Raw genomic sequence first — 72,089 nt, 5'->3', positions numbered from 1 at the left:
TGGTATAATATGCATATCAATGATATGCAAAATCCCTCAACCTATGCTACCACTTGCAAATTGTTAGCTGTATCAGATATTTGTACAAGTGTATTTGACATTTACAGAAATAGTGTATTATTTGCTAAATTTGGGGTAAACAGTTGGCCAGTTAAAAAATTGGGCTACACAGGAGATTTTTGCACAGGTCACTTTGATGTTTACAAACCTATTACTACTAGTGATCTTGTTCAGACTGAAAACTGGCTGCACCAAACATCACAATCAATTACATCCTCTTGCGTATCTAGTGTGACTAAAACTATATTAATAAAACAGGAAAATGCACACACCATACTAGATATATGGACAATATCAATAAAATCAATTAAGAAAGGCTGTGGCTACATATGTACAAAAAATCCAGACCTCAATACAGCTGCAGTTGCTACATATACACTAAAAACATCCCGAAGTGAACAGATTTGCAGTTACTAAATAAGCACAACAAAATAAAGTAAACAGACATGCGGTTGGTACATATACATGGAAAAAATCTCAAAGTTAACCGAATTATGGTTTTTCATACATGCATAAACATCCAGAAAAATCAAAGAGCTTCTGTTATTAAATATTTCTCAAAACATATTGATATGAACAGAGGCACTACTGGTTAGTAGGCAAATCAAAAAAGATATTTGCCTATGCCTTTAATGGGTTTAATTATAATTCACACCTCTAACTCTGAAACCCACTGGAGATGCCCTCCACAGAGGATTCAGTGCCAAAAGGATTAGTTGGGGTTGGGTGCACCTCTGTGGCTGAAGTCACTGAAGTGATCAGAAGTTTCTGTTGTCAAAGTCATGGAGGTGCATAAGATCTACCTAGAAATACCAGTTTTTGAGAAGCAAAAGTTGAACCTAAAAACTAACTAGAGGTTTAGGGTTGCAAGTAGCTTCTCAGCCTAAGAGACCTGTCAATAGAATGAGCACCGTAGTTTCCTAGCAATCATGGGCATAATTTAACCAAGTGTTCCACGCCCCCAATCCCCAAAACAGAAAACTATATAATAGACTACCTACTCTGGCTGCATTTTAGACAATTTTTAGATGAGACATATGTAAATAATACAAGTTTTTTTTGTTGAATTATGGCATGCTTATCACACATTGAATTGGAATGTGTTTTTTGAATGGGTGAATTTAATTTATTTCTAAAAGTTTAATGCAAAGATCCCTTTTTATTCTTTGCTAAGAGTACTATTGTGTATTGCTAAAATGCTGTTTGCATATTCATTCAAACTGTTGCAAACATGGTCTTTTTTGGTTAAGCAGATTCCCACCATTTTTCAGAGGTGGGTAGCTGTGACAACCCCCATGTACTGTAATATTTTCATACAACTTGGAAAACAAGTACACAACCAGCCTCAATTTAATGAGAACTGTTTCCCTCAGTGTTGCACTCTTTTACCTGCAGTGAAAATGGAAGGATAGATGCAACATTGTACTTAACAATTAATGAGCTGCATTCATTCTTGGATTGCTCCATCTACAATGTGCCATCTCGCGTGTTCTCCTTTACCTACATAAAACCAATGCTGGCTGTGCACTAAGTATACTGTCAGCTTTTCTGTTCCCTGACACAGAATAATTTGTTCAGAACTGCAATATGCATCATTAGTAAGTGCAGGCATACCTGTGGATGAGTAGTTGTTAAACTGTTGATGCCCTTTCACAGAGTGAAAATTAAATGAACAAGACAAGCCTAGAATCAAATTTTGGTCACGGGGGTCTGCTGGAGCCAATCCCAGCCAACACAGGGCACAAGGCACGAAACAAACCCCGGGCAGGGCTCCAGCCCACCGCAGAAGCCCATGCTGACACAGAGAGGACATGAAAACTCCACGCAGGGAGAACCCAGGAAGCAAACCCAGGTTTATTGTTTGTTAATTTATTTTTATTTTTAAAGTTGTATTTTTTTATTATGTTTTTCTCAAACAATTAAAAAAAACCTTTATTTTCCTCCCAGGCAATGCTGGGTATTTCAGCTAGTTTTAAATAAAATAAGACTGGAGCTGCCATCCCATTGTGAAAGGACACAAAAGATGCTCAAGGATACACTGATAACGTGCTGAGGCAGCTAAACACAAATGCAGCTAAACAAAAGTGAATAACAGTGAACCCAGAATGCAAAAAAGCGCACTGGTGATGTGGACAATATTATATTTAATCAATCATGCTGCCATTTACTTAAATAATCTGTGAAATATGTAAGTAAAGCTGTAATTTTAAAATGGTTTAAATATAGAAAAAAATTGTTTTGATTTAAGATACTACTTTATGCTTCCAGCTGAATTTTTACTCTTTATTACTAAAGTGGTTTTATGATGAGTTGGAGAGCAACTTTGGAAAGGCACACATGTCATAGCATCCCTGTGGGTTGTTTTTGCTCCCAGTAGAATGAAACAGTTCAAAATCAGAGAAAGCACTTACAATAAAACAAAAAGAAAAGAATGTAAAGTGTCACCACGAAAATTACTTTCCACTTCATGTATTATTTTATGTGCCCTGCTAATTGAAATATGTTGCTTTGGTTTTCACAGTTTTCTACTTCACTGCAACACAACCCTGAAGTTTTTTTTTCTTTTTGATTGAAAACGTATCCTAACATTTTAAAGTGAACAAAATACATATATATATACTGTATATATATAGTTACACACATGGGGGGTACATGGGGGGTGTATGGGGGGCAGTTTACAGGTTCAAATAGTGTTATTTGTCAGGCAGACGCAGGGTTGGTGCTCTTACCTGATCCTCTCTCCTCTTGTTCCTCTGTAGTTCAGCCAACGACCCTGCCTCCCAATGACATCACCACTGGTCCACCCACTGCTGATGTCACTTCCAGCAACTTCCAATGATGCAATTTCCATTACCCAGAATCCATCTTACTGCCACATCAGTTCCTGTTCTGGCCGCTCTGACTCCACCTCTTCCTTTTATCCACTATATTTAAAACCAGTATACAACCCAGACACTACTTGGTGCAGCCCTGGTGGATTTAGTACTCAAGAAATGAATGGCGGTTCAATTCTAGTATTAAAAGTGTTAGGCAGTCCTTTTTGCTCTTTAATTTGACTTCCTGACACACTGTTAAACCTTCTGATTGTTTTCCAGAATTTCTGTTTGTGCATTTATTGTCCTAAAATCTTATTGTTTTTTTCTTCTCTGACTATTTTTGAGCCAGTGAGAGAATCTCAGCAATGAATCAAAAACAGTTTTAAAAGTCTTTTTATGAGTATTGTTATTTATTTGGATTTTCTTTTTTGTGTGTGATCCATTTGCCCTGTTTTCTGGATCTGCATTTGAACTTGCATTTTAGGAAAATTCTGTTTGCTCCTCTGAATATTTTTGTTATAATTTGTTTATTTCAATATCAAATATTTTTACTTATAAAGATTCTTCACTTGGATTGTTTTCACAAGGTAGTGTTTAATAGTTTCTTTTTCCCTTTCTGTAAAGTATGGGTCTTTCTTTATATTTTGAAGTTTAAAAGCTAGCTCCCCATTGTTAGACTTGTGTAAGATGAAAGTTCCTGACTGGGGACCTGCATCTTAAGGTGAGTCTTTTCTGGGCTGACCAGTCAAGGTCCTGGACTACTGTACTTTATGGTCATTTTGGAGGCCTCACACCTCTTTTCACTCTGTTTGAGATTCTACTACATAGCATATATAAGGTCATTTTTGCAATTAAAAATATCCACAGATTCACACAGACATCTCTGGGGATAGTTGATAAACACAGATATGTTAATTTGACTCCAATGTTATGCGGCCCAGGTGTGAGAACGTCAATAAAATTGTCTTGGTCCTCAACTTGATGGCAAAATTGTACAAGTGTGTGTGCTTTTTTACCTCTCAATGGCACACTTATTGTCAAATCAGGATGTTGATGAAACCATTATACTGCTGCTTCATAAGATGTTTGTCCTTTTTTTCTGGTTTTCGGTCCTGGTGCTCAGCCTGCCTGGTTTGCAGGAAGTAGGAAAAAAACGGCTGATTTGGAATGGCAAGGAAGGGCTTTCTGTGTAATGAAGTGTGGGAAATATGCAATATATAATATGTTTTAAAACAAACTACACTCCTTTGCAGTAATGTAAACAAGGGCCATAGAATATTGCTGATTTTAGTGATGTGCTACAAAGTCACACATCATGCAAAGGCATTAAAAATGAAGAGACATGATGACCCACGTCTTCAACCTTGCACAACTCACCTTGGCAATTTTGTAATTGATGGTCAAGAGACCCAGTGAGTGTCAGAGAGACAAAGACACTATAAACAACATTCTTTACACTGCAAAATAAAATGGATCTTTATTACAATAGATGCATTTAGAATGTCTACAAATAAATCAAACTCAGACCCAATCCACAATAGGATTAGTTCACACAAAATTAAATAGAAAAATAATGAATCCAAATATCTTTAAAAGACAAAATGTTAAAACAAGACCATAAAAAACTGCCACTTCAGTTGAACTCCATTTAATGCCATAAGAATCTGGAAGAAAGGATGTGGAAAACAAATAAATTACTCTTGTGTCAGTCATAGCAGCACAGCAGCGCAGTGGGTAGCACTGCTGCCTCGCAGTTAGGAGACCTGGGTTTGCTTCCCGGGTCCTCCCTGCGTGGAGTTTGCTTGTTCTCCCTGTGTCTGCGTGGGTTTCCTCCTGGTGCTCCGGTTTTCTCCCACAGTCCAAAGACGTGCAGGTTAGGTGCATTGGCAATCCTAAATTGTCCCTAGTGTGTGCTTGGGGTGTGTGTGTGTGCCCTGTAGTGGGCTGGCGCCTTGCCTGGGGTTTGTTTCCTGCCATGCACCCTGTGTTGGCTGGGATAGGTTCCCGTGACCCTGTAGTTAGGATATAACAGGTTGGATAATGGATTGATGGATGTGCCAGTCATAATGTGTGGTACAGCCAGTCATGTGTTCTCTTTTTATTTAAACATTTTTTTTTGTTTTCTAAATATTGTTATTTATTATGCCATTTATTGCTTTTTTATTTATTGTGCTATTTAATAACCCAGGAGACCTAAGATGGCTACTGTGGCATTAGCTTAAACCATCTGTATATTGGCCCTCTTTTGATTTCAGATTTTATAACATTTTCCTGTTTTTGGACATTGTGGTATCGGAGTTTGAATTGATTTAGGATTTTTATTTCCCAAGCTGGATTTTAGGCATAGAAAGAAATAGAACATTATTTGTCCCCTGGGAGAAATCTGGCTTTTTACAGCTCAGCAAATAAATAATATTATTATATTATGACTGATGAACAAATCTTTGTGATATGAAATTTTGCATAAAACTTGATAAACATTTTGTCTTTATTTGTAACTTAGGCAAAGCAATGTAATATTAGTGTTGCATTAGTTAGACCCCAAGGACTAAGTTAGGAAAGTGAATTTTATGACAGAGTTGGGGGAAATGCCTCAAACAAGTTTGGCAAATGTTTCTCTGAAGTCTCTCAATTCTCATAGGAACGTCAGGCTGCCCACCTGCAAAGCTTTACCTTACCAAATGGTTTGGAGGGCAGGTGTGAAGGTATTCTATTCCCCCATTGGTCTTAAGTATGGCTGTTTGGAACTGGCTTATATCAAAAGCCTTTAAGTACCATGATCAGTAATGTAGTCTAGGGTATATACAGGTATATGGCGTATACCCACTTCTTATTAGGTCGTCACAGCGTATACCCACTTCTAAATGCCCCTGTTATGGGAATATGCTGCAGTGTAATACAGGGTATACACGGGTATACGGCGTTTTTCAGTCCACACACTGTGACAGTCCACATCCACACTGACATGCTGATATGCATTTATATGCTGCAGGCATGTGAATTTTTTTCTGCCATTGTTGGTTACGTTTTGGGAGAACTAACGATTGGTTAGGGCAAACTGATTATGCCAATTAGAGGCAGAGTAGGGCAGGACATGCCATTCCTTTGCTAAACCGGGAAAAATATCCTTTGCCGCCACCTTCCCGTCGTCCATTATTACACACCAAAATATGTCCTCACGTGAAAAGTTAATATAACCAAGTTAATAGTAAAAATGAAGTGAACCATACAAACAAAAATTAGCTTTCAAAATAAACAACCTCTTGAAGCTACATTATTGCTACTATCCAGCCGGACAGGTAGCCACAGCCCAACGCCCACAGCCTCTTAATCCCCAACCCCAGTTGGAGGGGGTGCTGATGGTGGAGGCGCTAAATCTCCGATCAACGTTGCAAATTCAATGGAAGAACACGTCAACCATGGTGACAACTTTATAATAGCAAGATTTGTAAATTATGTTAATACAGTGTTTCTACAGCATTAACTAGCAGCTTTTTTATTTAGTTTTGTTTATTTTTTGTTCTTACAATTTGCTCATGCTGTGGCTAGTGTTAAGTTAGCTTTCCTGACTTTCATTAGCATCAGAGCTTATAGCTGTCAACAAATTCCGGTTGGTTGCATTTTAAAACACAGATATTTCAACCTGACTTTCACATCAGTGCTTATTTTTGAGTATAGACAGATTAACAGGTGTTGGGGAGAGTTTCTAATGTTATATTTACAATGTTTTCCCTGAGCACTAGCTGGTGTCCAAACAGCCAGGACATTAAAGCATTTCTAGCTAGGAGCGAGCGAAAGCAGAGAGCGGATCAGCGAGCGGAAGCAGAGAGCGGCGGCGTCTCCCACAGGCACGTAGCCCTTCGCAAACACTCGAGCAAGTTCACCTGAGGTAAGCCGGCAGCTGACCAGTAAAAATAACCATCAGTGAGAAATTAAAGTCGATCGCTCAGCGGGTGGTGGAAACTTAAAGCGACGGTGATTCAGCTGAACACGGAAAGCGCCGAAGCACCTATAAAACGGCAAAGATGACTTCAACATTTAATGTAAGTTCTATCTGCTCTCTGCCCATCGAGGGCATGTTTATATGTTGTGTGTCCTGCAGTATGTACAGGTCAGGTTTTCCGGCCGACAGTGCAGATAGCTTCACCTGCCAAAAATGTTTAGTTAATTTAGAGTTGGTTGGGAAAATACGCGAATTGGAGGACCGCGTTAGGAATCTGATAGCGATTAGGCAAACCGAAAATAGGATCGGCTCGGTTTGTTTAGACAATTTGGCTACTTCTGATTTGGCTTCAGTCTCTCCAGGTCCCACTGTAGTCAGTGCGCGGCCGAAATCAGCAGCACCAATTCAGCCACAGGGCGAGTGGGTAACAGTAAGACGGGGTCTAAAAATTTAGTCCCCAGCACCCAGGTCACCAATTCGGACCCAGAACAGATTCTCAGCTCTCCGCAGCGCCTGTGGAAACTGAGAATAATAAAGTGCTCATAATTGGCGATTCCATAGTGCGGAATGTTAGAATTCCAAACTATGTTAAACCAGCAGTTAATGTTAAGTGCCTTGCAGGGGCCAAGATTTCTGGCATAGAGGCGATTGGACCGTGTTGCCGACGATGAAGTATCTACCTTATTGCTGCATGTCGGCACTAATGATATTTATTTACAGCAATCTGAGGTATTAAAGCGAACTTCATCTCTATGCACCAAAGCTAAAACAAAATGTGGAATTTAATTGTATCTGGTCCCTTACCAAGATTATATAGAGGGATGTGATTTATAGCAGATTGCATTCCTTTCACTGCTGGCTAGAAACCTGGTGTGCAAATAAAAGCATAGCATTTGTGAACAATTGGGATGATTTTTGGGAAAGGCCTGGATTTTTCAGAAGAGATGGTCTTCATCCTAACTGGAGGGATCTTATGTATTATCCCAAAATATGGCAGCAAAACTGCCTGGTTGACTGATTAGAGCACCATCCAGGCCGCAGTCATGTGATCTTAAATCACAGGCTGTTCTTTATCCCACCTGTTATTTTCCTGAAGCTGTTACCCATAATCCCTGTTGTGGGGCATCCAGTAAATTTAGTCTTGATACAAACCTTAAATTAATTGATAACCAAAAATAAGGTGTATAATTAGACCAAGGGATAAATCCAGACCTCCACCAGGGCATCTGTAATAGAAATTTACTTCAAATTGAAAAAAAAATATATCAGCAGTTCAGAAAGAACCATGCAGTTTTAAATGCTGTTTATTGAACATTCGCTCTCTTGGCACTAAAGCTGTTTTGGTAAATGATATAATATTAAGTACAAAATCTGATCTGTGTCTTCTTACTGAAACCTGGCTTAGTAAATGTGACACTGTTCCCCTAGCTGAGGATTCACCAGATGGATACTCGTTCCTTCATAAGTCTAGAGATTCTGGTCGAGGAGGAGGCCTTGGAATAATTCAATGTAACAAAATGCAAATCACTTCTAAAAATTTAGGCAACTTTACATCCTTTGAGGCATTCATTTTAAATATTAAAACAGATTCCAACACAATTATAGTGCTAGTCTACAGACCACCAGGGCCATATTCATTGTTCATGACTGAATTTAGCAACCTTCTATCTGATTTGGCTATAAATTATGATCACGTAGTTCTGATGGGGGATTTTAATGTACACATTGATGTGGAAACTGACACTTTTAGCAAATGTTTTACTTATTTGTTAAATTCAGTAGGATTTTGTCAGATTGTCAAAGGTCCAACTCATAATCATAACCACACATTAGACTTAATTATAACTTACAAAGTTGAAATTCAAAATTTAAATATTACTCCATTAAGTGAAGTTATTTCTGATCACTACCTAATTATATTTGATTTAGTCCTGCCCTTGCCAATGCACTCACAGATTAAAACAAAGACAGTGTGACATCTAGATCATTTCTCCTTGCTGCTGATTGGTTGCTTCCCTGTGACACGACTCCAGCTGAGTGTCCTCGTGTTTTCCGTTTTGTTATTGTATTCATTTTGTTATTCTTAAACGCACAAGATGTTGCCGAATCGCCCTGCACCTTCTAAGGCTTCTGGCACTGAGCCTAAGCACCAGAAAAAGTTTAAAACACTCCATGAGAAGGTTGAACTACTGGATTTGCTCTGGGAACTAAAAAGTTATGCTGCAGTAGCGTGCCACTATGGCATTAATGAAAGCACCGCATGCTACATAAAGAAGAACAAAGCAGCGACCTGGAATACCGTATCTGTATGTTTCTGTGATAGTGCCAAAAAGGTAACAATCGTAAGGAATTAAAATATCGTCAGGATGGAATCTGCCTTGTCATTGTGGATCACCGAATGCAGGAAAAAGAACATCCCCTTGGTAACCTCATCCATGAGAATGCATGGAAATTGTACCAGCAGTTCATTACAGGAGACAATGTAGTAACTTCTCATTACAATGTCCCTGAAACCTATAAAGAAAAGCCATTATGAAACCCCACCAGAAGAAGACCCGTCCAAAGATACGACTCCTCCTGAAGAGGAGTTTTACATCCTGTATATTGTACTGCACGGCTACTTCATCATCATCATCAATATCATTCATCATTGGTGAGTACCCATACATTTTACTATATTTTAATTAATTGAAATTATGACGTATTTACTCTACTTATAACAAAGAAAATGACAGTGTATGCCAAATAAAACGCGCTTGCATGAATTACAGTACGCATAGCGGTAACATTTTACATTCTAGCACCGCGGGAGACATAGTAGTACAGTAGTGTGCAGTAGACAGTTTACCTTTACATTCTGTTTTTAGGTAATGTATAAAGGTAATCTTTTAGGTAATGTATTAATGTATTAAGCTGAGTTTGAAACGAAATTAAAGTGCTTTGGGGGCATACTGTATTTAGGGTTTAAACTATAAAAATAGGCATTTAAAAGGCATTTATTAACCACATGCAAAAAATCGTAGCTTTTCCCAATTCACTGGTGCTCTAGGAACGTAACCCCTGTGAATTTTGGGGGTGTATTGTATTATCAATAATACATTGTTTAAATTGTAACTTAACCCCTGATTGTCTTTTACTACACACATTTGCCTGAGGTTATAGATGTAGAAAGGAAGGTGGGAGAAGTTATATACTATAATACCTTATAAAAAGTGGTAAGTCTGTGAGATCTGAGGCATTCTGACAAAGGCTACATATTAATAATACAAAAGTGAAAAGTGAGTAAAATATTACACTACCAAGATAAAACAATCGGTGTAGTCGGCAGGATTTTGGGGGTAACCATATTTTGCACTCTGTTTGCAAATACTGTTGATGTATATGTGTGTGTGTATGTATGTGAATTTTATGGCACCCAGTGTAAAAATGTGGTGGAAGTAAAACATTATTTGGTTGTTGAATGGAATATAACCAACAAAGTGTAGAGACTTCATGTTTGTCACGAGGACACCCGCATGTTTGTTAGTGCTGGTGGTAGTGAGTCCCTAATTAAAGTGCAAAGGAGTGGGGGGGGACATGCATGCATCATTCATACGGCACTTATTCGTTTAGGATCTTTGTGTATGTATGTGTATGTTTGCTTACAGGAGCAAAAACAGGCCAACCCATCACGAATTTGGCAAATTGTATGAGTAGCATTGTGGACTCAGAAATGCCTAAATTTATATTAAAGTCAGTCATCTTCCAGTGGAGTGGCAGAGGCAAGCAGACTAAAGCTAGGAAATGGAAACCTGTAGTTCAGGGAGAGAAAGCTGAAGCTGAGCTGAGTGTGCCACAAAATGGAAGAGGGCAGGAAAACAGAGATCTGGTATAAAGAAGACGGCTGCAGTTATAAGAGGGTTACTATCTTGTATTATTGGCAATAAGGAAGATCAGTATGAGAAAGAAAATAGTAAAGTACATGAAAGTGAAAGTTGTGGAATGTTGTGTGAAAGGTCTGAAAGATGTAATAGTTGGCGTGAAAATTGTAATGTGCTAGCATGTAGAACACCCACTGCTAAAGTAGAAAGCAATGAAAGCTGTGCATGAGCGTGTAAACCAACCATGAAGAAAGTGAGGTTAGTAGTAACAGGATCTGACAGGAACCCTAAATCATGGGTGGTTGACTTACCTGAGACAGATGAGTGCTCAGAAAAAGAGTGGGAATGTGAATGTGAGGAAAAGGAGAGGCATGAAAGGAACACAGAAAGGATATTTCCTTCCATTATTCTCCACTGCACCACAATCTCCAGGTGATTCTGTGGTCTGTCCAGTATTTAAAGAACATGCTTCATCGATAGATATTTCACCACTGTTAGGAAAGGTAACCAGTGCTGCAATGAAATTTGATTTAGAAAAAAGGAATCAGATAGAAGGCAGAGAAGCTGGTGAGTTTGAATGGCAATTGTTGACTGAAGGGCATGAAAGGGACAATGGAAATAAAACAAAAAAGTGTGGAAATAAAAGGAATTCAAGTGCTTGTGTGTGAAAATTCTAAAAATGCTAGTGCAAGAATGACTGAGTGGGAAAGAAAGTGCACCAGTTTAGGAGTTGGTTTGAATGAACCAGGTCAAGCCAAAAAATAAGGGATGGGGGATGGTGCAGCAGGAAGGTTTACAAGCTCAGGTGGCAAGTCAAGAATGCACAGGGGTGTGAGGGTCCTAACAGCTCTGCTAGGCCCAGCAGTAATTAAAAAGCACACACACTTAGGTTCAGCAATTTGAAACCTTACTGGCCATTTGTTTAAAAAGACAGCCTATGAAACTGAGCTGGTCTTGTGTAAAGAACACAGGTCAGTTTTAGGAGAGATGCTGGATTTAGCACTTGGATTTTGGAGAGGTTTTAGCCCACACTATCAGGTAGCAGTTACCATAATATAAAAAAGGACACATAGGCAATGACAAAAAATAGAAGGGTAGTGCAGGAAGACAGGAAAGGGAAAATATTTATTTCTGTTTCAATTTCCTGATCTTTTGCAATAGTGCTGCTTCTGTTGTAAGGTTTTATGGACTTTGGGTTGGTGCAGGTAATAAATAGTGAAGGCAATTAGCAGAGTGAAATCCATGCAGGAGATCAGGTTACAACTAGAGAATTGGAGTGGAGTGGCAATAGTGGCCAAGCAAAGTTTGAGTGTTGGCACCAGGTCGAAAACCAAGAAGATGAGATGGACAGAAACTGCTTCATCACCTTCCATTTTGCCCATTGTGGCACTTCTTGTGTGATTTTGGGCTATACAAAAAATAAATTGTATTGTATTGTATTTTTCAGACCTGCCTACATAGAAGAACGAATAAAGAAGCTAGGAAAAGATGACAAGGAAAGTCTAAAGACAAAAAAATGAAGAAGAGCTGAAGAGACAGCAAGAAAAAGACACTTACTGGGGTTTAAGTGAGTAACAAGTCGACAAGTCATGCAGTAATATGACAATGGCTATAGTTTAAAAGGAATGGTTTGTTCATTACTGCAACAAGTTTGTACTCCAAGGGGTGGAAACTGAACAAACTAGTTAGGAATGCCAAAATAAGAGGATTAATTTTGGGTTTATAAAGTATAGATTCTTGGTATTAATTAATTAAGTCAGTCAGTCATTACCCAGCCTGCTATATCCTAACTACAGGGTCACATGGAGAAGTATTGCTGTTAGTAATAAAGGAGCCCAGGTGCCATTTCTTGACACACTTCTGTTGAACGATTTGTTGGCTGAAAGTCCTCACTGTTCGTATCCCAGAAAAAGGATGTGCAGCATTGTTCATAATATCAGTCAGTTTTGTTTGAATTCCCTTCCTTGCTACGACCTCGAGGGCATTGAGAGATTGTCTCATAACTGAGATTGTTCAATTAATTAGCTAGTTTATTTGGCGGGCCTCAGCTGAAGTGATGTTATATGAAGTGATATACTAGCCAAAGGAGCCATATTACTCTCCCTGTGGATGTGCTGTCAGGCCATAAGCTGTGAGTCAGTTCAAGGGAGCAAACACTCAAATGATTGACAGTGAGACATGATGGGAGTTTTCCAATAACCCTAACTTAATGTATTTGGCAATTTGGAAGTAAAAGACACATTTGAAAGGATGTGGTGGAAAAAAACCTTAAAAAGTAAAAGATATTTCACTCTAATTAGTATAAGAAAATTACACATTTTTTGGACTTCCTCAGAGTGAAGAAGAGTGTGAGAAGTTGTTAGTTCAGCAGCCATTATGGATGATTTAGGTTGAGGATGCCACACAAGCTAAAATCATTAATCAGAGCAGTCAAAAGACATCTGAAATGATTTATTAGGCAGCGACTGCAGTTGTAAAGGGTACATTGTTAGTTAAGGAATGTGGTGTACATGTCCAATGTTTAACAAGATGACATCAGATATAATGGAGTATTTTTGTTTTAAGGGTAATCAGCTGCATGGACCATCACAGAGGTTTTGGGAGACGTTTTGGAATTTGGGTACACTCAGTCATCCGGGAGGGCCTCAGAGTAGAACCGCTGCTTCTCCGCATCGAGAGGAGTCAGATGAGGTGGCTCGAGCATCTGATCAGAATGCCTCCTGGACGCCTCCCTGGTGAGGTGTTCCGGGCACGTCTAACTGGGAGGAGGCCCCGGGGAAGACCCGGGACACGCTGGAGTTATTATGTCTCCTGGCTGGCCTGGGAACGCCTCGGGATTCCCCTGGAAGAGCTAGAAGAAGTAGCTGGGGAGAGGAAAGTCTGGGCATCTCTGCTTAAGATGCTGCCCCCACGATCTGATCTCGGATAAGCGGAAGAGAATGGATGGATGGATGGATGAATGAGATCAGTGCAGGAACTCCCACTGAAGAGAACAGCACTGGAAGCTTGAAACTGTTAACATCATAAAAATAATTAAAAATCATTCAAAGTTGATTCAAAGTTGCTACCAATTATAGCTCTATTAGAACCAAAGCCTGAAGCTGAATTAACTCAATACACTATGGACCTCATTAATGGCTGCTGATGCAAAACACTAAAAGTTACTGACTACAATTCCTCACTTAAACATACCATCCTTAATCATTGTTTCTGAGCGACTCAGCATGGCTATGAAAATAATAGTTAATTTTTTTTTGGTGCTTCATTATGTTACATTACTGCTTATGTATTTCACATAATCTGCTTTTTTTTTACTAAATTTTTTCTTAACATGCATAAAAACCTCATAGCAAAGAAAGCAAATCATGGTGAATACTGATTAGTATTGCATACTTGGTGATCACATGCTGGTGGCCAATAGTGTTGCCTCTCTCAAAAATGTAAGATTATTTATCTCCCAAAAAATATAAAGCAGGGTAATCAGTACAGTTCAGATTTATCATCACATGAGTTTAATGGAATTTTAGTTTGCATACTTGACCAAAATGAAACATGTTCACTTTCTGGTGTAATGAAACTCACTCCATAGTTTATGTAAAATATAGCAGCAAAGAATACAACAGCCTGTGGTCCGTGACCAGCAATTGAAACTTTTTCACGTGTGATTTACAAAGATTTCAGCTTTCAGATACTCGTGGGGTGAAATTAACAATAGCTAGCAGGCAGTGAATAGAATTTTAGTTAGAACTAAGACCTAACTTTGTCCTTGTGTTAGACCCTTTTACTTTTTTTTAGGTTTTTATAAAGTTTCAGGCACATGTATCAGCTGCAGAACAGCAGAGCCTCCTTGGTGAATGGCGGGTGAAAAAAATCTTTGGCTGCATTATCAGAAAATCAAAGGGACGGAGCAGCATGTGTTCAGTGGGTGCTTTTCTGTTAGTTGGTCTACTCTACTAGTGGGTCTCAATTCTTTGGGCCCTCCTGTGGCTGCAGATTTTTGTTTCAGTAAGTGTTAGATTCAGTGTGTCATTTTTTACCTTGAATTCATCTCATAGTTTAATTAGCTGACGTTTTTGCGTTGTTTTATTTTGAATTCAGAAAAGTGCATGTTGTGATATTTTCAAGTATGTATATATTTGCCATATCTTCAAATGCTTAACTCCAGTCATAATTGTATCCAAATACAAATAAATTACCAGTTGTATTATCCTATACATATGTTTTTACTTTTTTCAGTAAGAATTCATTAGCTTTGCCAGCTTGTGATTTCAAGACTGATAAAAAAACAGGGATATTCCTGATAGAGTAATTAAGACAGGGGTCCAAATAAAAGACAAAATTGGTTGATACAAAACTCTGTAGTCACAGTGAGCTCTCAGAACTGAAATGGGAAACCACTGTACTATACTACCTAGCTTACTAATCAGTGATGAACGCACATGAATGTGATGAAGGTGTCTGACTGATTTAGGAAGGCCTGTCTGGACAAAAGTTCTGGGCCAATTTCAGATCCCAGTTCCACTTGCCAGCATTTCACACTGCTATTTGAAACAGCGCCTGTCTTGTCATCAGGATCCCAATCTTTTTGTTAGTAGCACCTGTCCAGCTCTCTTAAGGCAGCTAAGAGTATTTCCAGCAGCTCTTGTCATTTGTAGTTTGATTTCTCAACAATAAAATCACCAGGGACTTTTCTTTGTATCTCTTGACATCTGCGTCTTTCTTCAGTGCCTGTCTGAAGGGTTGACTGGCAGTTGTCTGTTAACGAAAGCTTCTGAAACGAATTGCTCCCTAGTAGAAACCAAGCCAAGCCTGTTCAAGGTTGAACATTTCTCCAGTTTATTTTGGATGTTGCAAAGGGACATTTTGTATAAAATGTTAAAAATTTTAGCCCATTGAGGCTAAAATAACCCTCTTCATCCAAGCCTATTGAATTTTCAAATTTTAAAGTAAAAAAAAGCAACTTAAAGTTACCTGTGCTTGCTTTAGACATCGGAAAAGGGCATTATATACTTTTGTACTATTTTATGTTTTTATAGCAGTGGAATATGTAATGACTAATGTAAAATTATTGTAAGCTATATACAATGTTGGGTGGCACGGTGCCTTGCAGTAAGGAGACCTGGATTCGCTTCCCTGGTTCTCCCTGCGTGGGTTTCCTCCGGGTATTCCGGTTTCCTCCCACAGTCCAAAGACATGCAGATTGGCTCCAGCAGACCCCCGTGACCCTGTGTTAGGATATCGCGGGTTAGGTGATGACTGACTATACAATATTATTCTAAGGTCTACGTAATATCTACAGTATATCTGTGTTCACTTATTCTCTAAGACCTTCTTGTAATCTAGTGCTACATCTTTTTCCTTGTTTATTATATAAATTATCTTTTCTTTTTGTCTGCATTTTATATAAATGTGCATATGTTACATAACTATTTATGTTGCACCTTTTCTAAAAGAAAAAGACAAAATCACGGTCATTTCTCTCTGTTACTGCTGCACCTAAAAGGAAATGGTGACTAAAGTGTTCTCAGATGTGGCACTGCTTTATAGCACTGCTAATATCTGGGGGTCCTTCTTGAATACCAGCCTGCTTTGTTCCCAAACATGCTTGCTTTTATTTAATTTCTCTTTTACTGTTTAGCATTTTAGAGCTGCTTAAGCTCTCTTCTACAGTAGAGGACAATATACAGATTACAAAATTCTAATGATAACAATGTCACAATAAAAATTTAATGAGGCTTCTTTTATTATATAGAGAAAAACCATTAAGGAGTATTTACATTATGAGGATAATAATAAACATACATATTATGCTCTCATTATCTCAAAAATACAAAAGGCTGAGTTTTCTAATAGCACAACATTATTTTTGCTTTCTGTAGAATTGATAATTTGAACAAATTACATTATTCTCTTTAGGTTCTTTTTTTGTCCTTACATAAAAATATACAAATAAGTCGTTTGCATATTCCAGGCAAAATGATACCATATATTAATGGATTTAAAAGAGGAGGTATTATTAATGTCTCTATAGAAGCAATAGTGGAAATGCTGTTTGTTGATCTCTTTGTATTAAGTCTGCTGTCTATTACCTCAAAGAGTATTGAACTTAAAAACAAAACTAAAGTTATTAAATGTGGGAGACAAGTTTGAAAAGCTTTCTTTTTGTGAGACCTGGAATTGTTCCAGCACACAATAAGGATTTTAATGTAGGAATAAATAATAAATGAAAACGGTATAAGAAATGTAAAGAAAAACACAAATGCATAAACATTATTAACATAGGTTTCTAGACAAGATAACTTGACAATTTCCCAGTTGTTGCAGTACAGCCAATTGATCCGATTACCACATAAAGAGAGGCGCGTAGTTAAAAATATACCAACTGTTACCATAGAGGAAGGATAAGTCCAAGCAAGAATGATTAGATTTCTTATTTTTGTGACTGAAATAATTGTTGTGTACTGCAGTGGCCAGTTTATTGCTATGTACCTGTCATACGCCATAACTGTAAGAATTGTTATTTCCCCAAAAACACAAGTGTAAATCAGAAAAATTTGAAGGAAACAAATTGAATGAGAAACCACTGGAATATTCACTCGCAGATCAATCATGAATTTAATATAAAAGCTTGTGGATCCAATCAGTGCACTAAAGAACAGGTTAGAAAGGAAAATATACATGGGCTCATGAAGAGTTTTTTCTAGGCATATGAATACAATTAATCCAGAATTTAAAACAATTATTAAAAGATAACATATCAAGGAAAGACAAAAGTATATATCTTTATTGTTCCCCATCTCTTGGAATGGAGTGAGTATAAAAAGTGTTTCATAGGATGCATTTTCCATTAATGTTCCAGGAAGCAATCTAAGAATTTGAAGAAATAAAACAAGACAGTTAAATAAAAAAAAATCAAGAAAATCAACAATAAAGCTTACTCTGCAGGGTCAGCATTTATTTTTCTGGTTATTTTAGTTATATCTTTCATTAATTTATTACAAAAAGATAAAAAGAGGATCCCAGTGTTACAAAAAGTGTCCCAATAAAATCGCTAATCACCAAGTTAGAATATCTGCCATGTTATTACCAAAATTCATTAAAACATCATCATATGCTGTCAGTTTAAAGTATGTAGAGTTTTTAAAACTATAGAACTATAAAAGTAGCATATCATAGAGTGTAAGTCATCACTTAAGAATATGTCGATCCATAAATGTTTTTGCAGTTATTTTATCCAGTTTTTACCTGAAGTCTATCCCATTAGCAAAGCCATCCCTAGATGTGCTGCCACTGCTTGACAGAGCAGTCTAATGCACATATCCATGAACAATATTTAATAATAATTAATTTTTATAGACACTAATACTGAAGAAAATTTTGAGTGGGCAGTCAGTCTAGAGTACACATAGTTGGCTTGTCAGAGGAAAGTGGAAATAAACACAGAAAATAAGCTGACCGGCCACTAAACCTGCATTTATGTGATTTTTTTTTTTCAAATAACTTTATCAAAAGAATTTAGCATTAGTATGAAATTTACATTAATGAGAAAACATTTTCTCCAGTTCACTACATCAAATTTTGAATTAATTTCATAGGCAGTTATAAAGTAAACATTTACCTTTGTTCAACATGTCCATAGCAAAAGATCCATCAGACTGTTTGACTGCAGGTGCCAAATAATATCATGGAATAGAAAGTCCAGGGTTTTATAGACAAACAGTCACAGTAATTAGCAGCAATAACCCATATGATGCATTTTTATTGGAGTTCCAGGAGCCAATCTAAGAAGTAGAGGACAGAAATGTGAAAACCAAAGTAATAAATAACATTATTATTAAGCAAACTGATTATTTTTTTTTTAAAGATTTAGACAGAGAACAGGCTATTCAGTGTAACAAAGTTTACCAACCTTCCAAAATAACATCAAGTCGATTTTTAAGGGGATTAATTCAATTAAATCATTCAAACGTTTTTCTAGTTTATAATTTATTTACTGTTAGACCACAGATGTCATGGTGAGCATGTTTCCTGACTGCACTTAAAGGCAGGGTTCCAATCATAGCTGGGTCTTTGCCTATTTCAGTTTGCATATTTTCCTTGTACCTACAAATATCTACACAAAATGTCTACTGTGACTTTGCTCATACAGCCCTGGGGTGAATTCTCCATATTATGTAGTTTAAAATTAGCTGAATGTGTGAGGGTCGGTCGGTGAGTAAATGTACTCCAAGATGGAGAATCAGCCATCCAGTACTACGTCTGTCTTCTGCCCCATGGTATCAATGTGAGATTTCACATTGGAGTAGGGGGCTCAGTAAATGGATAAGTGGATAATTTGCTTATTAGAGAAAAATAGGGTAAGGACCCTAGGGTACAACAAGCTCCTAATTATAAAAAGCTAACAGCCAAGTTTAAAAAAATGTCATTTTAATACCAAAACTGATTAAAATATTTCTTAGCTAATATGGAAACATTTGCATATCTATGTTTGATAATTGTAAAAGAAGAATATTTGCTTGTAATTAACTATTTAAGAATTCTACCCATTGCTTTTTGTGTTTTAGCTCAAGCCCATCCTATCAGCAGAAGACTTCGCTGGCTGGGCTCAATTCCAGTAAGGCACTAATCCCGTAGTTACTCATGCTGGAGATAATTGAAAGTGCTAATTCAGTCTGGGCTACAAGTTTTTGAAATGTGAAAGGGAAATGGAGTGGCAGAGAAAAAAAAGTCTGTCTGAGACACTTTGAGAAGGTGCAAATGTCAGTGACTGTAGCACTGAACTGAACTGAACATGAAAATATTTTTCTTTAAAATGAACCACGTCAAAAGATTTTAATACAAAAAATAGATTAAATTATATCTCAGTTTTTAATTTCACTCTGTGTGTGTGTACGTGTGTATGTGCCCTTTATACATTACCATTTTCGTTGGAACCCTATATTAGAAGAATAGTGCCATTTTCTCAGATTTTGAATCCTAGAATTAATTTCAATTATTTCAGGGCTCAAAATCCAGGAATAGGCAATGTCTTGTATTCAAACAAAGTGATTCATTGCACATAATTATTGTCATACTCGAACATTTTTCATATTTTGTTTTTTTTTTTCAAAACTACACCTCCTAAGTAAAGGACTGCAATTAGCAAAGTGTCTGCTGCTACGAAATGGATGTTTGATAGTTCTGCCTTGAGATGACTTACCCAGGCAACTCTGGGCCCTGCTGTTAGTTATTCCTATAAATTAGTACATATTTAGATTTTAAAAGTCTCTTTGTTTTTTTGTCCAGTTTCTCTATGAAGCTTTGAATTAATTTCACAGACAATTACTAAGTAAACACCTACCTGTCTTTAAGAGGTCCAAAGTAAAAGATCAATCAGGTTATCTGACTGCAGGTGCCAAATAACATGTAAAAGAAATTCTAGAGTTTTTATAGACTAATTGTGAGATTAATTAGCAGTAGTACTCTTAGGTTTTAATATCTGGGGATGCCTCGGTGTTTTCATGCATCTCAGTTCTAGTTAATTAAAGTCTCTGGGAACAGAAATAAGTTGTCTCTTGTATTTATTTTCATATGCAATACCAGAGACATTTACATCTGTTAAAGACTGGATTATTCATCCTGACAAAGGCTTTAGTTCAATTACAGCATTTAAAACAACAACAACATTAATTTATATAGCACATTTTCATACAAAAAAGTAGCTCAAAGTGCTTTACATAATGAAGAAAAATAAAAGAGAAAATAAGAAATTAAAATAAGAAAACATTAGTTAACATAGAAAAAGAGAAAGGTCCGATGGCCAGGGAGGACAGAAAAAACGAAAAAAACTCCAGACAGCTGGAGAAAAAAATAAAATCTGCAGGGGTTCCAGGCCACGAGATCGCTCAGTCCCCTCTGGGCATTCTACCTCACATAAATGAAATAGTCCTCTTTGTATTTAGGGTTCTCACGGATGCTCTTGATGATGATGGTCATGTAGACTTTCTGGCTTTCAATTCATCACTGTTGGAACATCACGGTGCTTTGAGTAGATGGTGGTGGCACAAGCCACCACCAAAATGACACCGGAAAAAGAAACAGAAGAGAGAGTAGGGGTTAGTACAGATTTTAGAGATTTTAGAGCCACCATGAATACACACACAAACACACCCACACACCAAGCACACACTAGGGCCAATTTAGATACACCAATCCACCTAACCTGCATGTCTTTGGACTGTGGGAGGAAACCGGAGTGCCCGGAGGAAACCCACACAGACACGGGGAGAACATACAAACTCCACACAGGGAGAACCCGGGAAGCAAACCCGGGTCTCCTAACTCCGACGCAGCAGCACTACCACTGCGCCACCGTGCCGCCCAGGGGGGAACCACCTAGTATATATATATAGATTAAGAAATATTTGCAATTATAATTAATCAATACTATAAACTCCGAAATGAAGGATGAGTGGAGCAGATGTCAGGGCTAGCAACACTGAATGCTTAAAGGCAGCCACTATTCTGTGTCATACTCACTTTTGTGTTATGTGGAAGTAGTGGCTTAAATTACCAAACATGAAACAAAAAAGAATGCTTATCAGATACATTTTTTCTTCATTGAGTAAAAATGTGCTACCAGTTTGTGGCTTCTGGACTGACACAAAAAGGATTTGGACATTTGATTCTATTTCTCCTCTAAACCTCTGTTACGGTATTATGAAAATGTGGTAGATTTTCATGTTTTATATTGAAAAAGTGTTCACTTGGGCAATTTAACCACCTGGGTTCTTTTCATATTGGTGGACAAGTTAATATCGGAAATGGCTAAATTTTTAGCCTTGTTTTATGTGTTCAATATGCAGTGCTTACCTCTGGAATTCTTACACTTTAATAACACTAATAGATTGAATTCTATTGAACATACATACCCATAATAGTGTAATCAATCAAACATGTCAGAACTTTATTCTCACAGTGAAAAATGCCTTAGCAGGGTCCAGAAACAGCTCTGCTCATGAGTCACACTCCTGTCAAGATTCAGAAGTATGTTGGTCCACTCTTGGATCACTCTTCCTTGAAAGTTCAGAATACCTTTGCAAAGTCCAAGAGCTGCTTTAAGAGCTGCACTCCTGCAAGGATTCATGGATGTGATGCTGCACTCCCAGACAACTACACTCTAACAGAAGCCAAGGGCTTATGACATGCCACCTCAAGGATTTAAATTCTGTCATAGGTTTAATAGCTATTTATAGTATTATATTAAAAATGTAAATAGTTAATGAAGGTAAAATGCACTTACCTGGTGTTTGACAAAGAAGTCGTCCAACAAGAAACATGAGTTTGAACTGGACCAACACCAAGGCAGTCATCAAGCATTACAAAGAAAGATGCAAAGCGTTAGTTTAGTTATCAGCATACATTTGTATAGACGAACATTATCCTTGTGCCCTATGTTTGCTGAGATGGACTCCAGCCCCCTGTGACCCTGTTCAGGATTAACCTGGCTTAGAAAACGGTATGGCACGGTATTATATTCTTGTGTAGTTCTTTGTAATATATGGAAAGTTCAGAGTTAGTTTCAAGTAGGAGTGAACATTCAAGTTGCATGCAGGAGAAAACTTAAGTAAGATGAAAAGAGTACTTTCAACTGAAAATGGTCATCATTCCTAAACAGCTCATACAATATTTTTTGTAAATCCATTAAATTAAACCTGAAAGTCTACACTTCAATCTCATAATGATTGCTTAATTTCAAATCCATTGTGTTGGCATACAGAGCCCATATTGTGTCACTGCCCAAATACTTATGGACCTAACTGTAGATCAGACCCTCAAACGTCCATATCTGTAGCCCTCAATGCACTACCAGAATTTCAAAATTTCAAAGATATCTGGACTCATAATGAATTTGAATAAAAGTGTACTTTTTCTAGTGAACTCTCTGGTACACAGTATTAGACTGGAAACCTTTCCTATTGTTTTAGATGATCAGTTTAAATAACTAGGGGTAAACTTCACAAGTAAATATAAAAATGTTTTTCAACAAAATTTTGCTGAGCATTGAAATAATTAAACAAGATGAGAGTAGATGGGAGACACTCCATCTCACATTAGCAAGGAGAATCAATACTTTTAAGCTGAGCATCTCTTCCAAGCTTCTTTTTTCTTTCAGAGCATCACTATATACTGTACATTGACAAATTGTTCTTTTAGAAATTAGATTCAATTTTAACCTAAGTTATCTGAAATTTGAAACATCCACACAGCCAAATGGTGTCTCTACAATGAACAATGACCTAAAGCAGAAGGAGGCATGGCACTACCTAACTTTACATTTTATTACTGGGCAGTAAATATATAGGCCATAAAGAACTGACACAAATTGATGAATATACACCAGCCTGGTTTGCAATAGAAAATATTTTGCTGTACTTCTTTATATACCATATTTTTTGCCTCAGTAAACACACATTTTCGTCAATACAACAATCCAATTCTCTATCACTCACTTGAAATATGAAACCAATGCAGGAAGCACTTTATGACATAGAAGCTCTTATCTGTTGCGCCTGTTGCAACACAATTTTTCCACTACTTTTAAATAAGAAACTTTGGTAAAAGGAACCTGCCCAGTTTTCCTCACCTCCCACTCACTTCTTTTCCAGCGGCAATATTGATCCATCTTGAAAACTCAAATTGCATCTCAATAACATAAAATATTTATATGATGGGCAAAGGATCTCTCACTTATTATATCAGAGAAGGGGTGGAAGGCAACCATGCATAGAATATACTCTAGCTCCATATGAACAAAGCATTCAATTATTCAATTTAAAATATTTTATCAAGCATATTTATCTCATTTAAAATTGTCCAAACTGTGCCTAGGCCAAAATTCAACCTGTGAACATTGCCATTTAGCTCCAAACTCACAAGGTCTACATGTTTTGGACTTGCACCAAATTAACATCATTCTCTGCAAAAAATTTTGAATCCCAATCAGACAGCCTTGGCATCACAATCACTCCAAACCCATTGACAGTTGTGTTTGGTGGATTCCTGGATAGTCTTAAAGTAGAGAAGGACAAATTGATTGTAATTGCTTATACCACACTACAAGCAAGTAGACTTACCTTGCTCAACTGGAAGAAGCCCAGCCCATCTATTATAAGTCAGTGGGTAAGTGGTGTTCTATATTTTTTTAAATTGAAAAAAAATTCTCACTTATAGGATCTGTTCAAAACTTTTTAAAATATGGCAAGATCTAATTAATCAAATCTTAGAATAAGCATATATATTGGGAAAAGTGACATTCTCTTTTCTTTGTTGTTTATAAACATTTGCTCATGCTGTTGGATATCATCTCTTTCTCTCAGGCGTGTATTGAATTTTAGTTTGTTAAGTTTGATATGACTGTATATAATGATGTTTTCTTCAAAAAAAAATACTATTGGCAAAGTTTTGCTCAAGAGCCACTCTCCCATAAATGCCTGATTGATGGACTAATGCTGAGTTGGTTTCCTTCCGGCAGGTTCTCCTATCTCAGCTGAAGGCACTGAGTTCACCTCACTGACCAAGGCCCTTCTTGCCTAGTTACTCTGGTTGGCCATACAGCCAAACATAGACAGAGTCCTGATGGTCCCACACCTTTTCCATTCCTCAGTTAGGCTATGTGCTCCTGGGAGCACTCAAAGCTTTAAAAATGGTTTTATACCCTTGCCCTGATCTATGACTCACCATAATTGTATCACGGAGGTCTACAAAGAGTTTCTTGGACTTCATGGATTGGAATAGTATGAATTCTGGGACTTTATATATACAGGTGTGTGCTTTTCAAAATGATCAATTCAGTTTCCCATAGTTGGACTCCAATCTAGTTCACATCTCAAGGATAACTAAATCAAACAGAATGCACCTAACTACAACTTGAACTGAATACTAATATAAATGAAAGAGTTTAGTTTTTGATTTTTAATAAGTCTGTATACCTTTTTGGAAACATGTTTTCTCTTTGTTACTACGTATCTTTGAGTGTACATTGTTGGGAAAAAAATGGCAAATTTATCAGTTTAATATTAAATCTACACCACAATAAAGTATGCCAAAAATGAACTCTTCTGAATAATTTCTCAATCTACTGTATTTATTTTATTTAAAGGTAAAAGACGCTATCTGTTGCCTATCTTATCGAGGTGAAGAGGTTTGTGTACCCCGAGACTGGGATCTATTTTGTCTGGAGCAGCTCGTGGTAGGATATCCCAAGGCAAACTTGTCCCAGATAAGGGGGCAGACAAAGACAAAAAGAATACCCCTGACAAGCCAGGGGGAGTACCCGCAGGCTGGACTGACATGGGGCTGGGTCGGACATAGCCTGAACATGCAACATGGGATTGCCCTACTGTGGCCAACCACCTGCAGGAGGAATTGGGGCTGGGTATGATGTGACATGTGTTGCAGTTGAAGGCAGGAGTCTTGGCTTGAAACCTAGACACATACTGTAAACTGACTCTTGGGGTGTCACCTGTCTTAGTGGTGAGGAGCTGGAGTATGTGGGTGAGGTGGAACTTTTAACAACTAGAAATAATTGTGCTCATGTCCACCCACTCAAAAGAGGCTGGACTTCCCTTTACTCTGGAGTTGCCCAGGGGACAGTGTCAGGTGGGAGTGGGCTTCTTATTCAGCCCCTGCCTGGTTGTTTGTCCTGGAGAACAAGAGGGCTACTTCTGTGCAGCTTAATGTTGTGGAGGGAACTCTGACTGCCATATGTGTTATGCAACATATGACAGCTTGGAGAGTACCATGCCCTCTTGGAATGCCTGGATGCGATCTTGGAAAGGGTCCAAGCTTGGGACTGCAGGGCAACGTCAACGTCCATAAGGATAATGATAGAGATACCTGTAGAGGTGTGATTGGAAAAAACAGCCAGCCTGAGTGGTATTTTATTATTGGACTTCTATTCTAGGCATAGTTTGTTCATAAGAAACACCATATTCAAATATATGTTGGCTCATAAGTTTACTTGGTACCAGAGCACCTTAGACCAAAGACCTATGATTAATTTTATAATCATATTTTCAGATTTATGGCTGTATGTTCTGGACATTCTGGTGAAGTGAGTGGCAGAACTGTCAACTGATTAACATCTGGTGGTAAGTTGGGCCAAAGGGTGGAGAGGATGCCTGGACAAACCTGAAAAAGCACTAGTGAGTAGCGAAGGTGTACTGGGAACAACTATAAGTGTGACTTACCCAAAAGATTTTTAACTCCCATCTCCAAAAGAACATTTCCTGCATCCAGGGGGAGGCTGGGGTCATAGAGTCCAAATGGACGTTGCTCAAAACCTCCATTGTGAAAGAGGCTGCCAAGTGCAGTGGCCTGGAAGCCATAGCTGCCTCTTAAGGTGGCAACACAAGGAACCAAAGGTGGACACCAGAGGTGAGGGAAGTCATCAGGCTGAAGAAGCAGGTTTTCTGTGTATAGCTGGCATGGGAGACTCCTGCGACAGCATGCCAAAAAGATGGCGGCATTGGTGATCGGTGAAGCAAAAACCCTCATTTGGAAGGAGTTTAGAGAGACAATAGAAAGCAATTATTGTTCAGGGTCAAAGGGTTGGAAACCATCAGGCAGGTCAAAGACGGAATGCAGGTCTTTAGCCAAGCTGTTCTCAGCAAGGTTACAGAAATGCTGACCTGGACTTAGGATGTAGTCTGGCAGTTGAGGAAGCACTTTGAGGAACTCCTGAACCCAACGGACATGTCCTGTGTGAAGTTGATAAAGTATCAATCCCCATTTCCATGAGGGAAGTCAATGAGGTAGTTACTGAACTCCAAAGGGGCAAGGGGGGTGGATGAGGTCTGCCTAGTCTCTGGGCATTATTGGACTGTTAATTTCTGACATACCTTTTCAGTTTTGAATGGTCATCGGGGGCAGTGACTCTGAAATCGCATGACCAGGGTGGTGGTCCCCATTTTTAAAAAGGAGACTGAAGTATGTTCTGTAGCTATCATAGGGTCACAGTCTTTATCCACCCTGGAAAAGCTTCCAGGGTACTAGAATGGAGACTCTGGAACCTTAGATCCAGGAGGAGCAATGTGGATTCTGTCCAGGCCATTGAACAGTGGACCAGCTCATTACTCTCATGACAATCCTGGAGGGCATGCGAGTACATCAAATTGGTTTACATGTGTGTTTTGCACTTAGAGAAAGTGTATGACTATATTTCTTGAAGGATTTTGTTGGGGGTGATGAGAGAGTACCGGATTCCAGGGTCCCTAACAAGGGCTGTTCAGCCCCTATATAATCGCAGTGAAAGCTGTGTTTGCATATTCAGAAAAAACATCAGCATCTTCCCCAGTGGGTGTCAGACTCTCCCAGTCTTGTGCTTTTTGTCTTATTGTTTTTCATTTTCATGGACAGGACATCAATGTGCAGCTATAGACAGGAGAGTGTCAATTTTGACGACCTTAGAATTGTGTCACTGCATTTTGCCTTGTTGGCTTTATCAGGCTGTGAACTTCAGCATACATTGGGAAAGTTGGAGAGCGAATATGAAGCGGCAGGGATAAGAATCAGCGTCTCCAAATCTGAGGCCATATTCCTCAACAGGAAAAATTGGAGTGGATTGGTGTGGTGTGCGCTGTTGTGCAGTTACTATACCAGTCTGTAGTGGTGAAGAAGGAGCTGAGACATAAGGCAAAGTTCACCAGTGTTTTATTTTGTTAGAGTAATATATATATTGCTTTACTTTCCCCTATTGTATTATTAATATGTAGCCTTAGAATGCCTAACCCCAGACTTACCACTGTTTATAAGGTATTATTCTAAATAACTTATCCCCACCGTCCCTTCTATATCTATAACCTCATGCAATTAGATGTAGTAAAAGACAAGCAGGAGTTAAGTTACACATACAATATTGTATTACTGATAATATTCATAAATAATAACAATATGCAAAGTACATTAGAATATTGGCAACCATACAACCTGATTAAATGGTGATGTGTAGCTCAGGTGGCACACAGACTAGTAGTTACTTAAAATGTCTCTAGTTAAGGCATCATTGGTGGTCAGCTTTCAGCCACATGTCTGTTCAATATGGCTGATGCTGTGCTCTTCATTGTGTTGTCTTCAGTTAATGGTGTGATGGTCTTCTTTCAGATGTTAGTAAGAGAGAGAATGTGGTTGGACAAGCAGATTTATAGATTCTCTGTCCAACCCCTAGAGCCAATAGGACATCATCATACTCAGAGGCCTCAGAGACAAGCCAATTCCAAACAGCCATACCTCAGACCAATGGGGGAAATAGAACATCTTAACATCTGCCCCCAAACAATATGTTAACGTAACCTGGCTTCCTTGCGGGTGTTGAAAGACTTTTGCAGAGAAATACTCCTCAAACAGGTTTAAGACACATCCCCAAAATCCTGTTGTAAAATTACAAAGAAACATAGTCGTAAATGGAGGGGCAAACACGAATGCCTCTCACCAAAGTAACACTGAATTACATTGCTTTGCCTAAAGTACAAATAAAGACATACAAAAAATGTATCAAGTTATATGCAAAATCTCACATCACAACAACCAGTCAATCTATGTTCCCACCTTCACATATAGTTATAAGGGTAATAAAAGAAAGGATGAGGTTGTGGGTACAAACAGGCCAAAATGAGCTTTCACTGATGGGTAACTAAGCTCACCCTTAGAGACAGAATGATAAGACATCCAGAAGAGGATAGGAGCAGAGCTGCTGAACTTCCACATCAAGAGAAGCCAATCATGGTTCAGGCATCTAATATGGACACCTCCCCACGTTAGTTTTAATGGGCACAAGACACCAAGGAAGACTCAGGGCTCACAGCGAGGATTACATCTTGCAGATGGCCTGGGAATGCCTTGGGGTCCCACAGCAGGGCCAGGACAAAGGTGAGGCAAACAACGCACTTGCCTCGGGTGAACAATGGGAAAGGGCACCAAATTGATGAAAAATGAAAATTAATAAATTGCAAAAGAAAACAAAAAGATTAAAGCCAAATGTATGTTGCAATGTTCATCAAATACCTTAAGCAAACTGATGATTTGCATTGGACGCTCTCACTCGACTATTAGTTATAAAAAACTATATACATAGGGGCACACATTTATTCACCTGTCTCAGGTGAAAATACCTCTAGGCCTGTCTCTGTCCCACAGCATGAGTTAACAAGTGTGGCTGGAGAAACGGATGTATGAACCTCACTGCTAAGACTGTTGCCCCACGACCTAGTTTCCAAAACATGGTGGAAAATGAATGAGTGAAAAAGACACCATTTCTGTTTCTCCCTTTTACCTGTATGTGTTTCTGTGCACCTATTAAGAAACTGGAAATGAAGCTTGCTGAAATGTGGCACTACCCCATAGTGTTTCTAATGTCTGTGGTTCCGTCTTGAACAACAGCCTTCTTTATGTGTTTTTATCTGAGATTATTGTTACTCTTTTTTACTCCAAGATTGCTTATGTACCATCGACTATTTACTAAGAAAGTGTTAAGTTTAAAAAATTGTAATAATGACAGCTTTACAATTGACATTTACTGAAATCATATTTATTATATAGGGCACTTAAAAGAAAATTTACAGCATCAGAATAATAATTAACATGTACTGTAAATTCTGCTCTCATTTTCTCAACAATACAAAAGGCTGTACTAATAAATTATTTTTTCTTCATGTAGAAAATAAGATCTTAACAAGTGACATCAATGCTAATATGTTTTTTGCTGGTTTTGCATGAAAATATTAGAATGATTTGATTGTGTATCCCAGGTAAAATGATACCATATATTAATGGATTTAAAAGAGGAGGAAGCACTAATTTTTCTAGAGAGGCAACAGCAGAAATGCTGCTTGTTCTTCTCTTTGAATTAAACCTGCTGTCTATTATCTCAAAGAATATTGATCTTAAAACTAAAATTAATGTCATTAAATGTGGGAGACAGGATTGAAAAGCTTTCTTTTTATGAGACCTGGAATTGTTCCAGCAGAAAATAATAATTTTAATGTAGGAATAGATAATAAATGAAAATGGAATAAGAAATGTAAAGAAAAATACAAATGTATAAACATTGCTAATAACAGTTTCTAGACAAGATAACTTTACAATTTAAACTTTACAGTGTGACGATACGGGTTCTGCTCCATGCTCCCATCCACCGTTTGGGAGTCCTTGAATCCAACACCGTCGATAGATATAACCGGGGTGAGCTAGACAGTGAGGCAACAACATAGCAAGGGGATGATGTAAAAAGTGCTTTTATTTAAAATATCAAAACAAAAAGAAAGTGTTCAGTTAAAGAGCAGTGATTTCAAAAGAGTTCAATAAATAAATAATCCAACAAAGAAACGTGGAGGTTAAAAAATCAATAAATAGAACAAAAACAATCCTTTAAAACAATGAGGTTCAAACCGTTGCTGGAAGCAGTCTTCTAAAATCAATAAGCCTGGTGCCTCTTTTAAACTAGCGTCTCACCTGCTTCTCCCAAATGGGCTTTACAGCAGGCGAGACACTCTCTCAGCAGCTGTCCTTTCTCTCTCACACACACACACACAGGTCTGGAGTTCTCCTGATCCTGGCTTCGGTCTGGCACTCATCCCAGGCCTGTGACTTGGTTCTCACCCAACGGCCAGGACGCACATGCTGGGGAATCCACCACCAAATCTCCCGACTCCTGCTGCCTTACCGGTCTTACACAGCCAGTCACCCTTCATTGGTCACTCCCGCTACATGCTTACTCAGCGGGAGTGACCACTACTACTACACCCAGGTGTCGGCCTATCACCCAGGCTTCCTAACAGCTGCCTACGAGCATTCGTTCGCTCGCTCACCCACTCGCACCATCTCTCTCTTACTCTCTTTCCTGCTCTCTCCAGCCACCTCCGTCTTTCTCTCTTGTTCTTTTTTCATTTTCCTTCCTTTTCTAACCGACTTGCACTTCTTTATATTGAGAGGGGCCAGAGCAGCTGCAGCACATTAACAGCCTCAGGAACAATCACGGATGTGGGCAGTACCTCACCTGTGCACTAGGCAAGAAACGTCCACACCGCAGATCACCGCGAGATCCGCTACAGCCACCACGCCACCTCACTAAGCAGCGAGCGCGGTGATTACTTATTTACCTAAAACTGGCCTCTGCTGGGAGAGCTGTGGACCCATAACACCACACCACCACACCCAGTAGTTACAGTACAGCCAACTAATCAGATTACCACATAAAGAGAGGCGTACAGTTAACAGTATACCAACTGTTACCATAAAAGAAGGATAAGCCCAGGCAAGAAAAATTAGCTTTTTAATTTTTATGACTGAAAATATTGTCATATATTATAATGGCCAGTTTATTGCTATTTACCTGTCATATGCCATCACAGTTAGAATTGTTATTTTTCCAAAGACATAAGTGTAAGTCAAAAAAATCTGAAAAAAACAAACTGAACGAGAAACCACTGGAATACTCGCTCGCAGATCAAGCATGAATTTAACAAAAAAGCTTGTGGATCTAATTAGTGCACTAAACAACAAATTAGAAAGGAAAATATACATAGGTTCATGAAGCGTTTTTTCTAGACATATAAATACAATTAATGCTGAATTAAAAAAAATTATTAAAATAGAGCATATTAAGGAAAGGCAACAGTATACAGTATATCTTTATTGTTCCCCATTTCTTGGAATGGAGTGAGTATAAAAAGTGTTTCATAGGATGCATTTTCCATTGATGTTCTAGGAAGCAATCTAAGAATTTGAGGGAAAAAAAACAAAACAGTTAAACCCAAAAGTAATCAAGAAAATCAACAAAAAAGCTTACTCTGCAGGGTCGGCATTTAATTTTATAGTTATTTTAGTTATATCTTTCAATGTTTTATTCCTTTAATGATTGGCAACCCATCCAGTGTTCCTTTCTGCCAATAAGACACAGAAAGCTCAATAACTTTTTTCTGGTTAGTTTGGTTACATCTTTCAATTTTTTATTTCTTTTAAGACTGGCAACCAACCCTGTGTTCCTTTCTGCCTTGTTACCAATCCTATCATGGTAAGATTAAAATTGGACTGAGCCAGTAAAGTATTGGAACAATAATTAAACTAATTCATTACAAAAAGATGAAATAATTACCCCAATGTTACCAAAAAAAAAATATCACCATATTCTGTCAGTTTACAGTATGTAGACTTAAAAAAAAATTAAAATACAATAGTTAAGTGAAATTAATCATTTCTAAATGTTTTGATCCACAAATGTTTTGCAATTATTTTATACGGTTATTGCATGAAGCCTATCCCACTAATGAAAGCCATCCTTAGGTGGGCTGTCATTGCTTGGCAGAGCAGACTAAGACACATATTACAGAATAATATTTAATAATCATTACATTTCATAGTCACTAATACTGGGGAAAATTTAAAGTGGTTAGTGAGTGACAAGTGTACATAGCATGTCAGAGGAAAGTGGAATAGCAGAAAAACTTAAACACGGAGAATAAGCTGAGCTCAATGATTGTCCTGATCCTGCATGTAAGTGACAATATCTTTTTTTTTTTTTAAATAACGTTATCAAAAGAATTTGGTACAAGTAAAAAATTGAATTATATTATTTATGTAAATGAAAAAAGTTCACTACATTAAATTTTAACTTTAAATTAATTTCATAGGCAATTATTAAGTAAACATTTACCTTTGTTGAAAATGCCCAAAGCAGAAGATCCAGCAGACTGTTTGATTTCAGGTTCAAATAATATCATGGAATAGAAAGTCCAGGGTTTTATATACAAACAGTAAGAGTAATTAGCAGCAATCACCCTAGTTTGTAATATTTAGGGATGCCTTGGTGTTTATATGTATCTTAGTTCCAGTCAGTCAAGGTCTCTGGCTATAGAAAGTAATGACATACTTTTTTTGCTTCTCATGTTATAATGGAGAATAATGATTATAAATATTATTTGCCCTAACACAGATTTCCGGTTCAATTGTAGTACTTAGTAATGGCAGTGCATTACATACAGAAACATAAACGTAATTGAAACATTTGATTATTGCACAAAAAAGTTACATTTTCTATTGTAAATGATTTGTGATATCTCTTACTTGAATACACCATTATTTTTAATTGGTGAACCCTACATCTCAAAAAAATAACTCACCTATCAAAGCTTTGTTGTTATTTTGGGGTTTTATTTTGTTTACCTCCTTGTTTGGCTTTATGCAATATTCCATGTGAGACCTTGCATGTTATTCAGCCTGTAATTTTCTTAATTGCATCTTCACTCTGCCATTGTTACCAAATTTATGTTATGGCCCAGTACACTCAATTTTTGTCAGCAGTATTTCTTCATCAAGTACTGTATAATAATATTCAAAATATGATCATATACCCTCATTGAGACTTCACCAAGAGTGTGGTATAAAAACATAGTCAATCTATAGTTAATAGTAATTGTTTATGTAAATGCAATGGAAATTGAAATGTGACCTGTACTTATTTGAATAACTTTCCATTCAATCTGCATTATTATTATTACTTTTACATTTACATGTATTCATTTAAAAGATGCTTTCATTCAAAGTGGCTTACAAATGTGGTCAACATAATCAAGTCACTATCAATTAGGGTTCTGTTCTGAAGCAAGTATTACAAGACTAAGTTACACAAATTGACCAAAATAAGTGAAAAGTGCGGTAGACCTTATAAATAAATAAAAAAAATTAACAAGGTAAAGGACAACACTAGTTAAACTTTACTTTATCTACATACAGTAAGTATATCTCAGTAAAAGGGAAGACATTTAATAAAATACAAAAGTCTTCAAATAAAAACACGCAAGGGAGTCGTTTCTTCAGATGAATGCTGGCAGGTCATCCCAACATCACGGGGCTATACATGAAAAGAGTCTGGATTGAAATCACCAGACACCATTCATTAGCATGCCTGAGTGGGCCAGAAGAGTCTAGGACTTAATGACAACCTGTAAATAAGTAGTTGCTAAACCACTGACTGCCATAAAGATGAGTATCAATGACTTGCACTTGATGTGGGCTGCTAATGGGAGCCAGTGCAGTCAAATGAGAAGGACAGTGACATGAACCTGTCTTAGCTGTCTGAAAATGAGATGTGCCACAGCATGTTGGAGCAAGAGCAGTTGTTTGATAGTACATGCTAATAGATAGACAGACAGACAGACAGACAGATAGATAGATACTTTATTAATCCCAAGGGGAAATTCACAAGTAGAGAAAAATAGAGATAAAAAGGTAAAAAGATAAAGTCATATACGGAGCTGCTGGAAAGGCTGCCACTCGGATGCGGCGCCGGAAATAATCCAAAATAATAAAGTGTTTCAATAGTCAAGGTGCAATGTGGACAGTATCTGGATAAGAAGCTGACATGCTCTACTCTGTCAAAGTGAATCTGCAAGAACTGGAGAGTGTCCCAATATCCCAGTGTGATCAGCAAAGGTAAGCACTCTGAGGTTATGTACGGACATGTTAGGTGCTAATTATAATGAGCCAGACTTTATGGAGATATTATATGGAATTGAAGTATTGGCTGGTATGATTAGGAGTTCAGCCTTCTTATTTGCACAAATGAGTTTGAGGTCACTAATCCTTATGTTCTTTTTCTTAGGTCAAGCAGAGCCCATTATACATACAGTATGTTCTTGGTGATTAAACAGTCTCTACAACTTAAAACTTTCTCCCATCTTTGGAAATTTTGCCTTGGTCTCTCTCTCTCTATATATATATATATATATATATATATATATAATATATATATATATACTGTATATATATATATATATACTGTAATATATATATATATATATAAAGCAATGTAATACAAAAAACACCTTTTATTTCACTTTCATTGTTTTTCAGGAAATAAAGAAATGAACCACACCGCAGACCAGTGCACACAATTTAATAAAAGTAATTCTGAGAAATCCTGTCTCTCAAAAGTCTTCCATCTCTGTTGTATGGAAAAATCTGTAGGGGTTCCTCTGGGCCATCTTCTTCAATACAAGGAGGGTGGCTCTCTCCTCTTATAGTGGCAATGTTGTGAAGCACAACACAAGCCACTATGATGTCACATGCCCTCTCTGGACTGACCCGGAGCCCACGCAGACACTGAAACCTAGACTTGAGGATCCCTATGGTCATCTCCACCTTGGCCCATGTTCGGCTGTGAGCCAGGTTAAAGCGTGTCTGTGGTCCAGGATCAGGGTAGGGTAGGGTATCATTAAGCAGGGCAGACAAGGGTATCCTCTGTCCCCCAGCAAGTAACCATTGTACTGTCCTGTAATGATTCAAGTGTACAACACAAATATAGTGCAAAGGAAAAAAAACAATATTTCATAAAGCGAAACATACCCTGCTGAAATGTCTGGCATAATGATGACTTGCGGAAAATTCTGGCATCGTGCACAGATCCTGGCCATTTTGCCTCAACATTAGTAATAATGTGGGTTGCCTCGCATATTACCTGTGGTTGAAAAGTGGAAAACTGTAATGAGTTTACTGATTTTATCAAGGCAAAAAATTAAGGACACAAAATCCAGTTCTTACCTGCACATTGATACTATGAATAGATTTCCTATTAACATAGTCTCCCTCATTCATTGAAGGAGCTTTAATAGGAATGTGGGTGCCGTCAATGCACCCAATTACATTTGGAAACCCTGAAATAGAAAGTCATATAGGGAAGTATCAAGTGTGTGTGCAGGATGAATACATCTATAGATATAAATAGTATGACTACATATTAAATATGCGTCATGAATTTTACTACAAAGGACAAACCTGCCACTCTGTGGAATTCCTCTTTAATTACACGCAGAGGTTTATGGCCAGGGAACTGTACAAACGTGTGTAAGAAGTGTTTCAGTGCCAGACATACTGTGCGAACGGCTCTACACACAGTTGCCTTTCCCACATGCTCTGCATCGCCCACATTATACAAAAAATGCCCTGAGGCAAAAAACCGAAGTGCTATGCACAGAATGTTTTCTGTGCTAAGCGCAGACCCGCGGTTTGTGACATGTGCAATATGCGGTGCCAAGAGATTGGTCAAGTAAATTCTTTTGAAAACCAATAACGCTCTTTTAAAAAATCATTTGGAAATGAAAAGACATCAATACGCGGTCTTATTACTCTCTCCCGGCGGAAAAAACCTCGGATAATTTGTGCTTCCACGTCCACAGGATCGTCATCAAAAGGGCACGCCATGCTCAGTAACCTTCTGAAACAAACTTACGCTGGAACATAACCTGCCACCGAGCAGGTTATCTTCAGAGAGTAAGCTGCTATGGTTACATACATACCCAGAAAGTTACCTCCGTTTTTGGAACCGAAAGTTGAGGTTATCCACTAACTTACCCGGGTATGTCACATAACCTGCTTTCTGGAATACCCCCCAGGTTTGTTCTATGTTTGTAAACAAGGATTAGTTCACACACTTAATTAGTGTCCGTACATGGAATTTATTCAGTAACGGCTTTGGCGTTCATAAATGAGCGACCAATTGATATCAGTACGGAAATTATAAGAAGAGAATTTCATATAGAGACGGTTTTGCGCGATCGGCAAGATCCATTATTGCTCCCGGAGGAAATTCGTTTCAAAAGATACCGCTTTAGTCCATGGGTGTGTTAGTTTAATATTGTAGCGACCCGTGGAGGAGTCTTTTAAGATTTCGAGCCGAACTCTGCCGTGCACCTCTCCGAAGCTGTCGGCTAGCGGCTTGCCAGCGTCATGCACGCAACTGCACCCAGCTCTTTAAGAAAGAGAACACTCGTGCCCCATACACCGCACGACTCCGAGTGTCTCGGTAGTTTGCTTAGATAAAATCTTAGCAATAAAACAGCTCTGTCCTGTTGTATCTTTTTTATTACAGAAGATAGTCAGAAACAAAAGCTCAACATTATTGCTCGGCCATTGCCAAGGTCACGCACAGAGACACATTTCAATAAATTGGTACTTTTTACAAAATAAATAACCCCCGGACGGCGATGTCCCAAACCCACCCAACCAATTAAATACAACACACCATTATTTACAACACAAATGACAATACGTAAATGTCGACATACAATAAGCTTTTTATAAATTACCCATAAATTCCCCACAAACTATTTACATAAATTACCATGAGGCGTCACTCCGCCAGCGCTTGCTGCCGGGTTGTTACAATATTGTATCTCAAAGATTTATTAGCACCTTATATTCAAAGTCAAACTAGTCGAAGTCGGCTTCCCACAACCACACAGACAGTATGCATTGCTTTGAGGTTTTTTGCAAGCGGCACTTTTTTTATATACTGTGGAAAATCTATCTAAAAGTAAAGTTTGCCAGGCAATTCGTAAAGGCTGTTTGGCTCTAAATTATTTCCTGGGTTTTCATAGTGTTTCCTAGACACCTGCGTGTGCAGACAATAAAAGAGGCGTTTCATGCCATTGCAGGTACACAGGCAAAAACACCCACAGTTCCATAAAGAATCTCACAATTGGCCTAACATTCTCATTCCAGGATTTCCAAATGTGATTGGGGCACATGGGACTGATCAGAGTGGAGTTTGATCAAACATTATTTGGAAAATGTACCTCTCCTCCTGTTGAATAATCAGACAGAGTGTCTTCATCAAATATTTGACCTTTGTCAATATTTCGTTGGTCAGACACAAGTTCTAGGGATTTGACATTCCCTGAAACTGACCAAACAAAAAAAACATACAAAAAAGAGGGCTATATGGAACATACCCATGGCACACATTGAGGACAAATATATGCAATGACCATCCTTTACCTGAAATGAAGTGACCACTGCATTCTGCCACTGGTTCTGAGGAGGAGCTTCCCCCTGGAATGCCATCAGAAACAGGGCAATGGGCATTTTGCTGTAGAGCCAACTCTTCTGCAGGGGTTAGGACTTGACCTTGTGGACCTCCACCTGTTTTGTGCTTGTCTGCCTTCTTATTAGCTTTAAAATTAATGTTTTTTATATTATATATAATTCTTTATGTCAACAATTCTTTAAATAGTTATATACCAATATTTACCAGTTTGAAGTATATTCTTGTACTTCATTTTAACCTGTTCCAATGTTGTCCTTGTGCTTACTTTTGATCTGGAATTATGACATATTAAATAATAATTAATCTGACACATAGGAAATAAAACGCTGCTTTCAGTAAGTACAATGCAGACGTGTTTAATTTGACGGCCACTTTCTGCCAGCCGTCTTTTCTGGTTTAGGCTGCTTTTGCAGTGTTACCCCTTATGCATATTAAATCTTGAAATCCTTCGAGTAACACACACCAACACACACTCACACACACACACACACAGCTTGTGTGGGAAAAATGCGCCTGCTCTTTCGTCATTTTGTTGCAGCCTATCAAAGACTTGCTGATTATGTTTTCTAGACTTATATGGACTTTTCACTCAGCGCGGGCACGCACAATCATCTCAGATGATTAGATCCAGCTAAACTAATCTACTACATCGCTGTGTTTGAAAAACCAACTTATCCCGAATAAGTTTCACTGGCATTAACTCATCTAAAATGAGGCATCTGATCTTGGATGATTTAAGCAACGTATGAAAAATACCCCCAAATTTGCAGTTACTAAATAAGCACAACAAAATAAAGTAAACAGACTTCCATATACATGGAAAAAATCTCAAAGTGAACAGAATGATGGTTTTTCATACATACCTAAATATCCAGAAAAATCAAAGGGCTTCTGTTATTAAATATTTCTCAAAACATATTGATATGAACAGAGGCACTACTGGTTAGTAGGCAAATCAAAAAAGATTTTTGCCTATGCCTTTAATGGGTTTAATTATAATTCACACCTCTAACTCTTAAACCCACTGGAGATGACCTCCACAGAGGATTCAGTGCCAAAAGGATTAGTTGGGGTTGGGTGCACCTCTGTGGCTGAAGTCACTGAAGTGATCAGAAGTTTCTGTTTTCAAGGCCATAGAGGTGCATAAGATCTACCTAGAAATAAAACAAAAAGAAAAGAATGTAAAGTGTTACCACGAAAATTACTTTGCACTTCATGTATTATATTATGTGCCCTGCTAATTGAAATATGTTGCTTTCGTTTTCACAGTTTTCTACCTCACAGCAACACAACCCTGAAGTTTTTTTTTTCGTTTTGATTGAAAACGTATCCTAACATTTTAAAGTGAAAAATATATATATATATTTTTATATATTTTATATATAATTTTATATTTTTTAGATATATATATATATATATATATATATATATATATATATATATATATATATATATATATATATATATATATATAGTCACACACATGTGTATGGGGGGCAGTTTACAGGTTCAAATAGTGTTATTTGTCAGGCAGATGGCTTTTTTACCTTCCCAATGACACACTTATTGTCAATTCAGGATGTTGATGAAACTATCATACTGCTACTTCATAAGATGTTTGTCCTTTTTTTCTGGTTTTCGGTCCTGGTGCTCAGCCTGCCTGGTTTGCAGGAAGTAGGAAAAAAACGGCTGATTTGGAAAGGCAAGGAAGGGCTTTCTATGGGATGGTGTGGGAAATATGCAATATATAATATGTTTTAAAACAAACTACACCCCTTTGCAGTAATGTGAACAAGGGCCATAGAATATTGCTGATTTTAGTGATGTGCTACAAAGTCATACATCATGCAAAGGCATGAAAAATGCAGAGATGTGATGACTTCAACCTTGCATGACTCACCTTGGCTATTTTGTATTTGATGGCCAAGAGACCCTGTGAGTGTCAGAGAGATAAAGACACTATAAACAACATTCTTTAATGGATCTTTATTACAATAGCTGCATTTAAAATGTCTACAAATAAATCAAACTCACATCCAATCCACAATAGGATCAGTTCACACAAAATTTAATAGAAAAATAATTAATCCAAATATCTTTAAAGGACAAGATGTTAAAACAAGACCATAAAAAAACTACCACTTCAGTTGAACTCCATTTAATGCCATAAGAATATGGAAGAAAGGATGTGGAAAACAAATAAATCACTCTTGTGTCAGTCATGGCGGCACGGCAGCGCAGTGGGTAGCGCTTCTGCCTCGAAGTTAGGAGACCTGGGTTTACTTAACGGGTCCTCCCTGCGTGGAGTTAGCTTATTCTCCCTGTGTCTGCGTGGGTTTCCTCCCACAGTCCAAAGACGTGCAGGTTAGGTGCATTGGTGATCCTAAATTGTCCCTAGTGTGTGCTTGGGGTGTGTGTGTGTGCGCTGTGGTGGGCTGGTGCCCTGCCTGGGGTTTGTTTCCTGCCATGCACCCTGTGTTGGCTTGGGATTGGCTCCTGTGACCCTGTAGTTTGGATATAACGGGTTGGATAATGGATGGATGGATGGATGTGTCAGTCATAATGTGTGGTACAGCCAGTCAGGTATTCTCTTTTTATTTTAACATTTTTTTTGTTTTGTAAATATTGTTATTTATTATGCAATGTATTGCTTTTTTATTTATTGTGCTATTTAATAACCCAGGAGACCTAAAATGGCTACTGTGGCATTAGTTTAAAAGATCTGTATATTAGCCCTTCTTTTGATTTCAGATTTTACAACATTTTCCTGTTTTTGGATATTGTGGAATTGGAGTTTGAATTGATTTAGGATTTTTTTCAGCTGGATTTTAGGCATATAAAGAAATAGAACATTATTTGTCCCCTGGGAGAAATCTGACTTTTTACAGCTTGGCAAATAAATAATATTATTATATTATGACTGACAAACAAATCTGTTGTGATGTGAAATTTTGCATAAAACTTGATAAACATTTTGTATGTCTTTATTTGTAACTTAGGCAAAGCAATGTAATATTAGTGTTGCATTAGTGAGAAGCATTCATGTCAACCCCAAGGACTAAGTTAGGAAAGTGAATTTTATGACAGAGTTGGGGGAAATGCCTCAAAATAGTATGGCAAATGTTTCTCTGAAGTCTCTCAATTCTCATAGGAACGTCAGGCTGCCCACCTGCAAAGCTTTACCTTAACAAATGGTTTGGAGGGCAGGTGTGAAGGTATTCTATTCCCCCATTGGTCTGAAGTATGGCTGTTTGGAACTGGCTTATATCAAAAGCCTTTAAGTACCACGATCAGTAATGTAGTCTAGGGTATATACAGGTATACGGCGTATACCCACTTCTTATTAGGTCGTCACAGCGTATACCCACTTCTAAATCCCCCTGTTATGGGTATATGCTGCAGTGTAATACAGGGTATACACGGTTATACAGCGTTTTTCAGTGCACACACTGTGAAAGTCCACATCCACACTGACACGCTGATATGCATTTATGTACTGCAGGCACGTCAATTTTTTTCTGCCATTGTTGTCTGTATTGGTTATGTTTTGGGAGAGCTAACGATTGGTTAGGACAAACTGATTATGCCAATTAGAGGTAGAGTAGGGCAGGACATGTCGTTCCTTTGCTAAACCGGGAAAAATATCCTTTGCCGCCACCTTCCTGTCAGTCCATTGTTACACACCAAAATATGTCCTCATGTGAAAAGTTAATATAACCAAGTTAATAGTAAAAATGAAGCAAACCATACAAACAAAAATTAGCTTTCAGAACAAACGACCTTGTGAAGCTACATTATTGCTACTATCCAGCCGGACAGGTAGCCACAGCCCAACGCCCACAGCCTCTCAGTCCCCAACCTGCAGTAGGAGGGGGTGCTGATGGTGGAGGCGCTAAATCTCCGATCAACGTTGCAAATTCAATGGAAGAACACGTCAACCATGGTGACAACTTTATAATAGCAAGATTTGTAAATTATGTTAATACAGTGTTTCTACAGCATTAACTAGCAGCTTTTTTATTTAGTTTTGTTTATTTTTTGTTGTTCCAATTTGCTCATGCTGTGTCTAGTGTTAAGTTAGCTTCCCTGACTTTCATTAGCATCAAAGCTGCTAGCTGTCAAGTGTAGCTGTACAGAGATCTGGTATAAAGAAGACGGCTGCAGTTATAAGAGGGTTACTATCTTATATTATTGGCAATAAGGAAGATCAGTATGAGAAAGAAAATAGTAAAGTAGATGAAAGTGAAAGTTGTGGAATGTTGTGTGAAAGTTCTGAGAGATGTAATAGTTGGTGTGAAAATTGTGAAGTGTTAGCATGTAGAACACCCACTGCTAAAGTAGAAAGCAATGAAAGCTGTGCATGAGAGTGTAAACCAACCATGAAGAAAGTTAGGGCAGTAGTAACAGGATCTGACAGGAACCCTAAATCATGGGTGGTTGACTTACCTGAGACAGATGAGTGCTCAGAAAAAGAGTGGGAATGTGAATGTGAGGAAAAGGAGAGGCATGAAAGGAAAACAGAAAGGATGTTTCCTTCCATTATTCTCCACTGCACCACAATCTCCAGGTGATTCTGAGGTCTGTCCAGTGTTTAAAGAACATGCTACATCGATAGATATTTCGCCACTGTTAGGAAAGGTAACCAGTGCTGCACTGAAATTTGATTTAGGAAAAAGGAATCAGATAGAAGGCAGAGAAGCTGGTGAGTTTGAATGGCAATTTTTGACTGAAGGGCATGAAAGGAACAATGGAAATAAAACAAGAAATTGTGGAAATAAAAGGAATTCAAGTGCCTGTGTGTGAAAGTTCTAAAAATGCTAGTGCAAGAATGACTGAGTGGGAAAGAAAGTGCACCAGTTTAGGAGTTGGTTTGAATGAACCAGGTCAAGCCAAAAAATAAGGGATGGGGGATGGTGCAGCAGGAAGGTTTACAAGCTCAGGCAGCAAGTCAAGAATGCACAGGGGTGTGAGGGTCCTAACAGCTCTGCTAGGCCCAGCAGTAATTAAAAAGCACACACACTTAGGTTCAGCAATTTGAAACCTGACTGGCCATTTGTTTAAAAAGACAGCCTATGAAACTGAGCTGGTCTTGAGTAAAGAACACAGGTCAGTTTTAGGAGAGATGCTGGATTTAACACTTGGATTTTGGAGAGGTTTTAGCCCACACTATCAGGTAGCAGTTACCATAAAATAAAAAGGACACATAGGCAATGACAAAAAATAGAAGGGTAGTGCAGGAAGACAGGAAAGGGAAAATATTTATTTCTGTTTCAATTTCCTGATCTTTTGCAATAGTGCTACTTCTGTTGTAAGGTTTTATGGACTTGGGTTGGTGCAGGTAATAAATAGTGAAGGCAATTAGCAGAGTGAAATCCATGCCGGAGATCAGGTTACAACTAGAGAATTGGAGTGTAGTGGCACTAGTGGCCAAGCAAAGTTTGAGTGTTGGCACCAGGTCGACGACCAAGAAAATGAGATGGACAGAAACTGCTTCATCACCTTCCATTTTGCCCATTGTGGCACTTCTTGTGTGATTTTGGGCTATACAAAAAATAAATTGTATTGTATTTTATTTTGCAGACCTGCCAACGTAGAAGAACGAATAAAGAAGCTAGGAAAAGACGACAAGCAAAGACTAAAGACAAAAAAATGAAGAAGAGCTGAAGAGACAGCAAGAAAAAGACACTTACTGGGGTTTAAGTGAGTAACAAGTCGACAAGTCATGCAGTAATATGACAATAGCTATAGTTTAAAAGGAATGGTTTGTTCATTACTGCAACAAGTTTGTACTCCAAGGGGTGGGCACTGAACAAACCAGTTAGGAATGCCAAAATAAGGGGATTAGTTTTGGGTTTATAAAGTATAGATTCTCGGTATTAATTAATTAAATCAGTCAGTCATTACCCAGCCCGCTATATCCTAACTACAGGGTCACATGCAGAAGTATTGCTGTTAGTATAAAGGAGCCCAGGTGCCATTTCTTGACACACTTCTGTTGAACGATTTGTTGTCTGAAAGTCCTCACTGTTCGTATCCCAGAAAAAGGATGTGCAGCATTGTTCATAATATCAGTCAGTTTTGCTTGAATTCCCTTTTTTGCTACGACCTCCAGGGCATTGAGAGATCGTTCCATAACTGAGTTTGTCCTATTAATTAGCTGGTTTATTTGGCGGGCCTCAGCTGAAGTGATGTTATATGAAGTGATATACTAGCCAAAGGAGCCATATTACTCTCCCTGTGGATGTGCTGTCAGGCCATAAGCTGTGAGTCAGTTCAAGGGAGCAAACGCTCAAATGATTGACAGTGAGACATGATGGGAGTTTTCCAATAACCCTAACTTAATGTATTTGGCAATTTGGAAGTAAAAGACACAGCTGAAAAGATGTAGTGGAAAAAAAAACCTAAAAAATTAAAAAATATTTCACTCTAATAAGTATAAGAAAATTACAACATTTTTGGACTTCCTCAGAGTGAAGAAGAGTGTGAGAAGTTGTTAGTTTAACAGCCATTATTGATGATTTAGGTTTAGGATGCCACACAAGCTAAAATCATTAATCAGAGCACTCAGAAGACATCTGAAATGATTTATTAGGCAGCGACTGCAGTTGTAAAGGGTACATTGTTAGTTAAGGAATGTGGTGTACATGTCCAATGTTAAACAAGATGACATCAGATATAATGGAGTTTCTTTGTTTTCCGGGTAATCAGCTGTGTGGACCATCACAGAGGTTTTGGTAGACGTTTTGGAATTGGGGTACACTCAGTCATCCGGGAGGGGCTCAGGGTAGAGCCACTGCTTCTCCGCATCGAGAGGAATCAGATGAGGTGGCTCGGGCATCTGATCAGAATGCCTCCTGTTCGCCTCCCTGGTGAGGTGTTCCGGGCACGTCTAACTGGGAGGAGGCCCCAGGGAAGACCCAGGACACGCTGGAGGCATTATGTCTCCTGGCTGGCCTGGGAACGGTTTGGGATTCCCCCGGAAGAGCTAGAAGAAGTGGCCAGGGAGAGGAAAGTCTGGGCATCTCTGCTTAAGATGCTGCCCCCACGACCCGATCTTGGATAAGCGGAAGAGGATGGATTGACGGATGGATGAATGAGATCAGTGCAGGACCTCCCACCGAAGAGAACAGCACTGGAAGCTTGAAACTGTTAACATCACAAAGATTGTAAAAATAATTCAAAGTTGATTCAAAATTGCTACCAGTCATAGCTCTATTAGAACCAAAGCCTGAAGCTGAATTAACTCAATACACTATGGACCATTAATGGCTGCTGACACAAAACACTAAAAGTTACTGACTACAATTCCTCACTTAAAATTACCATCCTTAGTCATTGCTTCTGAGCGATTCAGCATGGCTATGAAAATAATAATTAATTGTTTTTTTTTGGTGCTTCATTATGTTAAATTACTGCTTATGTATATGACATAATCTGCTTTTTTTTCTTTCTCAATTTTTTCTTATCATGCATAAACACCTCATAGCAAAGAAAACAAAAATATAAAGCAGGGTAATCAGTACAGTTCAGATTTATTATCACATGAGTTTAATGGAATTTTAGTTTGAATACTTGACCAAAATGAAACATTTTCACATATTAGTAGACACATTCTGCGGTCTGTGACTAGCAATTTAAACTTTTTCACGTGTCATTTACAAAGATTTCAGCTTTCAAATACTCGTGGAGTGAAATTAACAATAGCTATCAGGCAGTGAATAGAATTTTAGTTAGGACTAAGACCTAACTTTGTCCTTGTGTTAGACCCTTGCACGTTTTTTAAGTTTTTATAAAGTTTTAGCCACATGTATCAACTGCAGAACAGCAGAGCCTCCTTGGTGAATGGCGGGTGAAAAAAATTCTTTTGCTGCATTATAAGCTGAATTACTCAAAAACAGAAATCAGCTTCCTTTACACCACCGTTCAACTGAAAGACAACACCCTTGTAACGTCTATTTTTCACAAACCAACAGACAGACGGACCTACCTAAGAAGTGACAGCTTCCACCCCAAGCATATAAGGTGCTCCATTATTCTTAACCAAGCAATACGGTACAATCGTATTTGCTCAGACCCGACAGACCGGGATCAACAACTGCAGGAGCTCAGACAAGATTTCATCAGACAAGGTTATACCCTCAAAATGACAGATACTCAAATAAGAAGAGCTACTGCCATACCTAGAGACAACCTTCTGGAATATAAAAAAAAGACAACAAGAACCACATCCCCCTTGTTGTCACCTACAACCCACATCTTGAAACACTTCAAAAAATTATAAAAGAACTTCAGCCAATGCTAAACAATGACCAAAAACTGAAAAGTGTATTTCCTGAACCTCCTCTCCCGGCATACAGACAACCACCAAACCTTCAGCAACTAATTGTCTGAAGCTCCCTAAATGAACCGACAGAAAATGGCACATCTCCCTGCCTACAGAAAAGATGTAAAACGTGTGCCGACATCTACAATACAGACCGAATTGTTATACCACACTACCGACTTGAACATCACATAAAGGGATAATTTTCCTGCAGATCATCTAATGTTGTCTACCTAATTCTCTACATGAAATGTCCTGACTCTATGTGGGAGAAACTGGACAAAGACTCCGCCAGAGAATGAATTTGCACAGATTCCACTTTAAACGTGGCAACACAGATGTTCCTGTAGCGGCCCACTCCATCAGCCACGGACACTGTGAGAGGGGCTTTAAAGTCACAGTGCCTATGGGCAACTTGAAAACACAGCAAGAGAGAAAAGAATGGGAAGTTAAACTCATGTTAAAATGTAATACATTACAACATGGCTTGAATAGAAACAAGAGTTTTATAGCCAAGTATGAGGACTGTTTGCATGTCTCAGACTGACACAGATAACCTGTCTACAGACCCATACTGTTTTGAAAAACTCATCACAAACTTCAAAGAACTTTGTTGGACAGTCATCTTATCCAAATATCTTGACCATACATTGCTCTCTCTCTTGTTAAATTAATTTTAGCCTGAATTAATCTATTGATTTTTTACATTTAAGATTTTTCATTTAAAGATTTACCAATGTTGTTTCTTGTCCTAGTGTGTGTATATAAACACAGGGAACTTCTGTTTCTGTATTACATCTTGCCTGAAGAAGGGGCCTGAGTTGCCTCGAAAGCTTGCATATTGTAAACTTCTTAGTTAGCCAATAAAAGGTGTCATTTTGCTTGGCTTTTCTCTGCTCATTATCAGAAAATCAAAGGGACAGAGCAGCATGTGTTCAGCGGGTGCTTTTCTGTTAGTTGGTCTACTCTACTAGTGGGTCTCAATTCTTTGGGCCCTCCTGTGGCTGCAGATTTTTGTTTCAGTAAGTGTTAGATTCAGTGTGTCATTTTTTACCTTGAATTCATCTCATAGTTTAATTAGCTGACGTTTTTGCGTTGTTTTATTTTGAATTCAGAAAAGTGCATGTTGTGATATTTTCAAGTATGTATATATCTGCTATATCTTCAAATGCTTAACTCCAATCATAATTGTATCCAAATACAAATAAATTACCAGTTGTATTATCCTATACATATGTTTTTACTTTTTTCAGTAAGAATTCATTAGCTTTGCCAGCTTGTGATTTCAAGACTGATAAAAAAACAGGGATATTCCTGCTAGAATAATCAAGACAGGGGTCCAAATAAAAGATGAAATTCGTTGATACAAAACTCTGTAATCACAGTGAGCTCTCAGAACTGAAATGGAAAACCATTGTACTATACTACCTAGCTTACTAATCAGTGATGAACGCACATGAATTTGGTGAAGGTGTCTGACTGATTTAGGAAGGCCTGTCTGGACAAAAGTTCTGGGCCAATTTCTGATCCCAGCTCCCCTTGCCTGCATTGCACACTGCTATTTGAAACAGCGCCTGTCTTGTCATCAGGATCCAATTCTTTTTGTTAGTAGCACCTGTCCAGCTCTCTTAAGGCAGCTAAGAGTATTTCCAGCAGCTCTTGTCATTTGTAGTTTGATTTCTCAACAATAAAATCACCAGGGACTTTTCTTTGTATCTCTTGACATCTGCGTCTTTCTTCAGTGCCTGTCTGAAGGGTTGGCTGACAGTTGTCTGTTAAAGAAAGCTTCTGAAATGAATCTCTCCCTAGTAGAGATCAAGCCAAGCCTGTTCAAGGTTGGACAGTTCTCCAGTTTATTTTGGATGTTGCAAAAGGACATTTTGTACAAAAATTATTTTCTTTTATAATAGAGAGTTGGGAATCCATTGGGGCTAAAATAACCCTCTTCATCCAAGCCTACTGAGTTTTCAAATGTAAAACTAAAAAAGAGCAACTTAAAGTTACCTGTGCTTGCTTTAGACATCGCAACCTGGCATTATATAATTTTGTACTATTTTATGTTTTTATACCAGTGGAATATGTAATGATTAATGTAAAATTATTGTAATCTATATACAATGTTGGGTGGCACGGTGCCTTGCAGTAAGGAGTCCTGGTTCTCCCTGTGTGGGTTTCCTCCGGGTGTTCTGGTTTCCTCCCACAGTCCAAAGACATGCAGATTGGCTCCAGCAGACCCCCGTGACCCTGTGTTAGGATATCGCGGGTTAGGTGATGACTGACTATACAATATTATTCTAAGGTCTACGTAATATCTACAGTATATCTGTGTTCACTTATTCTCTAAGACCTTATTGTAATCTAGTGCTACATCTTTTTCCTTGTTTATTATATAAATTATCATTTCTCTTTGTCTGCATTTTATATAGATATACATATGTTACATAACTATTTATGCAGTACCTCTTCTAAAAGAAAAAGACAAAATCACTGTCATTTCTCTCTGTTACTGCTGCACCTAAAAGGAAATGGTGACTAAAGTGTTCTCAGATGTGGCACTGCTTTATAGCACTGCTAATATCTGGGGGTCCTTCTTGAATACCAGCCTGCTTTGCTCCCAAACATGCTTGCTTTTATTTAATTTCTCTTTTACTGTTTAGCATTTTAGAGCTGCTTAAGCTCTCTTCTACAGTAGAGGACAATATACAGATTACAAAATTCTAATGATAACAATGTCACAATAAAAATTTAATGAGGCTTCGTTTATTATATAGAGAAAAACCATTAAGGAGTATTTACATTATGAGGATAATAATAAACATACATATTATGCTCTCATTATCTCAACAATACAAAAGGCTGAGTTTTCTAATAGAACAACATTATTTTTGCTTTCTGTAGAATAGATAATTTGAACAAATTACATTATTCTTTTTAGGTTCTTTTTTTGTCCTTACATAGAAATATACAAATAAGTCGTTTGCGTATTCCAGGCAAAATGATACCATATATTAATGGATTTAAAAGAGGAGGTATTATTAATGTCTCTAAAGAAGCAATAGTGGAAATGCTGTTTGTTGATCTCTTTGAATTAAGTCTGCTGTCTATTACCTCAAAGAGTATTGAACTTAAAAACAAAACTAAAGTTATTAAATGTGGGAGACAAGTTTGAAAAGCTTTCTTTTTGTGAGACCTGGAATTATTCCAGCACACAATAAGGATTTTAATGTAGGAATAGATAATAAATGAAAACGGTATAAGAAATGTAAAGACAAACACAAATGCATAAACATTATTAACATAGGTTTCTAGACAAGATAACTTGACAATTTCCCAGTTGTTGCAGTACAGCCAATTGATCCGATTACCACATAAAGAGAGGCGTGTAGTTAAAAATATAGCAACTGTTACCATAGAGGAAGGATAAGTCCAAGCAAGAATGATTAGATTTCTTATTTTTGTGACTGAAATAATTGTTGTGTACTGCAGTGGCCAGTTTATTGCTATGTACCTGTCATACGCCATAACTGTAAGAATTGTTATTTCCCCAAAAACACAAGTGTACATCAAAAAAATTTGAAGGAAACAAATTGAATGAGAAACCACTGGAATATTCACTCGCAGATCAATCATGAATTTAATATAAAAGCTTGTGGATCCAATCAGTGCACTAAAGAACAGGTTAGAAAGGAAAATATACATGGGCTCATGAAGAGTTTTTTCTAGGCATATGAATACAATTAATCCTGAATTTAAAACAATTATTAAAAGATAACATATCAAGGAAAGACAAAAGTATATATCTTTATTGTTCCCCATCTCTTGGAATGGAGTGAGTATAAAAAGCGTTTCATAGGATGCATTTTCCATTGGTCTACGAATTTGAGGAAATAAAACAAGACAGTTAAACAAAAAGAAATCAAGAAAATCAACAATAAAACTTACTCAGCAGGGTCAGCATTTCATTTCATAGTTATTTTAGTTATATCTTTCAATGTTTTATTCCTTTAACGATTGGCAACCTGTCCAGTGTTCCTTTCTGCCTTGTTACGAATCCTATCAAGGTAAGAATTAAATTGGATTGGGTCAGTAAAGTTTTGGAGTAATAATTAAATTAATTTATTACAAAAAGATAAAATGAGGATCCCAGTGTTACAAAAAGTGTCCCAATAAAATCGCTAATCACCAAGTTAGAATATCTGCCATGTTATTACCAAAATTCATTAAAACATCATCATATCCTGTCAGTTTAAAGTATGTAGAGTTTTTAAAACTATAGAACTATAAAAGTAGCATATCATAGAGTGTAAGTCATCACTTAAGAATATGTCGATCCATAAATGTTTTTGCAGTAATTTTATCCAGTTTTTACCTGAAGTCTATCCCATTAGCAAAGCCATCCCTAGATGTACTGCCACTGCTTGACAGAGCAGTCTAATGCACATATCCATGAACAATATTTAATAATAATTAATTTTTATAGACACTAATACTGAGGAAAAGTTAGAGTGGGCAGTCAGTCTAGAGTACACATAGTTGGCTTGTCAGAGGAAAGTGGAAATAAACACAGAAAATAAGCTGACCGGCCACTAAACCTGCATTTATGTGATTTTTTTTTTTTCAAATAACTTTATCAAAAGAATTTAGCATTAGTATGAAATTTACATTAATGAGAAAACATTTTGTCAAGTTCACTACATCAGACTCTAATTAATTTCATAGGCAGTTATAAAGTAAATATTTACCTTTGTTCAAAATGTCCATAGAAGATCCTTCAGACTGTTGACTGCAGGTGCCAAATAATATCATGGAATAGAAAGTCCAGGGTTTTTTAGACAAACAGTTACAGTAATTAGCAGCAATCTAAGAATTAGAGGAGAGATATGTAAAAAAACTAAAGTAATAAATACCATTATTATTAAGCAAACTAGAAAAGATTTAAACAGAGAACAAGCCATTCAGTTTAACAAAGTTCACCAACCTTCCAAAATAACATCAAGTCGATTTTTTTTGGCTAATTCAATTAAATCATTCAAACGTTTTTCTAGTTTATAATTTATTTACTGTTAGACCACAGATGTCATGGTGAGCATGTTTCCTGACTGCACTTAAAGGCAGGGTTCCAATCATAGCTGGGTCTTTGCCTATTTCAGTTTGCATATTTTCCTTGTACCTACAAATATCTACACAAAATGTCTACTGTGACTTTGCTCATACAGCCCTGGGGTGAATTCTCCATATTATGTAGTTTAAAATTAGCTGAATGTGTGAGGGTCGGTCGGTGAGTAAATGTACTCCAAGATGGTGAATCAGCCTATCCAGTTTCCCCGTTTGCCTTCTGCCCCATGGTGTCAATGTGAGATTAAACATTGGATTAGGGGTTTCAGTAAATGGATAAGTGGATAATTTGCTTATTAGAGAAAAATAAGATGATGAGCCTAGGGTAAAAAAATGTCCTAATTATAAAAAGCTAGCAGCCAAGTTTAAAAAAATGTCAATTTAATACCAAAACTGATTAAATTATTTCTTAGCTAATATGGAAACATTTGCATATCTACAGTATGTTTGATAATTGTAAAAGAAGAATAGTTGCTTGTAATTAACTATTTAAGAATTCTACCCATTGCTTTTTGTGTTTTAGCTCAAGCCCATCCTATCAGCAGAAGACTTCGCTGGCTGGGCTCAATTCCAGTAAGGCACCAATCCCGTAGTTACTCATGCTGGAGATAATTGAAAGTGCTAATTCAGTCTGGGTTACAAGTTTTTGAAATGTGAAAGGGAAATGGAGTGGCAGAGAAAAAAGTCTGTCTGAGACACTTTGAGAAGGTGAAAATGTCAGTGACTGCACCACTGAACTGAACTGAACATGAAAATATTTTTCTTTAAAATGAACCACGTCAAAAGATTTTAATACAAAAAATAGATGAAATTATATCTAATTTTTAAATTTCACTCTGTGTGTGTACGTGTGTGTGTGTCCTTTATACATTTCAATTTTTGTTGGAACCCTATATTTTACTCCTTTTACTAAAGTAAATTTTAAGAATGTTGCCTTTTCCCAGATTTTGAATCCTTGAATGAATTTCAATTATTTCAGGGCTCAAAATCCAGGAATAGGCACTGTTTTGTATTCGAACAAAGTGATTCATTGCACATAATTATTGTTATACTCAAACTTTTTTCACATTTAGTTTTTTTGTCAAAACTACACTTCTTAAGTACAGGACTGCAATTGGCAAAGTGTCTGCTGCTGCGATGTGGATGTTTGATAGTTCTGTCTTGAAATGGCTTACCCAGGCAACTCTGGGCCCTGCTGTTAGTTATTCCTATAAATTAGTACATATTTAGATTTTAAAAGTCTCTTTGTTTTTTGTCTAGTTTCTCTATGAAGCTTTGAATTAATTTCACAGACAATTACTATGTAAACACCTACCTGTCTTTAAAAGGTCCAAAGTAAAAGATCAATCAGGTTATCTGACTGCAGGTGCCAAATAACATGTAAAAGAAATTCTAGAGTTTTTATAGACTAATTGTGAGATTAATTAGCAGTAGTACTCTTAGGTTTTAATATCTGGGGATGCCTTGGTGTTTTCATGCATCTCAGTTCTAGTTAATTAAAGTCTCTGAGAACAGAAATAAGTTGTCTCTTGTATTTATTTTCATATGCAATACCAGAGACATGGACATCTGTTAAAGACTGGATTATTCATCCTGACAAAGGCTTTAGTTCAATTACAGCATTTAAAATGGGTAGTGTGCAATTGCAGAAATTTTATACAGAAATTTAAACATATTTAAAACATTTCATTATTAAACCATCATTATTACACATGATATTATTTTCTTGCACAGAATATTCCCATTTGATTCTATCTATTCTTAACCTGAATTCACTAAGCATTCTTATATATCCTCAGATAAAATTCACATGGTGTCATTACACCTTCATGCCAGAATTGTGTTCAGTTTTTCACAAATTGTATATTTATGTGTGTGTTTGTGACCTCCTGTTTTAACAGTAACCATAATTGTTGGAAAAAAAAAAAGATCATAATATGTGTTAAATGTAAATTCTACACTCGGGTTAACAATTTTAGACATTAAAATGTCTAGTAACATTTCTTGTATTTTGATATCTTGTTACTGTACATTTCCCTTGTTGCAAGCTTTTTGGCTACTGTAATGTTTACAAAGTTTGATCTAATAAAATCACAAGAGCTACGTACACTAAAGTTTGTCAACTTCATCAAATATACAGTATACTATCATATACTTTTCCTTAGATTTTATAAAAAAATGTGGTGTAAAAATACATCACTACATAGTTTTAAGAGTAATTACAGGGTGAGCCAAAATGAAGTTCCACATTTCTCAAAGTCATTGTGCGAGGAAGCGGCAACTGAGTGGGTCAGGGTGGGGGGTCCTTTGATAGGCGATCCCTTGTAGTTTTCAGTCGTAAACATGCCTTACTTTGGTGTGCACCGTGCTTTCGCTGTCAAAGAGTTCTTCAAAAACATGGAATCCATCATCACTACACAATGTCCTCTAGTCCTCTAGTACTGTTATTCCATGGAAGACCCAAAGAGTGTCTGATTTAAAAAGAACATGTCGTAGAGCTGAGCGTAAATGGAGGAAAACTAAACTAACTATCCATTATGAGATATTGAAGGCTAAAATAACAGAATACAATAACACAGTCTGCCTTGAGAGGCGCTGCTATTTCTCTAATATTATAAATAACAATGCTAGTAATCCCAGAGTCTTATTTTCAACAATTGACCATCTGTTAAACCCAGGTAACACAAAGGAATGCCCCCAGAATACTTCCAGTGAAACCTGTGAGAACATTGCTGTATTTTTCACTCAAAAAATTAATGATATTAGAGATAACATAGTATATCTCCCCAACACTGCAGAACCTCCAAAGCCCGGTACTCCGTTATAAACAAATTAAATGCTTTCACCAGGATAGATTTACCTGAATTACATAGTATAATCTCTCAACTGAAACCCTCCACCTGCGTCCTTGATCCAATACCAACCAGGTTTTTCAAAGAAATATCAGGCGTGCTAATTGACAATATTCTGGACATAGTTAATTCGTCATTAGATACGGGGGTCTTTCCAGACTGTCTTAAGACTGCTGTAGTTAAACCCCTCCTCAAGAAAAATAATCTTGACCCCTCTGCCTTTGAAAATTTTAGACCCATTTCTAACCTGCCCTTCTTAAGTAAAATTCTAGAGAAGGCAGTCATTATGCAGTTAAATGACCACCTCAATAAACATGCTATTCTTGATACATTTCAGTCAGGCTTCAGAACAAATCACAGCACAGAAACTGCACTTGTTAAAGTAGTAAATGACTTGCGGGTAAATGCAGACAGAGGCCATTTATCTGTTCTCATCCTCTTAGATCTGAGTGCTGCATTTGACACCATTGATCATAATATTCTTAGAAATCGCCTTAGTCAATGGGTGGGCCTCTCTGGCAGTGTCTTAAATTGGTTTGAATCCTACCTGGCAGGAGAAAATTCTTTGTGAGTTGTGGTAATCAAATCTCAAAGACACATGATATCCATATGGTGTTCCACAAGGCTCTATCCTGGGTCCGCTGTTATTCTCAATCTACATGCTTCCGTTAGGTCAGATTATCTCAGGTTACAACGTGAGCTACCACAGCTATGCTGATGACACACAGCTGTACTTATCTATAGCACCTGATGACTCCGACTCTTTCGATACACTAACACAATGTCTTACTGGTATTTCTGAATGGATGAATAGTAATTTTCTCAAACTAAATAAAGAAAACTGAAATTTTAGTAATTGGCAATAATGGATTCAGAGGTTATCAGAAATAAACTTGATGCACTAGGATTAAAAGTTAAGACGGAAGTAAAAATTTAGGGGTAACCGTTGACTGTAATCTGAATTTTAAATCGCATATTCATCAGACCACTAGGACAGCATTTTTCACTTAAGAAACATAGCTAAAGTTAGACCTCTTATATCATTGAAAGATGCTGAGAAATTAATTCACGCTTTTGTTTTCAGTAGACTAGATTACTGTAACGCACTCCTCTCAGGACTACCCAAAAAGACATAAATCATTTGCAACGAGTGCAGAATGCAGCTGCTAGAATCCTAACTGGGAAAAGAAAATCCGAACACATTTCTCCAGTTTTGATGTCACTACACTGGTTGCCTGTGTCATTCAGGATTGACTTTAAAATACTGCTTATGGTTTATAAAGCCTTAAATAATCTCGCTCCATCTTATATATCGGAATGCCTGACGCGTTATATTCCAAATCGTAACCTTAGATCTTCAAATGAGTGTCTCCTTATAATTCCAAAAGCTAAACTTAAAAGAAGTGGTGAGGCGGCCTTCTGCTGTTATGCACCTAAAATCTGGAATAGCCTGCCAATAGGAATTTGCCAGGCAAATACAGTAGAGCACTTTAAAACACTGCTGAAAACACATTACTTTAACATGGCCTTTTTATAACTTCACTTTAACTTAATACTGATACTCTGTATGTTCAATTCTTCATAATAACTATTCACAGTGGCTCCAAAATCCATACTGACCCCTACTCTCTCTTCTGTTTCTTTTTCCGGTTTCTTTGTGGTGGTGGCCTGCGCCACCACCTCCTACTCAAAGCATCATGATGCACCAACATTGATGGACTGAAAGCCAGAAGTCTACGTGACCATCATCATCAGGTCCTTCCATGAAAACCCTAAATACAAAGAGGACTGTTTAACTAATGTTAGGTAGATTGCCCAGAGGGACTGGGCGGTCTCTTGGTCTGGAACCCTACAGATTTTATTTTTTCTCCAGCCTTTGGAGTTTTTTGTTTTTCTGTCCACCCTGGCCATCGGACCTTACTCTTATTCTATGTTAATTAATGTTGACTTATGTTTATCTTTTATTGTGTCTTCTATTTCTCTATTCATTTTGTAAAGCACTTTGAGCTACATTTTTTGTATGAATATGTGCTATATAAATAAATGTTGATTGATTGATTGAATGTACCTTCTGAACACACTTCAGATTCCTCCTAACAGTGACGTCCCAAATCGGAAAATAATTCTTCAATGGGTGGTTAAATTTAGTCAGATGGGTACCATATTGAAAAGAAAATCTCCAGGCCATCCTCAGACTGTGTGAACGCCTGAAAACATCCAAGCTGTAAGGGCATCAATTTTGCAGTCGCCTAGACATTCAGCACGTAAACATGCTTCTGCCTTAGGCATTTCCAACACGTCTTTGAGGAGGTTTTTGCATGAGGACCTTAATTTCCATCCATCCAAATTGATGGCAGTGCAAGAACTCACTGAGAGATACAGGGCATTCTATCTAACATAAATTTATTTAATTTGTTCCTTATTGTGTCCAGACTCCGTCCCAGAGGATTCAGTGTAGTCAGTCTTGTGGTCAGCTTGGGCATCTGCCTTCATTCAAGCATTACAGTTGGCTGCAAAGTGCCTTGGTCAGATGATGTTGGTACACAATACACTACTGATAATTATGGAAAAAGAAAGCATAGAAAAGAAGAGATTAGTAAAGACTGCAAATCTCTGAAGAGTATGATAATCCTATTCGTACATAGTATTATAAAAAGTACAAAAAAATCCAATTTGAAAAAGTAGGTTTTAGTGGCTTTTTAAAATGTTCCACAGTATTAGCCTGGTGTATCTCTATTAGTAAAATATTCCAAATTCTTGGTGCATAACAACCATAACCCAGCCACAGGGGATGCACTATCCAGTGTGTTTCTTCATGCTGGTCCCAAGCCCAGATAAATGGGGAAGGTTACGTCAGGAAGTGCATCTGGTGTAAAATTTTGCCAGATCAATTTGCAGACAACAACACAGATTTCCATACCGATTTGTCGAGTACTGGGTTAACAACGGCTGCCACCAGTACTGTTAGCCAACAGGGTGCTGGCGGAAATTGGGCTACTGTTGGCCGAAGAAGGAGAACAAGAAGTAGAAGACATGCCCGGAGGCAGGAGGAGAGGAAGAAGGTAAAGAAAATGGAACTGAGTGCAGGAGCTTTGAATGTTGGCAATATGACTGGTAAGGGCAGAGAGTTAGCTGATATGATGGAGATAAGGAAGGATGACATATTGTGCGTGCAAAAGACTAAATGGAACGGGAGTAAGGCCAGGTGAATCGGAGGTGGATTCAAATTGTTCTATCATGGTGTGGTTGGAAGGAGAAATGGGGTGGGAGTTATTCTGAAGGAACAGTATGTCAAGAGTGTTTTGGAGGTGAAAAGAGTGTCAGACAGAGTAATGATTATAGAGCTGGAAATTGGACGGGTGATGATGAATGTTGTTAGTACATATGCCCCATAAGTTGGGTGTGCAATGAATGAGAAAGAAGATTTCTGGAGTGAGTTGGATGAAGTGATGGACAGTGTATCCAAGGGACAGAAAGTGGTAATTGGAATGGATTTCAGTGGACATGTTGGTAAAGGAAACAGAGGAGGCAAGGAGGTGATGGGTAGGTATGGTGTCAATGAGAGGAATGAAGAAGGTCAGATAATAGTGCATTTTGCGAAAAGGATTGGCATGGCTCTGGCTGGTAAATATGTATTTTAAGAAGAGGGAGTAACATAGGGTGATGTACAAGAGTGGAGGAAGATGCACACAAGAAGATTATATCCTATGCAGAAAAGTCAATCTGTGGGAGATTGAGGACTGCAAAGTGGTGGCAGGGGAAAGTGTAGTTAGACTGCAAAGGATGGTGGTCTGTAGGATGACGTTGGAGATTAAGAATAGGAGGAGAGTGAGGGCAGAGCCAGTGATGCAATGGATTAGCAAGGAGGAAGTAAGGACAGTTATGAAGAGGATGAAGAATTAAAAAGGCCGTTGGTACAGATGACATACCTGTGAAAGCATGGAGGTGTTTAGGAGGGATGGCAGTGGAGTTTTTAACAAACTTGGAAAGTGAGAGGTTGCCTGAGGAGGGGAGAAGAAGTGTACTGGTACTGATTTTTAAGAATAAGGGGGATGTACAGAGCTGTATTATCTACAGAGGGATACAACTAATGAGCCACAGCATAAAGTTATGGGATAGAATAGTTGAAGCTAGGTTAAGAAGTGAGGTGATGATTAGTGAGCAGCAGTATGGTTTTGTGCCAAGAAAGAGCAACACAGATGTGATGTTTGCTCTGAGGGTGTTGATGGAGAAGTATAGAGAAAACCAGAAGGAGTTGCATTGCGTCTTTGTGGTCCTGGAGAAAGTATATTACAGGGTGCCTTGAGTGGAGGTGTACTATTGAGGAAGTCAGGAGTGGCAGAGAAGTATGTAAGAGCTGTACAGAATATGTACAAGGGAAGTGTGATAGTGGTTGAGGTCTGCGGTAGGAGTGATGGATGCATTTAATGTGGAGGTGGAATTACATCAGGGATCGGCTCTGAACCCTTTCTTATTTGCATTGGGGATGGACAGGTTGACAGACGAGATTAGACAGGAGTCCCCATGGACTATGATGTTTGCTGGTGACATTGTGATCTGTAGCGAGAGTTGGGAGCAGGTTAAGGAGACCCTGGAAAAAGGAGAGGAATGAAGGACAGTAGGAACAATACAGATTACATGTGTGTGAATGAGAGAGAGGTCAGTGGAATTGTGAGGATTCAAGGAGTAGAGTTGGCGAAGGTGGATAAGTTTAAATACTTGGGATCAACAGTACAGAGTAACAGGGAGTGTGGAAGAGAGGTGAAGAAGAGAGTGCAGGCAGGTTGGAATGGGTGGAGAAGAGTGTCAGGAGTGATTTGTGACAGATGAGTATTGGCAAGAATGAAAAGGAAGATCTACAGGATGGTAGTGAGACCAGCTATGTCATATGTGTTGGAGACGGTGGCACTGACCAAAAAACAGGAGACAGAGCTGGAGGTGGCAGAGTTAAAGATGCTAAGATTTGCATTGGGTGTGATGAGGATGGACAGGATTAGAAACGAGTACATTAGAGAGTCGGCTCAGGTTGGAGGGTTGGGAGACAAAGTCAGAGAGGCAAGACTGAGTTGGTTTGAACATGTGCATAGGAGAGATGCTAAGTATATTGGAAAAAGGATGCTAAGGATGGAGCTGCCTGGCAAGAGGAAAAGAAGGCCTAAGAGAAGGGTTATGGATGTGGTGAGAGAGGACATGCAGGTGATGGGTGTGACAGAGCAAGATGTGGAGGACAGGATGATATGGAAAATGATGATCCGCTGTGGCAACCCCTAATGGGAGAAGCCGAAAGAAGAAGAAGAAAAACAGCAAAAGGCCACCTCACCACTTTTTTATGCTTTGCTCTTAGAATAAGCAGACCACTATTAGAAGATCTAAGATTACAAATTGGAGTGTTCGGGGGCAGGCATTGTAGGATATAGTTAAGAGCGACATTATTGAAGACTATATACCATTAGTAGTATTTTGAAGTCAATCCTAAATGGCACTGGTGACCAATTTAACAATGTAAAACTGGTGAAATGTGCTTGGATTTTCTTTTTCTAGTTAGGATTATTGCTGCAGCATTCTGCACTAATTGCAACTAATTAATGTATTTCTTAGGGAGTGTTAAATATAACAAAGAGGAAGAAAAAGGTTTTAGGTAGCCACCCTGTATGCTTGGAACAAATGCAAAAGCAACAATCAAAAAAAGGTCTTTACAGACTGAGTTCAAGGCAGAACTGCCTTAAAAGTAACAAATGGCATTTTTATAGACAGGTCAGAGGAAGTGATGTCACATGGGCTGGAACCAAAAGTTAGGTTGCCAGGACCAGGCAGGATTTCTCTTGGATGGTTAGCAGGAGAAAGAGAGAAAAGGTTAGTGAGCACTGCCACATCCGGGCCAGGAATTAATTACCATCTTTCGAGCTCATTTGCTGCCTCCTATTCACATGTGTGTGACAGTAGTCCTGTTAGGAGTGCATTACAGTAATCTATTCGACTCAAAACAAAAGCATGAACTAATTTCACATCCTCTTGCAATGTTATAATTGGCCTAACTTTTGTAATGTTCCCTAAATGAAAAGATGCAGTCCTAAGAATGTGGTTAATATGTGATTTAAAGTTTAGGTCAGAGTCCACGATCATGCCTAAATTCTTCAACTCAACATTGACTTTTAATGCTAAGGAATCAAGTTTATTTCTAATACCATCATTATTTTTATTTTTGCCAACCACTAAGATTTATTTTTTTCCTTGTTTAATTTGAGAAAGTTACTACTTATCCATTTGGAAATCCAACTATGACATTGGATCAGGGACATCAAGTGCTATCGATAAGTAAAGCTGTGGTAGTTCACCTTGTGCTTTGAAATAGCCTTGGCTAATGGAAACATGTAGATTGAAAAAAGCAGCGGGCCTAGAATTGACCTCCTAGAACTGATCTCCAAACTACAATCACCAAAAACTATCAAAAAATGTTATATCTGTTAAATAAGTGAAACTAATTTGTGACATTGTTGGAGAGGCCCACCCATTATTTAAGGTGATTTATAATCAATCAATCAATCAACATTTATTTATATAGCACATATTCATACAAAAAATGTAGCTCAAAGTGCTTTACAAAATGAATAGAAAAATAGAAGACACAATAAAAATAAACATAAGTCAACATTAATTAACATAGAATAAGTAAGGTCCGATGGCCAGGGTGGACAGAAAAAACAAAAAAAAAAAAACTCCAAAAGCTGGAGAAAAAAAATAAAATCTGTAGGGGTTCCAGACCACAAGACCGCCCAGTCCCCTCTGGGCAATCTACCTAACATAAGTCAAACAGTCCTCTTTGTATTTAGGGTTCTCATGGAAGGACTTGATGATGATGGTCACGTAGACTTCTGGCTTTCAGTCCATCAATGTTGGTGCATCATGATAAGAATACTGTAGTCTATTGTGTCAAAAGTCTAAGAGAGCAAAATGAGATATATGGCCTCTCCTTACTACTTTAACCAGTGCAGTTTCTGTACTATAATTTGTTCTAAAACTTGACTAAGTAATCATTTAACTGCTTAAAAATGTCTTTTCCAGAATTTTACTTAAGAAAGGCAGGTTAGAAATAGTGTAGGTCCAAACTTGTCAAAGACAGAGGAGTTTAAATTATTTTTCTTGCAAAAGTGTTTAACAACTGCAGGCCTTAGACAGTCAGGGAAGACCCCTATATCTTTATCATGTATGTTGACAATAAGCACTTCTTTGAAAAAGCCTATTGGGGCTGGGTCAGGGATGCAAGTGGAGAATTTAAGTTGAGAAATTATACTATATATTATCTCCTCATGCAGTATTTCTTTTTGCATTTGATGTTTTCTGCTTTTCTTTACTTATAAATGAGTGCAGCTGGTATTGCATTCTGATTCTGATTCTGATTTCTTTAGAAGTCATCTTGTAATTGTTCATGATGTTAATAAAATGTATGCAAAGTTGATTTGCTTATTGAGTGATGATGGCTGCAGATCATAATGCTGTAATTTTTACTGTTCAACAGCTTAGATTAGTTTCATTACACTACATATCATTGTTTGTTCTTACCTTTATTATAGTATGTAATTAATATATATAATAGGTTACACAAGATGAACTTCATAACAAAAATATGATATAAATGACTAAATACAGCCATAATAAAACATGCATTATTCAGTAGTCCATGAGTGTAGACTTTGATGTTACTGACAGGTCAGATCCAACAGGCTAGCATCAGACAGCTCGGTTTTAGGACCTCATATCTCTTCCATCTACTTTTTGTTGATAAAGATCAGCATTTTATTCACAAAAACTTGAGAGAAATCATGCACCAGTTTTAAACATCCTGCCAAAATATACGGCTCAAAAAAATTAAAGGAACACTTTTTAATCAGAGTATAGCATAAAGTCAATGAAACTTATGGGATATTAATCTGGTCAGTTAAGTAGCAGAGGGGGTTGTTAATCAGTTTCAGTTGCTGTGGTGTTAATGAAATTAACAACAGATGCACTAGAGGGGCAACAATGAGATGACCCCCAAAACAGGAATGGTTTAACAGGTGGAGGCCACTGACATTTTTCCCTCCTCATCGTTTCTGACTGTTTCTTCACTAGTTTTGCATTTGGCTACAGTCACTGTCACTACTGGTAGCATGAGGCGATACCTGGACCCTACAGAGGTTGCACAGGTAGTCCAACTTCTCCAGGATGGCACATCAATACGTGTCATTGCCAGAAGGTTTGCTGTGTCTCCCTGCACAGTCTCAAGGGCATGGAGGAGATTATAGGAGACAAGCAGTTACTCTAGGAGAGCTGGAGAGGGCAATAGAAGGTCCATAACCCATCAGCAGGACCAGTATCTGCTCCTTTGGGCAAGGAGGAACAGGATGAGCACTGCCAGAGCCCTACAAAATGACCTCCAGCAGGCCACTGGTGTGAATGTCTCTGACCAAACAACCAGAAAGACTTCATGAGGGTGACCCAAGGGCCCCATGTCCTCTAATGGGCCCTGAGCTCACTGCCCAGCAGCATGCAGCTCGATTGGCATTCGCCATAGAATACCAGAATTGGCAGATGCACCACTGGTGCCTGTACTTTTTACAGATGAGAGCAGGTTCACCCTGAGCATGTGACAGAAGTGAAAGGGTCTGGAGAAGCCATGGAGAACATTATGCTGCCTGTAACATCATTCAGCATGAGCAGTTTGGTGGTGGGTTAATGATTGTCTGGGGAGGCATATCCATGGAGGGTCACTCAGACCGCTACAGGCTTGACAAAGGCACCTTGGCTGCCATTAGGTATCAGGATGAAATCCTTGGACCCATTGTCAGACCCTATGCTGGTACAGTGGCTCCTGGTGCACGACAATTCCTGGCCTCATGTGGTGAGAGTATGCAGGCAGTTCCTGGAGGATGAAGGAATTGATACCATTGACTGGCCACCACACTTTCCTGACCTAAATCCAATAGAACACCTCTGAGACATTATGTTTTGGTCCATCCAATGCCACCAGGTTGCACCTCAGACTGTCCAGGAGCTCAGTGATGCCCTGGTCCAGATCTGGGAGGAGATCCCCCACAACACCATCTGTCATCTCATTAGAAGCATGCACCGATGTTGTCAGGCATGTATACAAGAACACAGGGGCCATACAAAGTGCTGCGTACAATTTTGAGTTGCTGCAATTAAATTTTGGCAAAATGGACTAGCCTGCCACATAATTTTTTCACTCTGATTTTTGGGGCGTCTTTGAATGCAGGGCTCTGTAGGTTGATCATGATCATTTTCATTTCCATCAAACGATGTGGCATCCTTTCGTTCCTAACACATTACCCAGTCTATATCAGTATAGATATCCAGGAGGATTTCTTTTTCCCATTGAGATCTGATGTGTTTTCAAAGTGTTCCTTTAATTTTTTTGAGCAGTTTAATTAGAACATTAGAACATTAGAACAATCTAGAAGAGAACAGGCCATTCAGCCCAACAAAGCTCGCCAGTCCTATCCACTTGTTTCCTCCAAGAAAACATCAAGTCGAGTTTTGAAAGTCCCTAACATCTTACTGTCTACAACACTACTTGGTAGCTTATTCCAAGTGTCTATAGTTCTTTGTGTAAAGAAAAACTTCCTGATGTTTGTGCGAAATTTACCCTTAACAATTTTCCAACTGTGTCCCCGTGTTCTTGATGAACTCATTTTAAAATACAAGTCTCGATCCACTGTACTAATTCCCTTCATAATTTTAAACGCTTCAATCACGTCACCTCTTAATCTTCTTTTGCTTAAACTGTATAGGATCAGCTCTTTTAATCTTTCCTCATAATTCAACCCCTGTAGCCCTGGAATCAGCCTAGTCACTCTTCTCTGGACCTTTTCTAGTGCTGCTATGTCCTTTTTGTAGCCTGGAGACCAAAACTGTACACAGTACTCAAGATGACGCACCATCACCCTCTGCTTCCTGTGTCTGAGCCAATTCTGAACCCATCTAAAAACATCACCCTGAACTCCCACTTCTTTTAACTTGATGCCCAACCTCTCATGTGGCACCTTATCAAATGCTTTCTGAAAGTCCAGATAAATAATATCATAAGCTCCACTTTGATCGTATGCTTTTGTTGCAACCTCATAGAATTCCAACATGTTAGTAAAACACAACCTCCCTCTTCTGAACCCATGCTGACTGTTCAGAATAACTCCTGTCCTTGCCATGTGTTGCTCAATCTTATCCTTAATAATTCCTTCCATTAATTTTCCTGTGATGCATGTTAAGCTTACTGGCCTATAGTTGCTTGGATCTGCCCTGTCACCCTTTTTATATAATGGGATGATATTTGCCATTTTCCAGTCCTTGGAATCTCTCCAGTGCACAGTGACTTCCTAAAAATATGTGTCAAGGGTTTATATATGTACTCACTAGCCTCCTTAAGAACACGAGGATAAATATTATCTGGGCCTGGTGATTTGTTTGATTTCATCTTATTTAATCTGAGCAGCACTTCTCCCTCTACAATTTCCAAATCCCTCAGTACCTCCTTAGTAGTCGCGTTTACCTCTGGGAGGTTATCCACTTGCTCACTTGTAAACACCTCAGAAAAATGTAAGTTTAGGGCATCTGCTATTTCATTGTCTGTATCTTTTAATTCCCTTTACTATTCCTGATGAACTTGACCTCCTCCTTAACTGTTCTTTTACTACTAAAATACTGAAAGAATCTCTTGGGGTCTTCTTTGCCTTATCTGCTATATTCCTCTCCAACTGTCTTTTAGCCTTCTGATATCCTTCTTAATGTTTGCCCTCATGTTCTCATACGCGCTACGATTCTCTTTGCAGTCATTAGTCTTATATGCCTTATACAGCAGTTTTTCCTTTGCAACTTCTTTTTTAAATCTTTATTAATCCATCGTGGAGTTTTTTTTAGTTTCCTATTACTTCCAAATTTAGGTATGTATCTGTCCTGCATTACATGTAAAACATTTTTAAACCTGTTCCACTGCTCCTCGACTGTCTCCACATTTAAAAGCTTATCCCAGTCTATCCTACTTAGACTTTGTCGCATCTGCTCAAAATTAGCCCTACCAAAGTTCAACTTAACAATTTTAGTCTTTGCATCTGTACTCTTACAAAATACTGAGAATTGTATTACATTATGGTCACTTGACCCTAGTGGTTCAATCACCTCTACACCCTCAATTCTATCCTGATTATTACAGAATACTAAATCCAGACAGGCTTCACCCGTGTTGGTGCTTTAACATGCTGTGTTAAAAAACAGTCACTGATTACTTCTAAAAACTCCTGCTCTTGTGCTCCTCCATCTGCAAGGTTATCCTAGTTAATATTTGGATAATTAAAGTCCCCCATGACTATAATATCCCCCTGTAAACTTGCCTTTTTGATATTACTAAAAAGATGTGTGTTGAAATTACTGTCTGAATTGGGTGGTCTATAACACACTCCTAAAATAAGACCTTTTTCCTTAATATTTTCCAGGCGAAGCCACATGTCCTCACTAAGATGGGGCTCATCATCCAACTGAAGAGGACTTACATTTAAACCCTGTTTGGCATAAACAGCAACCCCACCTCCTTTTCTGTTCTGTCTATCCTTCCTAAAAAATGTGTATCCCTCTATGTTACACTCGTCCCCATCTTTGTTATTTAGCCAGGTTTCCGTTATTGCTATAATATCATAATTATGCTCTGCTACATACAACTCCAACTCACTTACCTTATTTTTGATACTTCTAGCATTAAGGCAAGTTATTTTTAATGTGTTAATCCTTCTACATTTACGTTTTTGCTTAAAATTTACATTACTTTGCGTTTTTATTTCTACACCATTGTTTGTTCTTCCATGTATAGATCTAAACCTGGCCTGTCCTAAACTCCCTGCCCCCCCCATTCCCTAGTTTAAACAATCCTCGACTAGCCTACACATAATTCAGGCAGTAGAGTAAATTGACACGCACTAGAGCTGGGGAGATTCACACAATGAGAGATGTGTGTCAGTGCAGCGGATCCAGTCACCTACCTCCTCGAGGCACACATTTCCATTGATGCCTGAGGTCAATTGTGGTATTCCCTGGCAAATGCCAATTGAGCTGCACAGTGATGCGCTGTGTGCACAGGTCCCACTAAAGGACGTTGGGCTCTCATGCCACCCTCATCGAGTCTGTTTCTGATGGTATGGTCAGACGCATGCACACCAGTAGCCAGCTGGAGGTCATTGTGTAGAGCTCTGGCAGTCTTCCTCCTGTTCCTCCTCGCACAAAGGAGCAGATACCAGCCCTGCTCCTGGGTTGTTGCCCTTCTATGGCTCTGCCCAGCTCTCTGTGTAATGGCCTGGCCTCCTGTTATCCCTTCCACGTTTTTGAGACTGTGCTGGAAGACACAGCCAGCCTTCTTGCGACAACATGTATGGATGTCCCATCCAGGAGGAACTGGACAACCTGTGGAACCTGAATCGGCTGCAGGTAACACATCATGCTACCAGTAGTGACAAGGACACTAGCAAAACACAAAATTAGAGGAGAGTCATTCAGGTAGGATAAGGAGAGAGCAATTGACCACCAATTCACCACTTGCAAAACCATTCGCTTAGGCTTCCTAATTGGACAGAATGATATCCCTGAAGTTTCATTGACTTGGTGTTAGACTGTGATGATTAAGTATTCCCTTAATTTTTTTGAACAGTGTATTTCTAAAAGTTACCATACAGTTTAGCTGGACATTTGTAAAATACATTTCAAGATATATTAATGGTATATGTTTCATATAACTGTAACAGATTTTAAAACTGATTTGTGAATCAATAGGAGAAATACAATTTTTCTTGTAGTTGATTCTAAACTGGAAATGCATGACTCAAAGTGAGCAGGATATTGCTTAAGCTTTAAGTTTATGTTTACAAATATAATTGGGGAAAACTACTTGTAATAAGCCTAGTTCAGTGGAATAACTCTGAGCAGTAAGCAAAAATCTAGCTAACCTAATTTTCTTGATAAGTATAGTCTGGATGTGTTGAGTTGATATGATCAGTATGTATAATTAATACTATATGCAACTCCTATAACCCATTTTATTTTAATCAGTGTGCAGGGTCCTGAGTTCTTTAATATGGTGTTTCCACCTCCAATATTCACATTTGCAATATCTGTAACATTTTCCCTCCCCCCCACCTACTTTGTAACATTTAGCCTATTAAATCATAAAACAATCACAATTTACTCTAAGATTACAAAAAAAAAAATTAGCTTTAATTAAATACTCAAAGTAATGGTGATAGATGACCAGATATTACAAAATACAATTATTTACAACACATAATTAATCCCAGGAACAATTAACAATTTACAATAATATACAATGTCCTACCAATGACTACTGGTGGGCTCACCTACTATTAATTGTTCAGTAATAATTATGCACTCTCCGTTGGGGACCCCAAACCACAGCTTGAGTGGTGGCCAAATAAACTAAAAGTGAACTGACCTCATCACTTGAGTTTTTACCCCAAGCCAATTAATAAACAAAACAAAAACAAACAAAAAAACACAGACCTTTGTTGAATCAACTATTCCCTTTCACTATATGTACAGTATCTAGTATTGATTTCTCATTTCACCCTGTCAGAAAAATCACCAACTCTCCAGCGGTTTGTCAGAATTGAACTTACGTCCTTCTGTCTCTCATGTCTTCAGTTCCATGTGCTGTTTCCTCAGTTCTCTCAGTTCTCTTTGTCTCCAATTTTCCCTTCTTGCAATATTCTTGACAGTGAAACTGCTTGCTGTTTCTTCCTTTCTTTTCCTATAAATCTTCTCTCTTTGAATGTACTTTGGTGTGATCAGCACTCTGTGGGGAGACCTGAAGAGGGCAAATGTGTTTATGGATTTTTCCCATCCAATCTGTCTGGACTTTGGGAGGATCTCACATGAAGAATGGGATAAACTGTCCAAATCCAAAAGTGCAAAAATCATAGCGGCTTACCCAAGAAGACTCCAAGCTGTAATTGGTGCTAAAGGGGCTTCTACAAAGTACTGAATTAAGTATAATTAAACAAATAAGGCATTTCAATTTTTGATTTACAATAAATTTGCAAATGTTTCTGAAATTTTATTTTTACTTTGACATTATAGGTTATTGAGTGTTGAATGATGTGCAAAAATGGCAAATATATCAAATTAAAATGAAATCTACAACAATGTAAAGTGTGTAGAAAGTGGACTGGTCTGAATACTTTCTGAATACACTGTATGTATACACGCACGTTGTATATACCATATATAAAATCTGCACTTCTAAATACTGCTGATGCATGGACTACTGCCTGGTCATGGGGCTGATGTCCTCGGACTGTCTTTCTGATTCCTTTTCAAATACTTCAAGGAGTATTGATCAGGGATTTGCAATAGGCTGGCAGTCAAGATAACATAATAATCTGATTGATTTATTATTATTATTAAAAGCATCTTTTCATATTATACAAATGACCGCTCTACCTTAATGTCATTAACACCTTAATATTGATTAAAGAATCAACCTCAGCCTTTACATTAAACACTATGTCATACTGTACACCATGTATTGCATTTTCATTTCAATTTTTGCCCTTTGTCTGCCTCACATTCTTTCCATCAAATCATAGACTTGCAATATCTGGCTCTCTTAACTGATATATCAGCTTATTTTGATGTATCTCCATTTCCATTCATCCCTCTTTTTATACAGAATCTTTGCAACTGGTTTTGGTTTTCAATAAATTCTTTCCCATATAGTTTTGATCAGATACAGTACATTGGGTGAATGCGTGTTTCCAAAGTATACATTTTTATGTATCATTTCTGAATACTTAAATATGGTTATCCTTTATGTTAAAGTAAAATCCTACACCTAGAGAGGTGCCAGGATGAAATTAGTTAACTGTTCATCCGTCCATTTCGTAACTGACTTGCTCATTTCAGTGTTGCAATGAGTTGGTGCTTATCCAGACCAGTTTGTATTTCAGTGTTCATGTGATAATCTTCTGAGCTGTAATCTTTCCACTAAATGAATAAAGTGCAACCCCTGCAGCTTTGTAGTTAGATACTTTACTATTTTTTAATTAACCGTGTCTTAATTACATTAATTTCAGTAGCGCAGAATAACAAAAGAAGAATGATGTTATTGCAAATTGAATTTATTTACCTGTTTGGTTTGTGAAGTCATTAATAAAATGCTTATTTTATTACAGTGTCGCACAATCAAGTACACACAGTTATAAATTCAGAACCAGACAGCAGATGAAAAATCTGTGGAGCACACTTTTAACATTAGTGCAAACAAAAAGAATCAACCAAAATGATAGCAGATCCAACTACCCTAAGAGAGAACCCTTTCGTTTTTGATTTCCTAAAGTCTTATTTTGCTCTTCATGTCCGTTTTACAATCTTTTGTGCTTTACTCCTCTAGTATACTTGAAGTGTTTTAGCCTGAACTTTTAACTCATGTCACTGCCTGCCTTTGGCCAGGTGGGGTATAAGGTTGAGGACTTTAGAAAGAACGCCTGCACTTCTCACAGCCTGTAACATTTGCTGACAGAATGGCTGTTTCTTCCCATTTAGGTGTTTCTGATCCATGTCAGTTGCACAGTGCCCTACCTCACATCTAAAAAACAATAATTTTAGGAAGAACAGCATACACCGTTCTTTATTCTCCACTTCTGTAACTCTTGCTAAATATCATCCAGTTAAGTTTGGACAGTACTGTTTGGTAATACACAGTGGTCCATACATCCATGGTTCTCTGAGCAAAGAAAATCATCCTAACATTTTAAAGCATTTTACACTTAACCAGCATGTACTATATCTGCTACCCCTTATTCTCATTTTAAAGTAATGGCTGGAGTCCATTGCACTAATTTACATTTTTTTAATTTAGATAGATCACTTTTCACATCTTGAAAGTAACGGATTCTTTATAACCATGGTGGCTGTCATTTGAATACGCACCTCCTTTAGCTTCTTCGCCATTGCTCAACTTCTCGCATCAACAGTATAGGATCATTAATTGGTGAATTCCAGCTTTATTAAGTTAATGATAGGCAAAATATTTTTATTTTCATTTCAATAGTGTTTTTCTTAATGTGCAAAAAAATGAAATTTCTAAATTAAGCCTAATGCATTACATAATTTCGTCTTTTTTTTTCTTGCATGAAAACATGTAAATGATTCTTTTGCGTATCCCAGGCAAAATTATACCATATATTAAAGGATTTAAAATAGGAGGGATTATTAGGCACTCTAATGAAGCAACAGTAGACACTCCATTCGTTGCTCTCTTCAAGTTGACTCTGCTTTCTGTTGCCTCAAATGTTATTGAACTTAAAAACAAAACTAATGTTATTAAATGGGGGAGACAAGTTTGAAAAGCTTTATGTTTGTGAGTCCTAGAATTGTTCCAGCACAATATAAGAATTTTAATATAAGAATAGATAATGAAAATAAATGGTACAAGAAATGTAAAACAAAACAGAAATCCATAAATATTATTAATAACAGTTTCTACACAAGATAACTTTACAATTTCCCAGTTGTTACAGTACAGCCAGTTGATCCGATTACCACATAAAGAGAGACGTGCAGTTAGCGACGTGCCCAATGCCACCATACAACAAGGATAGATCCAGGACAGAAAAATGAGTTTTTTTATTTTTCTGTCTGAAATAATTATTGTGTATTGCAGTGGCCAGTTGATGGCTATATACCTGTCATACGCCATAACGGTTAGAATAGTTATTTCCCCAAAAACATAAGTATAAATAAGAAAAACCTGAATGAAACAAACTGAACGAGATACAACTGGAGTGCTGGCTCGAAGGTCAATCATGAATTTAACATAAAAGCTTGTGGATCCAATTAGTTCACTAAAAAACAAATTAGAAAGGAAAATATACATTGGTTCATGCAGGTTTTTTTCTAGATATATGAATATAATTAATGATATATTAAAAGTAATTATTAGAAGATAACAAACAAGTGAAATGCAAAAATATATATCTTTATTGTTCCCCATGTCTTGAAAGGGAGTGAGTATGAAAATTGTTTCGTATGATATATTCTCCATTGCTCTTCCAGAGCCAAAGGCAAACCTAAGGATTGAAAAACAGAAGAAGGAAACATAAAACCATACAGAAGTAGGTAATGATAACATTAACGCTAACTCAAATTATTTTTAATTATTCTGAATTTTTATGATGTGTTTTTGCTCTCCTAATTCAGGGCAAGCAGCAGCACAACGGGCATTACTGTTACCTCACAGATTCAGAGTCTTGGATTCAAAATTGGTCTGCATATTCTCTCTGTACCCTCACTGAATTTACTCTGCATCTGTCAGTTTTCCTTTTACATCCCAAAGATGTCAGGTTAAATGATGGCTATAAATTGCTGCTGTGTTAGAAAATGAGTGAGTGAATGAGTGAGTGAGTGAGTTTGTTAATAAGTGAGTTTTAAATGTGATGGACTGGGATCTTGTTCACTGGGTTGGTAAAATGATAAACAATTAAGTACTATCTTAAGGAAAAATAATAATGACAATCATGTTACACATAAACATCCTTGTAGCAAAGTTATAATAAATACCAAATTAAATTAAGTAAAATATTTCAAAAGTTTATAGACACAATTGTATATCTGGCAATTTTTGAAGATACTTGTTCAACATATAAGTAGAATATTCCATTATAACAGAGTATTGGGGGGTCGATTTGTTCTTAACTCAATTTTACTTTTTATAAAAATTGATTGATTTGTATAGAATGATTGCAATAAAATTAACAGAGTATCCACTGCTCTATTTTAAATACAATTACAAAATCCATCCATTTTCTGAACTTATATTTACAATTAAGGAATTACTGGTAGACAATCCTGCCTGCATGAGGTGACGGGCAGAAACCAACCCCACATGGCAAACCAGTCCATTTTAATATACAATTATACACCCCAGTGATCAGTTTAGTGAGTCAACCTAACTTGACAAGCTTTTGTGTTATGTGTTATGTAGGAGAAAACTGGCAAACCCACACACACAGATAAATGTAAAATGTGCAGACAACAGCCAGGTCAGGAAATGAACCCAGATCAGCAGAGCTATGAACCACAATTTTTAACCACTGTGCTAGCATCCCTGCAATACACACTTAATAGAAAGAAAGTTAGGTAAGAAAGAAGTGGAATGATAACACTTATGAAATTGGTGAATATTTTTATATTTATGTATTTCCTTCTCTTTGCTC

At 37.8% G+C, this 72,089-nt stretch overlaps 1 protein-coding gene and 1 pseudogene across 1 annotated transcript; both read right to left on the bottom strand.

The window, feature by feature from the left end:
• Nucleotides 1–34,577: 34,577 nt before the first annotated feature.
• Nucleotides 34,578–35,930, bottom strand: LOC120524685 (annotated as a pseudogene).
• Nucleotides 35,931–38,645: 2,715 nt separating this feature from the next.
• On the bottom strand, nucleotides 38,646–70,867 carry LOC120524498 (olfactory receptor 1493-like). The gene is made up of 3 exons (XM_039746333.1): nucleotides 70,417–70,867; nucleotides 70,160–70,305; nucleotides 38,646–38,690 (listed from the first exon to the last, which is right to left on the bottom strand). Exons 1-3 carry the CDS (start codon nucleotides 70,865–70,867, stop codon nucleotides 38,646–38,648), a joined length of 642 nt encoding a protein of 213 aa, XP_039602267.1.
• Between the last annotated feature and the right edge of the window lie 1,222 nt (nucleotides 70,868–72,089).

Source organism: Polypterus senegalus, chromosome 2 (assembly GCF_016835505.1).
Source record: "Polypterus senegalus isolate Bchr_013 chromosome 2, ASM1683550v1, whole genome shotgun sequence".
Lineage (NCBI taxonomy): Eukaryota > Metazoa > Chordata > Cladistia > Polypteriformes > Polypteridae > Polypterus > Polypterus senegalus.
Note: the sequence above shows the minus strand (reverse complement) of the source record. Positions and strands in the feature narration are given on the sequence as shown.

What these genes read in the sequence shown, in the direction of transcription:
- LOC120524498 (XM_039746333.1), bottom strand. Translation starts at nt 70,867, where the DNA reads ATGGGGAACAATAAAGATATATATTTTTGCATTTCACTTGTTTGTTAT. An exon ending in TGCACGTCTCTCTTTATGTG is followed by an intron (nt 70,306 to 70,416) that starts GTAATCGGATCA and finishes TTACATTTCTTG; the next exon opens with TACCATTTATTTTCATTATC. An exon ending in TAAGTTCAATAACATTTGAG is followed by an intron (nt 38,691 to 70,159) that starts GCAACAGAAAGC and finishes TTTTATTTCTAG; the next exon opens with GTAGATCTTATGCACCTCTA.